We start from the raw sequence: 72,089 nt of genomic DNA on the forward strand, positions 1-72,089 counted from the left end.
GTTTTCACACCCTGAACTCACATTAAAGTCACATTAATAGAAAGCGTTGCTCACCACCGTGTTTTTGCTGACTTGCAAATGTCCGTCCACGTCCCAGAATGCCGTGCGAATCTGACCCTGGCAGATGGCAAAAACCAGAAGTGAAAGCATGCAGATGTTTCCATGTTTCACAGTCAGCAGTTTAACATTCAGACAGACAGACATGTCAACTGTCAGTTGACTTAAATCGCTCTGATCCAGCTGCCGCGTTCACCGTGGCAACATCACCGTTTAACACACCTGCCGCGATGGTTGCCATGACGCCTCCATCTTGCTGTGTGTTCCAGGAATGTGGTCACATTTTCATTTAGATACAGAGGAGCCGTTTACATATTGTTCATCATTCATCATCTTTGTTTACTTTTTAAAACACATAGTAAACAAACATCGATAACTTCCCAGCTCCAGCTGGTGACTGTTGTTTAACCAACTGGAATCATTTAGGTTGCTCACAGTCTCTTCTTCCTTCTTTTAGTTATTTTGCAGCAGCCTGTCCAGCCCTCATTATTGTTCCAGGGTTTAAACGGACCATAAATGCTTTAAATAAAAACAGGATCAACTGAAGCTGAAGAGTTCTGCAGAGAACACGACTGAATGTGTAACTGTAATGCAACAATTCAAAAGTATAGTGAATAACTAAAGTTGAACTCCAGTGATTTCCACCTCAGCGTGTGTCTCCAGCTGTTTCCGCACATGTTTTAAAGTAGTATAAAGTGTCTTTCAGTGTCTCCAGCTGTGTGAAGTCTGATAAATGTCCTCAAGTGATGTCACTCGAGTCAGTGACAGTCAGTGTTACAGGAGCGAGACGATAAATCTGTGGAGACTCTTTTAAAACACATTCAAAGGAATGAAACTCCTTCTCTGTCGTTCATATTCGACGCGCTTTAAGCTCAGACTGAGATGTATTCTTTCAAAACACGGTACGCATGTGAGCGTTCAGGACTTCACAAATATAGAAACATTTCTACAAGTGAGACAGTCGCTCCTAAATGTTGCATTATTTGCTGAAATCATGATTTCAGCTTTGAGAAAAAGAACAATATAACATATTAGCAATATTCTTACACAGTGTTACAAGCTAACTATGAGAGTCTGATATCTTTCCACACATCTGTGCATCTAATTACACATCTAAAGGTTTGACAGCACATGACAAACACTGTGGAAAACAAGCATCACCTGCAACAGTAACAGGACAAAGCTTGTCACAGACATCGGACATGATGGAGACAGCGGTGGAATGTAACTAAGTACATGTACTCAAGTACTGTACTTTTTACTTAATTTACTGCTCCTTCATACTTCCACTCCGCTACATCTCAGATGGAAATGTTGCACTTTTTACCGCACTGCATTTGTCTGACGGCTTTAGTTACTTTGCAGATACATTTTGTGTCTCCAGATGTGGTGATTGTGAATGTTAGTGACGAGCTGAAGGATGAAGAGTTTCCTTCACGTGCTGAGAAACCTCTCCTCCTCCTGAAGCTGAATAAACTCTTTAACCCCCCCTCGGATCAGCTGGGAAACGCATCGTCGCAGAGCTGAAAACAGGCTGTTTCTCTGATACGTGGTTCTCGCAGGACGGCGACGCTGCAAACACGTGATGACCTTATAGACCATGATGCATTGCTGCAGGTGAAACTGCCCAACAGTATATAAAGCAGTTAAAATGAGCTCGACCTGAAACATCTGCAGCAGTAAAATGCAACACACACATGAATGCAGCAGGAATATGAATCCAGAAACATCAGATATAATAAAACACTGACAGGAAGCGTTTTACTGCACAGGGACGACTCTCACTGAACACTTGATAAAGATAATACTTACATATGTAATATATGTACATATGCAGGATTTTTACTTGTCGTGGAGTATTTTCACAGTGTGGTGTCAGTACTTTCACTGCAGTAAAGCATCGGAATACTTCTTCCACGGCTGAATACAGAAAGTGTCTGGAGACTGGACTGTTTGTAGTCTTATTTTCAGTCACCTGACCCGACGCGGTGCAGGACTCTGAATCATACTCTGTAGAAAAGACAGGGTAATACTTTAAATACATAACTAGCGCAGCAGTTTTAGCATCAACTGACTCCACATTTTTTCTTGGAAAACGAAAAAATATTGCAGCAATAGAGAAAACCCTTCGTCTGCGTCTGTGCAGTAGAAATCAGCAGTCAGTGTGTCTGCAGTGTGTTGTTGGCTGTGTTTACAGTGAATGGCTGTAGTCTATTTAAAGCGGCTGAGTGTATTTATGTCAGATGTATACAGCGTGGAGGAGCCGGCGGGGCTCGCTCTGCCGCTGTGGTTCACTCTGGCTCATTTTGGGCTCCAGGAGTTTGTAAAAAAACAAAAAAAAAAAAAAAAAAATCAGGTTGTGCTGTTGTCATCTTCAGCGTTCGGAGCCGAGCCGACGTCTGGGTCGACTCAGGCCACAGCAGCTCGTCTGAGGTCATCCGCAGGGAAGTGACCAGGAAATATATTAAAGTGCTCATATTATGCTTTTTGGCTTTTTCACTTTTTGTGCATGTAAGAGGTTTGCGAAGTGAAAAAGCCCAAAGTCCACCCCAAAGCGAGCTACCCTTTCCCACAGAAAACTCTGCTCCTGAACTGAAAACAGCCCGACTGCAGTCCAGCCTTTACTTCAGTAACGTATCGACGTCACTGTGTCACACGCGTCATCATGCACGAATCGAGCAGTTTCCACAAGTCCACCTAAATATGAAATTAAAGTAACGTTAGATTCCCTCCAGGCAGCCAGTGGGCATAAAGCTGTTACTGTGACGCAGAGACAGAGCTCAGGTAAAACGTTACGTGTGAAAGATAAATCAGTTACAAATGAATAACTTCCCGCTCTGAAGCGTCTCGCTCCAGTCTCGGTTGTGAAGCTGGTTCAGGTTGTAGGCTGAACCGAAGCCATAGTTACCGGCTGCAGCGCTTTGTTTTGGATCACACTACCTTGCTCGTCAGGACCCGCCCTACTCTGCTTCTGATTGGCCAGTAGTCCTTACCTCGGTACTGCGCATGTGCAACTCCCAACAAAGATCGAACAGAGGTGAGACGCCTCACTCGGTAGCTAAAACGGTGCGTTCAAGACAAGAGCTGCTGCAGTAATGAGCAGTGTGAGGAAAAAATATGGTGTTTTTTGAAAATAAAACCATGTCAATCTGTTCTGGTACAACCCCGAAATAAAATTATGAACTTAATGTTTTTCATTCATTTCTGCAGTAAAAACACCAACCAGATTCTCCAATGTGGTGATTTTCTGCTTTATTCTGTTTGATCTGGGTGCAAACTGATTGTGTTTGTTGGTCAGACTGAAGACATCAGTTCAGCAGTAAAAGTAACAACACAATCAGCATCCTTATAAAATACCTGGTAGTTGCAATATTAATTATTAGTGGTGAACAGCTTAGTAATATTCAGTGGTGGAAAGTATCAGTACATTTACTCTGTAGTACTGTACTGGAGCCTTTTTAAACATCAAACTATATATCTGTGTGGTGTTGTTAAAGATTTACGTCTTCAGCAGGAACCAATGGGCTCGCAGCTGAGAGCCGCAGACAGGAAGTCAGACGGCACTGAGAGACGGACCGACGTGTTGCTGGTTTGAGTCCGAACGTGAGATTCGTTGACCAGAAGAAAAACACCAGACTGATCCTTAAAGATGTTGAAATGACTCCAAATTTTTTTATGTAACTGAATTTTTTAGTAGCCATCATTATGTTCAAGCTGTCATTGTTTTCTTTCTGTAACATTTTCAAATATTTTTTTACCACCATGAATCTTTTTTCGACTCCCTCAGCATGTTGAGATCAACAGGACATGAGATCGCAGGATCCTGAGGTGTTCCTGTAAATTCCTGTGTGTCGTCTCCACCCATCAGCTCCGTCACTGCACTAACAAGATGTAGACCAGCTGGTCAGTGTGTTACAGTAAAACTCTTCATGTTCTGAATCTAACTCAAACATCAACACAGTAACGTCCTGATAACAGAGGCCTCTCCTGCCCCTTAATGACACCTTCGCACGACTGGAGCCTTCTGCCAGCAGTCAAAACACTGAACCCAGAACTGCTCATGAGCAGCGTGTGTGGAAAACATTAATGAATGTAATAGTTGGAAGTAAACCGTTACCTGAATTCAGGGCAATAAAAAAGTCCTTGAAAGACATTAATTCTGACCACAAGAAGCTGAATAATCAGCTCTTATTTTCCTGGAGCTCTTCCCTTCATCGGCCTTTATATGATCAACGTTTCACCCTGTGACTTGCTGCTGCAGTTTGAGTAACTTTGGGCTGAAATGATCACAACAGAAGAGTGTGAGAACGTCGGACTGAGCTCTGTGGTCTTCCTGCTGTGTTCATGTTATTTTGATGCTTGTTTGTCATACATTAATGTGCACACACTGCACACTGTGGGTCTGCAGCCTGGACAGCCTGACCGCAGCCAATCACCTGCTTCCTTTCTTTACTTCCTCCTGCAGGCGCTCGGAGCTGAACGCAGCTTACATAAGAAAATAAAAGAACCATTGAGCTGTGTTTATTCCACACATCCATCATAGGCTACGCACTTTATATAACAGTCAGCTCAAAGGGCTGAGACGCAGACAGAAAGCCTGAGCAGGGTAAAGTCCAAACCGACCCAGTAAGCAGGATTTATCAGAGCAGACTTTAAACCGGCCTGTTGTTTTACGGTCGAGTTACTGATCAACCTGCAGCCTGAGGCCTGGGAACGCTACACTGCTGCAGCACACTAACACACCCAGAGTGACCTCTGACCTCTGAACTTCAGCAGGACAACAAACCACCGCCTGCCAAACACAACAGCAAACAGACCAGCACCAACTGCTAACTACTAAACTAATACTAAATATAACAGTCACTGCAAAAACACCAACTACAAGCTGCTAACTCAGAACAACTGCTAACTCCTAAAATATGCTAAGTACAAAACAACTGCTAGCTACAAAAATGCTAACTACAAAAATGCTAACTACTAAACAACAAAGTAACTTTCTAACTACAACTGCTAACTGCAAAACAATGGCTAACAACAACACAATGGCTACATGGCTAACTGTAGAGTTCAGTCAGGAGAGACAAGTGAATGTAGTAAAGCTAGAGTTTATAGGCTATAAACAGATGATGTGAGGTGTTAATCTTGACAGAGTCTTTAGCGCTTAGACTCCGCGAGGAGATTTCTGGTGGTGGAGGGCGTCTGCCCTGAGCAGCGGCAGAATAAATCCCCCAAAGAAGCGGCGCAAGCCCTTACTCCAACACAGCCTGATAATCCCCCCAAGGAATGCTTACTTACCTAGCAGGAGTGAAACAGCCACGACTGAACAAACAAGATGACATAATCTGCTAAAAGATAAAGCATAATAAGACATGACAACATTTGAGGATACCAATACCTTTTTCCATGAATGCTTTAGCCTGCAAAGGCTAGTATGAAGGTATTATTGGAGCAAAACAACTGAGCACTCGCGACAGCAGCCGCAGAAAACAGTCACACATGTGCACCAGCAAACCCGAAGCCACGGAGGAAGACACCCTAGGAGCGGCTAGGGGGGCGCGATGCGCTGCTTGCGGTGAATGCTTTAGCCTGCAAAGGCTTGATGGCTTTTTCTTTTTTTTCCAGTGGCTTGGGTGTGATGCGTTGCTTGCGATGAACAGTCAGCAGGCAAATAGCCGATGAATGCCAGAGACCTTGAATATGAATATGAGCATAGAGACAGAAAGCAACAATGAATGAAAATGGCCAGAGAGGTCAGTAGTGACAAGATAATTTGTATTAGGAGTGCAGCAAAATAAAGGTGAGACAACCTGAACCACCAACCACCAGTTACTGGGATCTTTGAGCTTCGATGATTGCAGTGGCATCAGGGCGCACATAGGAGGCATAAGCAGAGGATGTCCAGCGCCCCAGTTGTTGAAGGGAAGCTGTTGATAGACCTCGCATGGCAGCGGAGATTTGGACATGGGATTATTGTCAGGGGTTAGAAAGAGGGGGGCATAACGGTCGGAGACAGATCTGTTTTTTAAATATTTACACATGGATTTAAAAGGACAGAGAGATGAGAATCAGTGCGAGCAATGATAACAGCGCAAGCACCTCCAGCTTTAGCGTGTTTGAGGAAAAGACTAAAGAAATCTGGATGAAAACCTAAATCCGAAAAGGAAGTCTTTAGCTGGATCGAATGAAGTAAAAACCCATAATAGGTTAATAGGTTGGAACAATCTAAGAGTGAGTCAACGTAGGGAGAAAAACAACCATGTCTCAAGACTGATAGCATTTTATGCAAGATAGAGAGTGTAATGGGAGGTCTGTTATCAGTGTTAGAGGGGGAAACTTTATAAATACCTTTAAATAACTATTTAATGGCTGGATGGAAAATATGCTGGGGAAAGAAGGACCAAAACATCTCGCACTGAACTGGATACCTGCAAGCGGGCCTCTTATATACTGTGGCTTGTAGTGCCGCATATCCATGCAATGACAAATAAATGCGCAAACAGCACTGATTGTAACAGGACTTTGTGGTATATTTGGAAATAAAGACAAAATTTAGAATAAAGAAACACAGAAAAAGGCAAAGGTTTTACAAGCCAAATCATTCTCATCTTTCTCATATAAAACCTGGCAGATTCTAGATATGACTGCAGGGAAAGCTGATGAAAACTGCTGTAGGCGTAGGGCTGGCTTCTGGGCAAAGGCTCTTGAAAACCTTGAAGTTGAAACAGGATAAAGAATCAGCAATGACGTTAGCATGACCTGGCACGGGATTATGGAATTCTGCGTGGCTGATTGCCATGTGATGCATCATGAGCGGCCTTTATTGATGATGCGACTGCTTCATTATTGCGCTGCACTGAGATGCGTTTGAGTTTCCAGAGCTTCCCCCACGAGTAACATGCTACTGCGATGGGACAGATTTTGAGCTTGGTCCTGAGACTTTACAATCCAACGGGAGAAGTGAATGTGAGCACAGATTTACCCGAACTGTTGTCCCATAGTCACCAAAGTAAATACTGGACCCATTTTTTCACAAGCCACATAACTGACACTAAAATGGCATTTTAGTGTCAGTTATCCAAAATCCAAACCTACATGGCCCTGTGTGAAAAAGTGATTGCCCCCTAAACCTAATAACTGGTTGGGCCACCCTTAGCAGCAACAACTGCAATCAAGCGTTTGCGATAACTTGCAATCTGGGTCATAAGGTCATGCCACAGCATCTCAATAGGATTCAGGTCAGGACTTCGACTAGGCCACTCCAAAGTCTTCGTATTGTTCTTCTTCTTCGTCTGTCAGCCTCACTAGAGTGCTGTATCAAATTCACATCTGAATCCATATAAGGTTCGGCTATTATGCAACAGATGTTGAATAAACATTCGCAAACAGTTTGCTCAACTTATCTCCACTAGGCCACTCCAAAGTCTTCATTTTGTTCTTCAGCCATTCAGAGACCCCACAACAACATCCAAAGAACTGCAGGCCTCGCTTGCCTCAGTTAAGGTCAGTGTTCATGACTCCACCATAAGAAAGAGACTGGGCAAAAATGGCCTGCATGGCAGAGTTCCAAGACGAAAACGACTGCTGAACAAAAAGAACATTAAGGCTCGTCTCATTTTTGCCAGAATAAATAATGCTGTGATAAATGGAACCATGAATTCTGCCGTCTACTAAAAACTCCTGAAGGAGAATGTCCGGCCATCTGTTCGTGACCTCAAGCTGAAGCGAACTTGAGTTCTGCAGCAGGACAATGATCCAAAACACACCAGCTAGTCCACCTCTGAATGGCTGAAGAAGAACAAAATGAAGACTTTGGAGTGGCCTAGTCAAAGTCATGACCTGAATCCTATTGAGATGCTGTGGCATGACCTTAAAAAGGCAGTTCATGCTCGAAAACCTTCCAATGTGGATGAATTACAACAATTCTGCAAAGATGAGTGGGCCAAACTTCCTCCACAGCGCTGTAAAAGACTCATTGCAAGTTATCGCAAACGCTTGATTGCAGTTGTTGCTGCTAAGGGTGGAGCAACCAGTTATTAGGTTTAGGCGGCAATCACTTTTTCACACAGGGCCATGTAGGTTTGGATTTTGTTTTCCCTTAATAATAACAACCTTCATTTAAAAACTGCATTTTGTGTTTACTTGTGTTATCTTTGACTAATATTTAAATTTTTTGATGATCTGAAACATTTAAGTGAGACAAACATGCAAAAAAATAAGAAATTAGGAAGGGGGCAAACACTTTTGCACAACACTGTATAACAAAGTTTTATATAATTAGTTTTTGTCAAAGGGTCATGACAAAAACCTTTTGGCCTGTTTTTGTTACTAATGAGCGACATTTTTAACATACAATCAAAAGTATTCCCATATATTTTCCATATATTTGACATGAGTATACAGTAGCCTATGTTTCATTTGTGAAACCGACTGACAGCAAACTCTATATGATGACAGCAGCTAACCAGCAGGTCAAACATAAACCGATCATCACTGGACTTTAGTTAAGGTGAAACCAGACTGATGTAGTCACATGATGACAAATACAGACAGCTGCAGAGAACCATGAGGTGGATTTTCAAACTGGATCTTTTCCACTGTGTCACTCTGTCAGTAGTAGTTGTTAATGTGCAGTTTCATGGAAATATATGGACAGATATGTGTTTGACTCAGAGTAGTAGTCCTGATGGTCAGCCTTATGGAGCAGATTGTCTATTTCGTGATTTGTACAAACAGTTTGTGTAAAGTTAAAACATTCTGAGTAACAAAGCAGGAAATGGCATCAAGTTGTTGTAGTGCAGCAACATATCGTCACGGTGAATAGATAGATATAAAAGTGTCTGCCTTTCAAAGTGTTTGCCTCCCAACTCCTACCGACAGTAAATGTCACTTTCTTTGAGTCATGAAGGTGATCTTTTCTTAAAGAAAACTAAGTACATTTACTACTTAAGTGTAGTAAATGTACTTAGTTACTTTCCACCGCTGGGAAAGATAAAATGCTCATTAAGGGATCTAATGCAGTTTTTCAGTTAGAAAAGGTTCGATTCACTGTGAAGCATAGTTTGATAAAGCCTGGCAGCCATTCGTGTTTGGATAACTCACTCTGTGCTCTCACTTGCTGTTCCATCACAATACAAGTTTATATTTTAATTATTTACTTGCATTGCATTTGTTTTACCAACAAGGTTTGTCAGTAGGTAGGAGGATGACGGGTGGTGGCGTCTGACGATCTGGAGATATCCAGAAATACTAAAAAACCTACTCACATCCAGCAGCTATTCAAGTTTCCGTCCAAATGAAGCGCAAACTTTTAACTGAATTTCCAGAAAACTGTCAAAAGGAAACGTGACTCGCTGCTCGTCTCCACCCGCTGCCGCTGCTGTGTGAACACGAGCTCATTGGCTGATGGAGGTAAACAGCTGGTGGAGCTGATCCTCCAGCCGCTGCCATTAAAGCATCGCAGAAGAAGAGGACGCAGCGAGACGACGTCATTAAAAGAGCTCCAGTGGAAGCTCAGACGATGGAAAACATGATGGAAACATGACGTTTCTGTCGGCTTCATGTGTTCATGTGAGGAAGGCTCCAGCCTCCTCATCGCTCCACACACAGCTGATGCTCTCAGCTCTTCAGGCTTCATGACGTCAGCAGTTACTCACTCCGTCTGCTTCTGGTTTCATCGAAAACGTTTCCATCGTGCAAATTAAAAATGCATGAAAACAGGTGGATGGAAACACACATGTGGTCTTTGATTTTGACTGAGATTGGTTTGAAGAAATGAAAATCTTTCAGCAGCTCAATACACTTGCATTGCTATTTCTTTTTTATTTAGTTTATCTCTTTATAGTTTCTACTCAGTGATAAAAAAAGGGGCTACAACATCTACTTCCATCAGCACCACAGAGGACAAAACAAAACTGTACAGAGATGTAAGTGTTGTAATCTTAAGAGACAGCAGTCAGTTCTCTCTGTCTGTCAGTCAGATTCCTGTGTTTACTGAGGCAGTTTGTGGGGCAGAGATTGGTCAGGCATCACTTCCTGAGTAAATACATGATAACATTTATTGCATGAAAATATTCAAACTCAGTCATGCCCTGTTGAAGAGCACCATTTGCTTTTCTCTCTGGGTCGCTCCTAGAAATAGACATTTATTTATCCCCTGGTGTTGACCGAGTGCGACCACTAACTATACAGCACTTGAGGGTGAAGTTGGGAGTTTTTAGAGTTACAGTGGAGGTTGTAATGTGAGCCTGTGATGGGAGAGCAGGGGGACATGGCAGAGAAACGGAGCGTGGATGTTTCTGGAGGGCCTCCGTCAGCTCTGGACCCCCTCCACACATTCAATCATTAACATTGTTCATACAATGCATACCACTGAAATCTAACCAAGAAAAATACTTGCTGTTTGTCAGATTTGCACGTCAGAGGGGTAGAAGTTTACCACAACCGAGGAGAGATCAAAGGTCACTGAGAGCTCCAGAACACAAAAAAAAAACAGTCCAGTTAAGGGTCTCTTTGTTCTACAGTTAAAAAAGCGATGAGGGGTTTCAGAAACTGTGAGCGAGTCCAGACTTCAGATCAGATTTTACGCTCGCTCTAAGCCAATTGTAATGATCCACTTTGGGCTCTGCATGTGCACACAAACACAAAAACCAGAACTGAACAGATCCTTCAGCTGCTGGAGGAGGACGACAACATGGAGGAACAAGTCGCAAACATTCAGAACCTGAAGCCTGTTTACTGATCCTGGACAGTGTCTGTGTAGATCAGGGGAAAGGTCAAAGGTCATCTGATCCTAGAATGACAATATTTAATGTTGAGGATAAAAATGATTCCATCAACAATATGTTTCCAGATTTCACTTTTCTTAAATTAATGAAATGTGTTAAAGGTGTTAAGTGAATGGAAAATTTAAGGAGACAGTAACTCAAAATTGTGTGTAACTGTGCGAATGAGATCAGAGGGGTTCAGCAAAAGAGAGGCTTCCTCTCAGTGAAACTTCCCTGAATAAATAAAGAATAAAAAATAGAGAATAAAGAATAAAATAATTTAATTTTTGACAAATTAAGTTTAATGTGGTCAGCGATTCTAATCCAAAACACGTATTTTCGTCAGATTCAGTGAATCTCTCCTCTCGGTCCGCTAGCGGTGCGTTCAGTGTGAGCGCTGACAGAAACATCCGGTGTTCGTACTCAGCCCCGGCTCTGTGAACAGGAAACACACAGAGAGGCTCGGGCCGAGCCGCACAGCACTGTTCCAGCCACGATCTGTGTGTCAGGTGACGTTAAACGACCTGCCCGCGGACATTCAGCTGACTCTCTAGTTTAAGATCTGCTGCTGTTGTGATGTTAGCTACAGCAGCAGGAGAGTTGTGAGCGTCGCTGTCTGGAGCTGCTGTGCTGGCTCTGGGAAACCGTCTCGTCCTCTCTGGCTGTTAGCTTCGCAGCAGCAGCTGTAGCGACAGTTTGCTAACCCACAGCCTAGCTAAGCTAACACACAACCTAGCTAACGTTAGTTACATTGCCTGCTGTTTCGTTGTTTGCTCTATATCATGCTATTTGTCATGGTATTGGATTTCTCCAGAATCGCACACCCCACCTTTAAAGAGGCACTCAAGTGATTTAATATTACACTTAAATAAAGTAGTTGTTCTTGGGAGAGACAGATTAAAAACGGTCCAAATCTGAGCAGCCGACGGTGAGATATCCTGACTTTTAGTCTCTAGTGGGTCAAACCTTAGAAACACTGGATCCTACATTTCCCATAATGCATCTGGATAGTGTCTTTACAGCCTGTCTGCCTGATAAACAGCCACATCCTTCAAACTCCACACTTACGTGTCATGTATAGTCCTCCTCAGCCTGAGAAAACAGCAGTTTGATGTCCTCTGATGATGTCACAGTGATGTCATCAGGGTTATCTCAGATTGGGCTGGAGACCAAAAACCTCTAACAGTTACACACTGGAGGTGCAGAGGTTGAAAGACGGGGCTGTTCAGCAGGCAGGGAGGCTCTAATGAAAGACACCATCCAGGTGCATTGTGGGAAATGTAGGATCCAGTGTTTGTGGACTAAAAGTCAGGACAGCTCCACCTCCGCTGCTCAGTGCAACACTCAATCCAGCCTCTTTAAGACCTTTTCAAGACTAAACACTGAAGAAATCCTCAGATGGTTTTGGGAAGATGTCAGCTGATGTCTGACTGACAGCTAGTTTTTAGGGAACCATAGAGAGCGTTCTCCATCATGTACAGTGAGTGTCTCACATGTAAACATGTTTCTTTTGCATTAGGCTCAGCCACTAGAGTAACTTAAGCATTACGTTGCTTTTAAACGAGTTTTTAAACCTTCCAAATGTCTGATTTTGGTGCTCAGAAACTGACTCAATTAAAAAATGTAATCTGATTTAAACACTGAATTATAGCTTCCAAAATGTAACTGAACGGAAAACTGCAACATTTCGACCAACATCACAAAGGGCACGGTATATACAGGCATGAAACTGATGGCATCATGCTTACATGTAAATGCTTATATATATATATATATATATATATATATATATATATATGTGTGTGTATATATGTTGAGATATACACAGATGTTAAAGCTGTAGATTCAATAGACTCCTCCTGAGTGTGAGGCTTTAGAAACAGCTCCGTCTGCCTTTTCCTCCCCCAGGTTTAACTTGTCTCTGTGTTTAAAAACACCTTAATTGTTACAGCATCTTTCTCCCAGTAGCCGTGTGATGGAGGAAGTCCAGCAGAGAGGGAGATGTTATCAGCGCCTGCAGACGCAGAGCAGGAAACCACAACTCCAGCCGGGAGCAGAGACAAGGCGAGGAGGAAGAGTCGCTCTGTAACTGAAGGTCGGATGGTGTGATGGTGGTTTTCACTCTGTCTGTCTGGGTTACGTAGCTGTTATCACTCTTACATAAGGACACAATTACCTCAACACACACACACACACACACACACACACACACACACACAAAAACTGCTCATTTTCTTTGTTCCACTTACACAACCATTTTAAAATGAGTCCACTGGGATGCATAAACATGTGTAGCTATTCTACATTTTTATCTGGACCACTTACCTGTGTGATGAAGTTATCAGTGTGAAAAACTTTAACAGCGTGAGGTTCGACATGTGGTCTAGTTCAGTCTGAAAGCTGCTGCACAACAGCTTCAGTTTCTGCATGTGAATTAAAATCAGCCATTTGCACCCTCAGATGAGTCTCTCCTGTGCACGCGCGGCTGCCTTACAGGCTGTGGGTCGGTGCGATGGTGCAGCTGCTCTCGACGGCACTTTTCTTATTTTGAAAGAGCAGCAGAGGAGGAAAGCGTCTGAACCTGATTCGTGATGTTCGTATATCTTACTTTTAATTTCTTGTATCATTCAGTAACATGTGTTCATGTTAAGGACAAGTATACAACATGAAGCAGGTCCACATACCACCAAGCTAATCTGATGGGCCTTTAAAATACACAACGCTCAACGATGAAATACAAACAAAACACAAACGATGATTCAATAAAATGACTAAAACTCACGTAGATTCCTGACTGCATGACCGATCCGTCCGTTTCAACCTGAGTTTAAAATGATCTAATTCACGATCCACGTTTAGTTCTGTGAGTTCGACATGTTGACCCTGAACAGAAAAACCGTCTGTTCACTGAGGGTTGACTAAAGGGCACCTTACTGTTCCCTGTAGATGCCCCCTGAGTTATTGAGCCACAAACCCTGACAGGACATCATCAGAGGCCCGACTGTTGTAGAAGTGACCAAGAAGTTAGACAATAACTCAGATGTGAAAAGATCATAAAGTGCACGAAACTATTTGCAGCATAAAACAGTCGAAATGTAAGCTGCTCACCATTTTAACGTGTTTCTCAAGTTTTAGCTGAGAATCTAAAATGAGATATTTTACTTCCGAAACCTGCTCAATAATGTCATAACATGTGTATAATTATTATTATTATGTAGCCACATGTATGTGCAGGAGGACAAGAGGACAGAAACTGCTCTTAGTGAGCATTATACACGCATTACAGCACAGATGCCCATCCAGCTATTTCTGCTCTGTGGCAGCCTGGTGGCTCCACACTCTGACAGTGAAGGATGTGTGTGTGAAACCTGTGTGTGTGTGTGTGTGTGTGTGCATTTCCTGCATGATTTTTTCTATATTCTCGTTTCACAAAAACCAAAATGAAGGAGGCAGCGCAGCCAGAACAGACCCAGAGGAATTCCTGAGAGCCGAGTTTTTTCGCTGCTAAGGCTGAAATGGTGTGTGACAGCCCGACAGCCAGCAGCCTCATTGTTCTGTGTTCTCCCAGAAACGGTTTCAGGAGTCCAAAATGTATGAGCTGATAGAATAATGTTTGTTGTTCCAGTGGGGAAATGACAGGAAAGGCCTAAACAAACCAGCAGTTGCTTCACATGCCACAAAAGCCTCGTCTGGCCCTCGGCGAGGCCCGAGACTTCGGATTTACAAAGCCGCAGCTTTAAGGCGGTTAGCGTCGGTAGCCGGGCGGACGGCACGACGCCGCTGCCACAAAAGACTCAGATTGTTCCTGAGGCTTTAGGAAACGCCGCAGAGTGTTATCTGTGTCTGGAAGGTGTGTGTTGGCGTGTGGCCGGCCTGATAGATGAGTCATGTGGAGAGATTAGTGGTGAGTCTGGAGCAGGAGGAGCTGGTGTTAGCGACTTAGCTTGTGTCACGCTGATACTGTGTGAGGTGATGGAGGGATCAGCTGTGTGTGTTTCGATGGAAACACGCCTCCTGTCCAGCGGTCAGATCGTCTGCCAAGACAGCATCATAAAAATGTCCTGAAATGAGCAGAAAACACAAATTATTACTTGTGTTTATGATTAATGTGCAGATTAGGTTTTCCTCCAGTCAAAGTATTTTACGTGTGACAGCAGCAGGGATCGAGTTCCTCTGTGAGGTCCAGACTTACTGCCTTACAGCATCAGGCCCGTTCATCTCTCCCACTAACCGACTTCTAAAAATTATAGAATAAATGATATTTAGTCGAATGTTTGTCTCTGCGTGATGTGCAAAATGTTTACATCGTGAAAATCCCGTTTATCGGACCAACACGAGAGCAGCAGGGTGACGCCGCACTGATTCCCCGACCCCGGAACATTTGTTTGATTACCGTGAAGATCAAACTCAAAGAAACAAAGAAACGCTGAGATGATGCGAATCACAATTCTTCGAATTTCACCTTTTAGCCCTTTGTCAAATGTTGCAATGTTAACCGTTTTGGGTTTCAGCCATTGTTGGATGGTTCCCTCATTTCTTAGCATTTTTATTAACGGACAGAATTAACTCCATAACTTCCAGTCTGTATGCTAAGCTAGGCTAACGCTAACATGTCCAGGACCTGTCTCTGTACCGGACACACAGAGATGAAACTGAGGACACAGAGAACAAGATGATTTCAGATTTTCCCTCAAGCAAAGGAAGACTGTCCTCTTGAATCCACTGGATCCTGATTCAGTGGGAGTGTTTTCTGTCTCGTGATGTATCAGTTTACAGCGTCACGCCATGCCGGCACGTCGCCGAGTGTTTCTGCACAGTGTCTGTGCATCGTTGGTTCTGCTGTGGGTTCAGAGCTGGTGAGACGTGACATCGCGGCTGAAGCTGCTGTTGACTGTTGACTTTCACTGATGCTGAAAAGCCTGGGAGCGACGTGAAAGCTGAGCCGCCCTCAGCCTGCATCGCATGTACGAAACCCGGAGTGTCTCTCTGCGGTCAGATCACAGCCGTTTCCAAAAGCTGTGTTGGTATGAAGTTTTATCACACTGTAATATCATATTGTGAAAATTTCAGGCTTATTTTGGGTTGATGTGTTGAACTTGGCCGTGTTTACCTGCACGTTGCCGAATGTTAAATCTTTGCTGGAGCTCGGCCACGGGAGCTGTAGGGGAGAGCGGGGAGAGGTGAACCACCCGCTGGATTCTGGGAATAATGAGCCCTTTCCAGACGTGAATCTGAAACATTACTGGCTTTATGTATCTGTCTTCACAGCAGGTCTCCATTATGTACATGCTCTGTGATGGTTCTGGGCTGCTGTGGACGGAGCCGGGGTGCTGATGTCGCTGCAGCGTCCCCCCCTCCAGGTGACTGCCGTCGGTTGTATTTGTATTGTTGTAAGATTGTTTTTTCTCTGCCGTTACTCCCCACCTCCGTCTCCAAACACACCCCGTCACGTTCTGTCCAACAAAGACTGTTCAGAAACCAGGATCAGGTGTTTACATAGCACAGTATCCTGGTTTCTGGTGCTCATGTCACTGCACTCTGTAAGGCGTAGCGTTTGTTCGGGCAGAGCACTGAAGCCGCACTTGTGTTGGCTGATTGGCTTCAGCTGTTTCTAATATGCGTCACAGTGATGAGCTCGCTCACAGCTGTGTGGTTAGTGACGTCCGGTCGTGTTGGTGCAGGTTTACTCTGCCGATCACGATCCCGCTGCAGCTCCTCCTCCTCCTCCTGACGTGCAGCTTCATGTTGTCTTTAACTCAGATTCAGTCTTCATGTATGTTTTTTAAGGAGGGATTTTCTCTCTCAATGTCTCAGACTGAGGTTTAGAATTTGATCCGTTTGGTCCAATTTAAAGTGCCAAAGAGCCGTATCAGTAAATGACCATCATGGAAAACAGCAGTTCAGCCAGAGGAGGACTCAAATACACTAATAATGTCTAATAATAATCATAATAAGGCTCTATGGAAGCCTGACTAACTGTTTTGAGCAGCACAGTTTATTTCTCCATGGCATTATCTCTGTTTTAAATGAGCAGCCTGAGCTCTAAAGATGCTTTCCTGTCGTATTCTGTGTGTCAGGGTCTGCGCAGGATTCAGACAACTTCTCCAGCATGAAAACACTTCCTTTGTTCAACAGCAGCACTTCAGGAGTGAGCAGTTGTTACTGACGCTGCCTCTGCAGACCCTCACAGGTGCTTTCAGTGATCTGGCCGATTGGGCCTCTGCTCAGGATGAAGATGAAACTGTGTGAGGTACCAATAGAAACGGTGCATGTGAAGGAAGCTCCGCCCTAACAGGAGAGCGAGGGACATGTCAATCAAACAGTCTGCACATGCCCACATGGTCCTGAGTCTAAACGGCCACAACAAGCTGAGGAAGTTTAATGAATAAAGTTACATAATGAAGTTAACTTGTTCTTTGGTTTGAGAACATTTTTCTACAGTTCTGTTTCACAAAAACTAACAGAAAGAGAGTTTGTTTGCATATGTATAAGTTGAAGTGTAAATATAAATGTAAGTTTTATTGGCACTATAACTCAGTTTAACCACCTGTTCCCATCACGTTTCCCGGCCTGGGCCGAGGTGCACAAAATGTTCACTTTGTTCAGAAGCTGGGTTTTGTAAACTGATCCCAGTGTGGAGAAACTCTGACATCACCTTCAATCACCTTCAGCTGTGTGTGTGTGTGTGTGTGTGTGCTTGTACTTGCTACAGAGTGAGGACAGTTTTGGAGAGTGTTGAGGTGATCTGCTCCCTCACTGTCCTCCAGGATATAATGAAGTCATGGTGCGCTCTATCAGATTTAAAAACATACGCAAGGGCAGAACATCGGGGGGGTCTTGGTGAGGTATAAAGGAGATCTTTCCCGTCAGATTTGACCAGTTAAACAGGGTAAATCACACATTTGGTTAAGGTTAAAGCCTGGGCAGAACTGATAGACCCCTGTCTCTCTGTGCTGTTCATATACCCACAGCAGATTCTCCTTATTCTGAAGACGACATTTCTGAAACTCTCCACTCAGAAATCTCCAGTTTCCAGGCCCAGGAACTGAACCTGATGTCATCGACCCACAGGGCAACAACCATGTGTTCGGGCAGTCTCTGCTGTTTACCACACCAACCCTCAGCCCTCGGGACAACCTGGACTCTGAAATCAACCGAAGCGGCAGGGAGGCAGTGCAACTGTCGGGCCTTGGGCCTGTGCATAGTTATCGGTAGGTTCAGAGGGGACTCTTTATGGGGGTTTCACCTACTCCTCAGCTCCTGGGTCGACTGTAGTAGACTACGCAGTCACTGACATGGACCCTCCACCATCAGTGCTTTCACTGTCAGACAGAAACCCCCCCTTTCAGACCACAACCAAGTAAATGTGTTCTTTACACTCTCAGGTCAAAGGAGTGACACGAACAGGGAACCCAGGAAGCTGTATAAATTAAACCCTACTTACAGATGGGCCCCAGACAGTGGAGACAAATTCATCACCTGATCTGATGACTGACATATCAGCATATAACCAAAATCAATACGTCCCTACCTGAGATGGTGTAAAGGCCACTGATGATATCAACATGATATTTCATGAGGCAGCTGTTAAAGCTGACCTTATAAAACAAAAATGGAAGCCTGTTAAAAAGCAAAACGCAGACAAATGGTTTGATCAACAATATTACACCCACATGAAACACAATTAATTGAAATCAATCCTGGGATCTGTGGAACATCTTCAACACAAAGCAGCAGCAAGCTCTGCCCATCCAACATGGTGACATCTGGAGAGCACATTCTGAAAATCTGTACAAAGACATTCCAATAAATCTAATTAATCCAGATCAATGTGTTATAAAGGAAAAACTCCAAACATGAGAAGAAACAATTAAAGGCAACCAAAAGCCCCTTGATTTCCCGATTACTTGGGAACAACTGACCACACAGACAGAGTCTCTCCGGCCAGGGAAAGCTTGTGGTCCGGACAGCGTTAACAACGAAATGCTGAAACGCAGCACCCCAGAGATGCAGGGTGCTGAAGCTGTCCAGCACCGTCCTTCAGTCAGGATGGACGCCAAACAGGAAATGGTAAGATATTCGCTTGTTTTATTGACTTCTAGAAAGCTTTCGACTCTGTTTGGCATGAAGGGCTCTATCACAGACTTCTGTGTTGTGGTATAGCGGGCAGAATGTATGATCTGGTTAAATCAGCGTGTTTGGAAAATAGATGTGCTGTAAAAACTGGAGACAAACAAACAGAATTCTTCGCCCCGAGAAGAGGCGTTCGTCAGGGCTGCAACTTCCACTAAATGAGCTCTCAGCATTAAAAATACTCAGAGGAGAAAGAGACAGGGCAGATCCTGCTGCCCACACACACACACACACATTCATTTAAAAACAAGTTGCAATGTTTATGTAGTTTTCACATAAGACGGTGTCGTCCCTCATTCGTCCAGGAGTGTTCTATCGTAGAAAAGGTTTCGGTCGTAGTCGTCTGGACGCTGTTTTCAGAATCAAGACGTTTCGGCTCCCATCCGGAAGTCATTCTCAATTGTGAAAATGGTCTGAGAACTCAGAAATTTAAGCTACTCTGTGTTACATAAGCCCCGCCCTCAGGAAGGAGTCTACCTGAGTGTCTGTTGATTAGCTAGTTTCACCTGAAACTGACCTTCTTTTGTTTCCATGATGGCCCAGTAATCAGTAATCAGGCCTATTGTTTTCTGGCTGCACCTCCCTCATCACTGTTAAGTACCTGATTAGCATGTGATCGGCGTGACCAAGGTGCTAATACACTGTGGTAAACTGAGATTCAATCTGCCCAAAATTTACCACAGTGTATTAACACCGTGGTCAAGCCGATCACATGCTAATCAGGTACTTAACAGTGATGAGGGAGGTGCAGCCAGAAAACAATAGGCCTGATTACTGATTACTGGGCCATCATGGAAACTATTAGGTCAGTTTCAGGTGAAACTAGCTAATCAACAGATACTCAGGTAGACTCCTCCCTGAGGGCGGGGCTTATGTAACACAGAGTAGCTTAAATTTCTAGTTCCCGTCCCATTTTTTCACAATTGAGACGCTGACAGACAGCTACTGACGCTGACAGACAGCTACTGACGCTGCAGCTGCAACCCTGCAGTCCTGCTGCCGTCTCTCATTCGAACTATTCTTACCACTCCAGCCTTCAAGCTTTTCGTGGCAACAGCAGTCCAACAAAATAATTGAAAATACTATTTAGAAGTTAGTGAACTAGTAGTTTCTTTTCAACCAGGTAAAAAAGAACGTGGAGAAGAAAATGATGCGTGGAAACACGTCGCTCTGTAACTTCGCTGTGTCGCCAGATTGAGCGGGAAATCTTCGGTCTCTGTATTTCCAGTTTCAGCTCTCTGAGCAGCAGCTCCGTGTTGAGTCAGTGTCACGGACAACAGCACACTGATGACCCGGCTCAGTGACAGACCAACCACAGACTGCGGACTGTTACGCTGACAACATCTGTCCAGATGTGTTCAGCAACACGCTGGTTATTAATAACCGTGTGCATCAGTGATGCTGTGATTTAGATCTAGTTTTATCTGAGTGATCAACATGTGAGTCACAGATCTGCGCGTGGTGTGTTCACTGACGCTGGGCGACATCAGCACCAGCACGAAGCGGGAGGAGTTCGGTGAATGCTGAATATTGAGGGGAACTAATTAGCTTTCTTTCATCTTTTCATCTTGTGAAATGACTTGGCACAAATACTGGGGGACAGGGGGAGGCGTGGATCTTTTTAAGTCTGTCTTAATATAACACTCACATGTCCACATGTGATAAGAGTTATCCTTCCTGCTCATACTGACTGTGAAGCAATCTCTTCACAATATCCACAACACGAAGCGTCGACAACCTGAGTTCCAGTCTGCTTAGCGTCAAACGTCCCCCTTTGTGTTACTGTCCCCCACTGCAGCTCTGCAAGCAAACACAGCAGACTGTTATTTTAGGAACATAGTGTGTATTATTTTGATCCGTTACGATATGAAGGTGTGTTACAGTTAACGTGTGAGAATGTGTTATAGTTGTATTTCCACCCACACCGCCAGCTGTGATCTTCTGGCTCCAGCTCTCCATTTTATTTTCTCTCTTTATATTAAAATATGAAACTGGAGGCGTTGGAGCTCCTGCTGCTGCGGATCGTCCTCGCAGACGCGCCGAGGACGGAGCAGAGACACGAAACTGATTAAAGCGTCTTCAGTATCGCTTTCCGCTCCCGGTGGTTTCACACGCGGATGCATTTCTCCTCGCTGCAGGGACGCTCCCTCGCGTCTCTCCGGCCGCCGGGGGAAACCCGCAGAGTCTCCGTCAACGCAGGACCGGACCAACGCTTCCACTGAGGTGCGGAAGCAGCTGGAGAGTGAAAGGAAAGGTTAAATATCCTGGAGATGATGCGTTTATTTGTTTTTCTTCTTCTTGGTGAGAGCGAACTGCATGGAGGTGTTTTCAGGTGTGCAGCACGGTCACATGCAGGTTTAAAGCCGAGTGTTAGAATAAATGTTATTTCTTCCCATCAGCGGGGCCCACCGCTGTCTGTCTGTGCACCTGTCTGTCTGTGCACCTGTCTGTCTGTGCACCTGTCTGTCTGTGCACCTGTCTGTCTGTGCACCTGTCTGTCTGTGCACCTGTCTGTCTGTCTGTGCACCTGTCTGTCTGTCTGTGCACCTGTCTGTCTGTGCACCTGTCTGTCTGTTCACCTCTGTGTCTGTCTGTCTGTCTGTTCACCTGTCTGTCTGTGCACCTGTCTGTCTCTCTGTCTGTCTGTCTGTTCACCTGTCTGTCTGTGCACCTGTCTGTCTGTGCACCTGTCTGTCTGTCTGTCTCTCTGTCTGTCTGTCTGTGCACCTGTCTGTCTGTGCACCTGTCTGTCTGTTCACCTGTCTGTCTGTGCACCTGTCTGTCTGTTCACCTGTCTGTCTGTGCACCTGTCTGTCTGTCTGTCTCTCTGTCTGTCTGTCTGTGCACCTGTCTGTCTGTTCACCTCTGTGTCTGTCTGTCTGTCTGTTCACCTGTCTGTCTGTTCACCTGTCTGTCTGTGCACCTGTCTGTCTCTCTGTCTGTCTGTCTGTTCACCTGTCTGTCTGTTCACCTGTCTGTCTGTGCACCTGTCTGTCTCTCTGTCTGTCTGTCTGTTCACCTGTCTGTCTGTGCACCTGTCTGTCTGTTCACCTGTCTGTCTGTTCACCTGTCTGTCTGTGCACCTGTCTGTCTGTTCACCTCTGTGTCTGTCTGTCTGTCTGTTCACCTGTCTGTCTGTTCACCTGTCTGTCTGTTCACCTCTGTGTCTGTCTGTCTGTCTGTTCACCTGTCTGTCTGTTCACCTGTCTGTCTGTGCACCTGTCTGTCTCTCTGTCTGTCTGTCTGTTCACCTGTCTGTCTGTTCACCTGTCTGTCTGTGCACCTGTCTGTCTGTCTGTCTCTCTGTCTGTCTGTCTGTGCACCTGTCTGTCTGTGCACCTGTCTGTCTCTCTGTCTGTCTGTCTGTTCACCTGTCTGTCTGTGCACCTGTCTGTCTGTCTGTCTCTCTGTCTGTCTGTCTGTGCACCTGTCTGTCTGTGCACCTGTCTGTCTGTCTGTCTCTCTGTCTGTCTGTCTGTGCACCTGTCTGTCTGTTCACCTGTCTGTCTGTTCACCTGTCTGTCTGTTCACCTCTGTGTCTGTCTGTCTGTCTGTGCACCTGTCTGTCTGTTCACCTCTGTGTCTGTCTGTCTCTCTGTCTGTCTGTCTGTGCACCTGTCTGTCTGTTCACCTGTCTGTCTCTCTGTCTGTCTGTCTGTGCACCTGTCTGTCTGTTCACCTGTCTGTCTGTTCACCTCTGTGTCTGTCTGTCTGTCTGTGCACCTGTCTGTCTGTTCACCTCTGTGTCTGTCTGTCTCTCTGTCTGTCTGTCTGTGCACCTGTCTGTCTGTTCACCTGTCTGTCTCTCTGTCTGTCTGTCTGTGCACCTGTCTGTCTGTTCACCTCTGTGTCTGTCTGTCTCTCTGTCTGTCTGTCTGTGCACCTGTCTGTCTGTTCACCTGTCTGTCTCTCTGTCTGTCTGTCTGTGCACCTGTCTGTCTGTTCACCTGTCTGTCTGTTCACCTCTGTGTCTGTCTGTCTGTCTGTGCACCTGTCTGTCTGTTCACCTCTGTGTCTGTCTGTCTCTCTGTCTGTCTGTCTGTGCACCTGTCTGTCTGTTCACCTGTCTGTCTGTTCACCTCTGTGTCTGTCTGTCTCTCTGTCTGTCTGTGCACCTGTCTGTCTGTTCATCTGTCTGTCTGTTCACCTCTGTGTCTGTCTGTCTCTCTGTCTGTCTGTGCACCTGTCTGTCTGTTCACCTGTCTGTCTGTTCACCTCTGTGTCTGTCTGTCTCTCTGTCTGTCTGTGCACCTGTCTGTCTGTTCACCTGTCTGTCTGTTCACCTCTGTGTCTGTCTGTCTCTCTGTCTGTCTGTGCACCTGTCTGTCTGTCTGTCTGTCTGTCTATCTGTCTGTGCACCTGTGTGTCTGTCTGTCTGTCTGTCTGTCTGTCTGTGCACCTGTCTGTCTGTCTGTTCACCTGTCTGTCTGTGCACCTGTCTGTCTGTCTGTGGGCACAACAATGCACTAAAATGAAGGCTGATGTCGTAGTAGTTAGCATGTTAGCATGTTAGCACTTCCCTCAGCGGGTGTTTGGTGGGAAACACAAGCTTAAGATGTTTTCATGTTTTTTTCTATGACATAAAATACGTCAGTAAACATGGCGCTCTCTAATTTTGAGGAGGAGGAGGAGGAGGAGGAGGAGGAGGAGGAGGAGGAGGAGGGTTTATTGGATGAAAGAGTGATCGTCTCCGTCCAAAGAAAAGAAACTTTAGCCTCACTCTCTCTGCTCTCTTTCAGCAGGAGGAGGAGGAGGAAGAAGAAGATCTGGAGGAGCAGGAGGAGACAGAGGAGGAGGAGGAGGAGGAGGAGGAGAAAGAGGTGGAGGAAGAAGAAGAGCTGGAGGAGGAGCCTGTTGTCATCTCATCTTCTCTCCTTTCTCTTTCTCTTCTCCTCTTTTTCCCATACTCATTTCCTCTCCCTTCTCCTCCTTCTTCATTCCTCCTTTCTTTGTCACCCAATTGTCCTGCATCCTTTTCCTCTCCCCCTTCCTTTGTTCTTTCTCCTCTTTTCCAACTCCTCTTCTCCTTCTCTCCTCCATCTTCCCCTCTCTTGCCCCTTATCTTTCCCTCTCTCTTTTTAATCCTCTCCTCCTCTCTTCTCTCCTCCTCCTCTCCTCTCTCCTCTCCTCTCTCCTCCTCTCCTCTCTCCTCTCTTTTCTCCTCTCTCCTCCTCTCTTCTCCTCTCTCTCTCTCTCTCTCTCTCTCTCTCTCTCTCTCTCTCTCTCTCTCTCTCTCTCTCTCTCTCTCTCTCTCTCTCCTCTCTCTCTCTCTCTCCTCTCTCTCTCTCTCTCTCTCTCTCTCCTCTCTCTCTCTCTCCTCTCTCTCTCTCTCTCCTCTCTCCTCTCTCTCCTCCTCTCTCCTCCTCTCCTCCTCTCTCCTCCTCCTCTCTCCTCTCTCCTCTCTTCTCTCTCTTCTTCTCTCCTCCTTTCCTCCTCTCTCTCCTCCTCTCTCCTCCTCTCTCTCCTCTCTCTCTCTCCTCTCTCTCTCTCTCTCTCTCCTCCTCTCTTCTCCTCTCCTCTCCTCTCTCTCTCCTCTCTCTCTCTCTCTCCTCTCTCCTCTCTCTCTCTCCTCTCTCTCTCTCTCTCTCTCTCTCTCTCCTCTCCTCTCTCTCTCCTCCTCCTCTCTCCTCCTCCTCTCTCTCCTCTCTCTCCTCTCCTCCTCTCCTCTCTCTCTCTCTCTCCTCCTCCCCCTCTCCTCCTCTCCTCTTCTTCTCTTCTCTTCTTCTCTCCTCCTTTCTCCTCTCCTCTCTCCTCCCTCCTTTCCTTGTCCTTCTTTTCATCTCTCCTCTGCTCATTTTGCATCTTTTCCTTTTTCTTCTCCTCCTTCTTTCCTTTCCCCGAGTCTTCTTCTTCTCTTCACACTATCCAGAACTCTCGTCTTCTTCTTCTTCTTCCCCTCCTCCTCCTCCTCTGTTTCATGTTTCGTTTCTCCTCCTCCTGCCAACTCGTGTGTCCTGCAGCTCTGACGTCCCGACAGCAGGAGTCGTGTGATCGGAGCTGAGAGTCTGTGAGTTCTGAGCTGGATCCTGGTCTCTGGATCCTGGTCTCTGGGTCCTGGTCTCTGGATCCTGAGGCCTTTAACCATCTTTAAAGACATTTTCAGCGACATGCGGCTGAAAGACAAACCACCAAGTCTGGTTTAAGTCTCCCATCTTTTCTCCTCCTCTCTTTATTTTTGTCATTTTGTCATCAGAAATCTAAATATCTTTATATTATATTTATTCCCAGGGATTACTTAATGAAAGCTTTCATTGGTCGTGTTGCTTTCAGACTCCTCGTGTCAGCGGCTCTGAAGCAGACGAGTGCCAACCTTCTCCCGCAGAGCAGCGATGATACTGATCTGAAATCAGCAGAGTCACTCATGAATCATGCTGACGGGGTCTGGGCGGACACCTCATGACTCAGGAGCACGACATGAACCGCCGGGTGCATCGATCGCAGAAAACAACACAAACACAGAAGCTGTTATCAGATCGGAGTTACTGAGAAAAACTGAAGATTAAATATTAAAAAACAGTCCGGTTTAGAGACCAGGAAGTGTTCAGTCTAACAGCTTTCACCTCTGAGATGGTGACGGTGATCTTTGACCTGGTGATCTGGAAAACAGAAAAACAAATGCTGATGGAAAAACTGAATATTGTAATATAACAAAAACATGTAAACCGTTTCAGTAAGAGGATTTACAGCTGTTTCTGTCATGGTTTGGGGGGTTTGTTATTTCCTGTTTTATTTTGTAAGTTTTGCTTCCTGTCGTTGACTGCTTCACCTGCGTCCCGTTGTCTCCCTCACCTCAGTGTGTTTAAGTCTGTGTCCTTTAGTCCTTTCTCAGTTCGTCCCAGTTGCTATGTTGGTTTTGGCTTCTCTGATGTTTGGACTTACATCTGCATGTTACCTGTTTGGTACCTGCCTACCTGCACCTGCCAGTAAGCGCTATTACATCAGCGTGCTGCCTCCTCTGTCTGCATTTGGGTCCTTTCCTGTTCCCTGTTTGCCAACATCGTAACAGTTTCTCGGTTCAACAACTGAATCTTTATTTTCTAATGAAAATATAAATGTTGACACTAAACTTTTGACTACAAAAAGCAACATTTGGCAGTTAAAATACTTGAGTCACCCAGACCGCCTCTAAAGATAAGCACATGTGAAATGTGAATATATCACATAATAAATGTGTTTATGATCAATCCACGTGCTTTTTTGGTAACAGCATCTCTGCATTTCCTGGTGCAGCAAAACAAATAAAAACATCCCAACTTATTGTTGTGTTGATTCTGCTGAAGCTTCCTCCTCACGCTGAAGGTGTGAGCAGGTTCCAGGTGTGTGAGCAGGTTCCAGGTGTGTGAGCAGCAGCCAGGTGTGTGAGCAGGTTCCAGGTGTGTGAGCAGGTTCCAGGAGTGTGAGCAGGTTCCAGGTGTGTGAGCAGGTTCCAGGAGTGTGAGCAGGTTCCATGTGTGTGAGCAGGTTCCAGGTGTGTGAGCAGGTTCCAGGTGTGTGAGCAGGTTCCAGGTGTGTGAGCAGGTTCCAGGTGTGTGAGCAGCAGCCAGGTGTGTGAGCTGCTGCAGCCATGTGTGTGAGCAGCAGCAGCTGCAGCCATGTGTGTGAGCAGGTTCCAGGTGTGTGAGCAGGTTCCAGGTGTTTGAGCAGGTTCCAGGTGTGTGAGCAGGTTCCAGGTGTGTGAGCAGGTTCCAGGTGTGTGAGCAGCAGCTAGGTGTGTGTGAGCAGGTTCCAGGTGTGTGAGCTGCAGCCATGTGTGTGTGAGCAGGTTCCAGGTGTTTGAGCAGGTTCCAGGTGTGTGAGCAGGTTCCAGGTGTGTGAGCAGCAGCCAGGTGTGTGAGCAGGTTCCAGGTGTGTGAGCAGGTTCCAGGTGTGTGAGCAGGTTCCAGGTGTGTGAGCAGCAGCCAGGTGTGTGAGCAGGTTCCAGGTGTGTGAGCAGGTTCCAGGTGTGTGAGCAGCAGCCAGGTGTGTGAGCTGCAGCCATGTGTGTGAGCAGGTTCCAGGTGTGTGAGCTGCAGCCATGTGTGTGAGCAGGTTCCAGGAGTGTGAGCAGGTTCCAGGTGTTTGAGCAGGTTCCAGGTGTTTGAGCAGGTTCCAGGTGTGTGAGCAGGTTCCATGTGTGTGAGCTGCAGCCATGTGTGTGAGCAGGTTCCAGGTGTGTGAGCTGCAGCCAGGTGTGTGAGCAGGTTCCAGGTGTTTGAGCAGGTTCCAGGTGTGTGAGCAGGTTCCAGGTGTGTGAGCAGGTTCCAGGAGTGTGAGCAGGTTCCAGGTGTTTGAGCAGGTTCCAGGTGTGTGAGCAGGTTCCAGGTGTGTGAGCAGGTTCCAGGTGTGTGAGCAGGTTCCAGGTGTGTGAGCAGGTTCCAGGTGTGTGAGCAGCAGCCATGTGTGTGAGCTGCAGCCAGGTGTGTGAGCAGCAGCTAGGTGTGTGAGCAGGTTCCAGGTGTGTGAGCAGGTTCCATGTGTGTGAGCAGGTTCCAGGTGTGTGAGCAGGTTCCAGGTGTGTGAGCAGGTTCCTGGTGAGACTGGACGAAGTATTTGAACGTTTTTATCAGAAACATTTACTGCTGGAGCTGTAAAATACAAGCATTCAGAACAGATGTTATTGTGTATGCGTATGGTAATTAATACCAATAAAAATATATTTTTTTAAATTGTATATCGTTCATTAGTTCATCAGACTGTCAAACAAAGGCTGCGTTAAAAAAGATATGGAGACCTCGTCTTTCCGTGATCAGGTAAGTTCTTCCCTCCAACCAGCACAGATCCTCCAAATGAAGACAAACACCAGTTAAACTACTGAGTGTTTGTGCCGAGCGTGTTTTTAAAATGGACTCTACTCATTTTTTGATTATTCAGTATAAACAGCAAATCATTGATGGAGTTTCTCTGAACAATAAAAAACAACGAGTCATATAACAACAGGTACACACACACACACACACACACACAGGTGTGTCAGTGATGAATCATGCGGCTCAGGCAGAGTTTAACCTCAGTAAATACAATAAAGAAAAACTCTAATCTCTCCACTCAGAGCATAAATCCTCGCTGAGCTCTTCATCCTGAGGAGGAGGAGGAGGAGGAGGAGAGACCTGCCCCGCCCATCTGCAGAGAGGAGGAGGAAGAAATAAGGAAGAGGAGGTGAAATGAGAGGAAGAAGACCATTGAGAGAAGAAGGAGGACAAGACAGACATGGAGGAGAAAGATGAAGATGAGGAGGAGGAGGAGTGACAGACTTGATAAAACCTATCAGAGTTGTTGATTAGGCTGATCGGATCTGATCAGCTGAGTCAGTCACTTCCTGCAGCAGGAAACAGCTGTCGCTCTGTGATAAGAACAACATGGCCGCCGCTGACTGACACACACACACACACACACACACACACACACACACACTTTTTGTGCATGAAACGTGTTATATACTGTAAATAAAGTTTAGCATTATTGTTATTTACACAAAGTTGAAACTTTGCTGTTATTTCTGCTTGTGTGTAAATAACAATTTCTCTGCTGGAAATAAAGAATTGAGCCGGACGTCTGCGGCGCTTCGAGGAACAAAAGTTAGAGACGCACAGTCGAACACGACAGTCGCACCGCGTGAAGCGAAAGGCACCTGCACGCCGTCAGAGCTTTCATTACTGTTCTGAAGAAAAATCAGAGAAGAAGATTAAAGATGTTTTCAGCAACATCGACTCACTTTTAGACAAACGCACCTTAGAAAAGCTTCAAATACCTTAATTATCCCAAAATCTACGCACACACCCTTAATTTAAACTCTTAAATCTCTGAGTTTAATCTCTCAGATTTCATTTCATTTACAGGATTAAAGGACGGGGTTCTTAAATAAACCTGAAATGGAGTTATTAACCCTTTAAGTCTCAGGGGGAAAATGTACTTCTTTTGCCTCGTTGGCTTCAAACTGCAGATCTATCACAGACGAGCAGGATTATTGGCATATGAAAGGAATATCTGCTGTGAAAAGTAGATTTTTATTGGAATATGTTTGGTAAAACTTGAAAATGAACATGTAGAACAATAATCCGACTAATCAAATCAGAGGTTTTTAGTGAAACTGACAAACTGTGGATTTAAAGCAGCACAAACTGACTCTAAGTGCCTGACTTCAACAGAACAGGGAGATCCAGAGGGGAGGGAAAAGCCTTTCATGTTAAAAACCAACATGCGGATTAAACGTGTGTTTAAGGAGGAAGAGCGTCTTTTTTTCTTTGTTGTTTATGAAGCAAAGACTCCGGTCAAACCACCGCTCAGCTTTTTGACTTCATAGAGGTCAAAGGTCGACGCCTTGAACGTGGATTACTTACAGCAGTGTACTTTAGGGAACGTCTTCCAGTCGCTTCACTTCGGGACAGTCTGCTGACAGGCTGCTGGGACTGACGGGGTTAAAACCCTCCGTGAGTTCAAAACCAGTGTCAGTCCTGAGAATGTCAGAGCAGACTGACATGTTTAAGGCTTCACACACACACACCTACGCACAGAGTGTGAGTGTGTGTGTGTGTGTGTGTGTGTTGATACGTATTGATCAGCAGGATCCTGTCTCCGTCTCCTCGGAGGATTTTTATCGTCGAGCTCTTTGAAATCTGAGCTCAGAGCTGAACTCGTTAAAGGAAACGTTCTTATTTCACTGAATGTTGAACACTAGGAGGAAGATCTCTGTCTCACCTCACCTGTCTCACCTGTCTCACCTCACCTGCCTCACCTGTCTCACCTGCCTCACCTCACCTGCCTCACCTGTCTCACCTGCCTCACCTCACCTGTCTCACCTCACCTGCCTCACCTGTCTCACCTGTCTCACCTGCCTCACCTGTCTCACCTGTCTCACCTGCCTCACCTCACCTGTCTCACCTGCCTCACCTCACCTGTCTCACCTCACCTGCCTCACCTGTCTCACCTCACCTGTCTCACCTGTCTCACCTCACCTGTCCAACAGCGACCACGTGTTCTGAGAGCTTATTATTATTATTATTATTATTATTATTATTATTAGTACTATCGTATCTTACTTATCTGTATATTTTCTAACAGCACACTGTTTCTGCTTATGTTTTTATTTCGCACTTGCTTTGGCGACGTTAACATCTGTTTCCCATGATGCCAGTGAAGCCTTGCTCGCCTTGTCTCTGTGCACTGTGTGCAGAGACAACAAGGGGTTAACGGGGCTCAGCAGCTCTGGGTGAAATTCGGCGATGAAGATTTGGTGCATCAAGTAAATGAAAGCGTGTTTTTCTTGCAGCATTTCAGATTCTTTCAGTCCCAGAGGTGGGAGAAGCACTCAGATCTTCTGCTTCAGTAAAAGTAGTAACACCACGGCGCAGAAATGCGTAGCGTAGCATCACATCCTGTGTTTTGGCTAATTCAGCACCATAAACCTCTAAAATCAGAAGCCCTCCAGCAATGTTTTTATTAATTCCACTCAGCTGTGTCTGCATCAGCCAGCGATGGTGACAGACATTTTGCAGGATTGATAACAGCTAGGAATGCTGAAATGTAATTGCATAACTGAATCATAAACAATAACTGTGTTGTAGTAGTAAGACATTACAGACATTCATGGCGCCCAGACAATGGAGTCTAATTGCTGATCCCCTGACTTTCATTGTTTTAAGCAGTGACGGAGGAAGTATAAGTACTAACACCACACTGTGAAAATACTTCAGTACGAGTAAAAGTCCTGCATTCAGAATCTTACTGAAGTAAAAGTACGAAAGTATCAGCATCAAAATGAACTTAAAGTACCAACAGTAAAAGTACTCGTTATGTAGAATAATATATATGATATTATTGGATTATAATTATTGATGCATTAATGTGTTCATCACTTTACTGCTGCAGCTGCTGAAGGTGGAGCTCGTTTTAACTTGATATACTGCCGGGAGATTAAGCTTTACTAATACTGTTTATCATGTTTCTACTGTCTGTAACACTGTGTGTACTGTGTGTATACTGTGTGTATACTGTACTGTGTGTATGTTGTACTGTGTGTATGCTGTACTGTGTGTATACTGTACTGTGTGTATGCTGTACTGTGTGTATACTGTGTGTATACTGTGTGTATACTGTGTGTATGCTGTACTGTGTGTATGCTGTACTGTGTGTATGCTGTACTGTGTGTTGTACTGTGTGTATACTGTGTGTATGCTGTACTGTGTGTATGTACTGTGTGTATACTGTGTGTATGTGTGTACTGTGTGTGTGTGTACTGTGTGTATGTGTGTACTGTGTGTATACTGTGTGTATGCTGTACTGTGTGTACTGTGTGTATACTGTGTATGCTGTACTGTGTGTATACTGTGTATACTGTACTGTGTGTATGTGTGTATGTGTGTGTGTATACTGTGTGTATGCTGTACTGTGTGTATGTTGTACTGTGTATGTATACTGTGTGTATGTTGTACTGTGTGTATGTGTGTGTGTGTGTGTGTGTGTACTGTGTGTATGCTGTACTGTGTGTATGTTGTACTGTGTGTATGTGTGTGTATGTTGTACTGTGTGTATACTGTGTACTGTGTATGTGTGTGTGTGTGTGTATACTGTGTGTGTGTGTGTATACTGTGTGTGTACTGTGTGTATGCTGTGTGTGTATGTGTGTACTGTGTGTATACTGTGTGTGTGTGTACTGTGTGTACTGTGTATGTACTGTGTGTATGTTGTGTGTGTGTACTGTACTGTGTGTGTGTGTGTACTGTGTGTATACTGTGTGTATGCTGTACTGTGTGTATGTGTACTGTATGTGTACTGTGTGTATGTGTACTGTGTGTATGTTGTACTGTGTGTATGTGTGTACTGTGTGTGTGTGTGTATGTGTGTGTGTATGTACTGTGTGTGTGTACTGTGTGTATGCTGTACTGTGTGTATGTACTGTGTGTATGTATGTGTACTGTGTGTATACTGTGTGTGTATGTACTGTGTGTATGTTGTACTGTGTGTATACTGTGTGTATGTGTGTATGTGTGTGTGTGTGTACTGTGTGTGTATGTGTGTACTGTGTGTATGTTGTACTGTGTGTGTACTGTACTGTGTGTATGTGTGTGTGTGTGTGTATGTGTGTACTGTGTGTATGTATGTGCTGTGTGTATGCTGTGTGTATATACTGTGTGTATGTGTGTGTACTGTGTGTGTGTGTGTGTACTGTGTGTATGTGTGTACTGTGTGTATGTGTGTGTACTGTGTGTATGTGTATACTGTGTGTATACTGTGTATGTATGTTGTGTGTGTGTGTACTGTGTGTGTACTGTGTGTATGTTGTACTGTGTGTATACTGTACTGTGTGTATGTTGTACTGTGTGTATGTGTGTGTGTACTGTGTGTATGTGTGTACTGTGTGTGTGTGTGTACTGTGTGTATACTGTGTGTATGTACTGTGTGTATGTTGTACTGTGTGTGTGTGTATACTGTGTGTGTGTGTGTACTGTGTGTATGTTGTACTGTGTGTATGCTGTACTGTGTGTATGTGTGTACTGTGTGTATGCTGTACTGTGTGTATGTGTGTGTATGTGTGTGTATGCTGTGTGTATGTTGTACTGTGTGTACTGTGTGTATGTTGTACTGTGTGTATACTGTACTGTGTGTATACTGTGTGTGTGTGTACTGTGTGTGTGTGTATACTGTACTGTGTGTGTGTGTATGTATGTGTGTATGTACTGTGTGTATGCTGTACTGTGTGTATGTTGTACTGTGTGTATACTGTGTGTATGTGTGTGTGTGTGTACTGTGTGTGTACTGTGTGTATGCTGTACTGTGTGTGTATGTTGTGTGTGTATACTGTGTGTATGTGTGTGTGTGTGTGTACTGTGTGTGTACTGTGTGTATACTGTACTGTGTGTATGTGTGTACTGTGTGTATGTGTGTGTGTGTGTGTATGTGTACTGTGTGTATGTGTACTGTGTGTATGTTGTACTGTGTATGCTGTGTGTATACTGTGTATACTGTGTGTATGTATGTGTACTGTGTGTACTGTGTGTATGCTGTACTGTGTGTATACTGTGTACTGTGTGTATGTGTACTGTGTGTATGTGTGTACTGTGTGTGTGTGTGTATGTACTGTGTGTATGCTGTACTGTGTGTATGTTGTGTGTGTGTGTGTGTGTATGTGTGTACTGTGTGTATGTTGTACTGTGTGTATACTGTGTATGTGTGTATGTATACTGTGTGTATGTGTGTATGCTGTGTGTACTGTGTGTGTGTGTACTGTGTGTATGCTGTACTGTATGTGTATGTGTGTACTGTGTGTGTATATGTGTGTACTGTGTGTGTACTGTGTGTGTACTGTGTGTATACTGTGTGTGTATGTTTGTGTGTGTATGCTGTACTGTGTGTACTGTGTGTATGTGTGTATGTTGTACTGTGTGTATACTGTGTGTGTATGCTGTACTGTGTGTACTGTGTGTGTGTGTATGTTGTACTGTGTGTATACTGTGTGTATACTGTGTGTATGCTGTACTGTGTGTATGTTGTACTGTGTGTATGTGTACTGTGTGTGTACTGTGTGTATGCTGTGTACTGTGTGTATGTGTGTACTGTGTATGTGTGTGTATGTGTGTATGTGTGTATGTGTGTACTGTGTGTATGTTGTACTGTGTGTATGCTGTGTGTGTGTGTGTGTACTGTGTGTGTACTGTGTGTACTGTGTGTATGTGTGTATACTGTGTGTATGTGTACTGTGTATGCTGTACTGTGTGTATGTGTACTGTGTGTATGTTGTACTGTGTGTATGTTGTGTGTGTGTATACTGTGTATGTGTGTGTATGTTGTACTGTGTGTACTGTGTGTATGTATACTGTGTGTATACTGTGTGTATGCTGTACTGTGTGTATATGTGTACTGTGTGTGTGTATGTACTGTGTGTATGTGTGTGTACTGTGTGTATGTGTACTGTGTGTATGTATACTGTGTGTATGTGTGTATGTGTGTATGTGTGTGTGTGTGTGTGTGTGTACTGTGTGTGTGTGTGTATGCTGTACTGTGTGTATGCTGTACTGTGTGTGTACTGTGTGTACTGTGTGTATGTTGTACTGTGTGTATACTGTGTGTGTGTGTGTGTATGTGTGTACTGTGTGTATGTTGTACTGTGTGTGTACTGTGTGTATGCTGTACTGTGTGTGTACTGTGTGTATGCTGTGTGTATGTTGTACTGTGTGTATGCTGTACTGTGTGTATACTGTGTGTATGCTGTACTGTGTGTATGTTGTACTGTGTGTGTACTGTACTGTGTGTGTACTGTGTGTATGCGTATGTACTGTGTGTATGTTGTACTGTGTGTATACTGTACTGTGTGTATGTTGTACTGTGTGTATGTTGTACTGTGTTTATACTGTGTGTATACTGTGTGTATGCTGTACTGTGTGTATGTTGTACTGTGTGTGTACTGTGTGTATGTTGTACTGTGTGTGTATGTTGTACTGTGTGTATGTGTGTGTACTGTGTGTATGTTGTACTGTGTGTATGCTGTACTGTGTGTGTACTGTGTGTATGCTGTACTGTGTGTATGTTGTACTGTGTGTGTACTGTGTGTATGCTGTACTGTGTGTATACTGTGTGTATGTTGTACTGTGTGTGTATGTGTGTACTGTGTGTATACTGTGTGTGTGTGTACTGTACTGTGTGTATACTGTGTGTGTGTGTATGTGTGTACTGTGTGTGTATGCTGTGTGTGTGTGTGTACTGTGTGTATGTATGTGTGTGTATGTTGTACTGTGTGTGTACTGTGTGTACTGTGTGTATGTTGTACTGTGTGTATGTGCTGTACTGTGTGTATACTGTGTGTATGTTGTACTGTGTGTATGCTGTACTGTGTGTATGTTGTGTGTGTGTGTATACTGTGTGTATGCTGTACTGTGTGTATACTGTGTGTGTGTGTGTATGTGTGTATGTGTGTGTGTGTATGCTGTACTGTGTGTGTGTACTGTGTGTGTACTGTGTGTATGTGTACTGTGTGTACTGTGTGTGTATGCTGTACTGTGTGTGTGTTGTACTGTGTGTATGCTGTACTGTGTGTATGCTGTACTGTGTGTATGCTGTGTGTGTGTGTACTGTGTGTATACTGTGTGTACTGTGTGTATGTGTATGTGTGTATGTGTGTATGTGTGTATGTGTGTACTGTACTGTGTACTGTGTGTATGTGTGTGTATGTACTGTACTGTGTGTATACTGTGTGTATGCTGTGTGTATGTGTACTGTGTGTATGCTGTACTGTGTGTGTGTGTGTGTGTGTGTGTGTGTGTACTGTGTGTATGTGTACTGTGTGTACTGTGTGTATGTTGTACTGTGTGTGTGTACTGTGTGTGTGTGTGTGTGTGTGTACTGTGTGTATGTTGTACTGTGTGTATGTACTGTGTGTATGTGTGTACTGTGTGTGTACTGTGTGTGTATGTTGTACTGTGTGTATGTTGTACTGTGTGTATGTTGTACTGTGTGTATACTGTGTGTGTACTGTGTGTGTATGTGTACTGTGTGTGTACTGTGTGTATGTATACTGTGTGTATGTTGTACTGTGTGTATGTTGTACTGTGTGTATACTGTGTGTGTGTATGTTGTGTGTGTGTATACTGTACTGTGTGTATACTGTGTGTATACTGTGTGTATGTTGTACTGTGTGTATACTGTGTACTGTGTGTATACTGTACTGTATGTATGTGTGTGTGTACTGTGTGTATATGTACTGTGTGTATGTTGTACTGTGTGTATGTGTGTGTGTGTACTACTGTGTGTATGTGTGTACTGTGTGTATACTGTACTGTGTGTATGTTGTACTGTGTGTATGTTGTACTGTGTGTATGCTGTACTGTGTGTATACTGTGTGTATGCTGTACTGTGTGTATGTTGTACTGTGTGTGTACTGTGTGTATGTTGTACTGTGTACTGTACTGTGTACTGTGTGTGTACTGTGTGTGTGTGTGTGTACTGTGTGTATACTGTGTGTATGCTGTGTGTGTGTATGTTGTACTGTGTGTATGCTGTACTGTGTGTATACTGTGTGTATGCTGTACTGTGTGTATGCTGTACTGTGTGTATACTGTGTGTATGTTGTACTGTGTGTATGCTGTACTGTGTGTATACTGTGTGTATGCTGTACTGTGTGTATATGTGTACTGTGTGTATACTGTGTGTGTATGCTGTACTGTGTGTATGCTGTACTGTGTGTATGTGTACTGTGTGTATGCTGTACTGTGTGTATGTTGTACTGTGTGTATACTGTGTGTATGCTGTACTGTGTGTATGCTGTACTGTGTGTATACTGTGTGTATGCTGTACTGTGTGTATGCTGTACTGTGTGTATACTGTGTGTATGCTGTACTGTGTGTATGTTGTACTGTGTGTATGCTGTACTGTGTGTATGTTGTACTGTGTGTATGTTGTACTGTGTGTATACTGTACTGTGTGTATACTGTGTGTATGTTGTACTGTGTGTATGCTGTACTGTGTGTATGCTGTACTGTGTGTATGCTGTACTGTGTGTATGTGTACTGTGTGTATGTGTGTGTGTGCTGTACTGTGTGTATGTGTACTGTGTGTATGTGTACTGTGTGTATACTGTGTGTATGTGTACTGTGTGTATGTTGTACTGTGTGTATGTTGTACTGTGTGTATGCTGTACTGTGTGTATGCTGTACTGTGTGTATGTTGTACTGTGTGTATGTTGTACTGTGTGTATGTTGTACTGTGTGTATGCTGTACTGTGTGTATGTTGTACTGTGTGTGTACTGTGTGTATACTGTACTGTGTGTATGTTGTACTGTGTGTATGTTGTACTGTGTGTGTACTGTGTGTATACTGTACTGTGTGTATGTTGTACTGTGTGTACTGTGTGTATGCTGTACTGTGTGTATGTTGTACTGTGTGTATGTTGTACTGTGTGTGTACTGTGTGTATGTTGTACTGTGTGTATACTGTGTGTATGCTGTACTGTGTGTATACTGTACTGTGTGTGTATACTGTACTGTGTGTATGCTGTACTGTGTGTATACTGTACTGTGTGTATGTTGTACTGTGTGTATACTGTACTGTGTGTATGTTGTACTGTGTATACTGTACTGTGTGTATGTTGTACTGTGTGTATGCTGTACTGTGTGTATGCTGTACTGTGTGTATACTGTACTGTGTGTATGCTGTGTGTGTATGTGTACTGTGTGTATGTTGTACTGTGTGTATGTTGTACTGTGTGTATACTGTGTGTATGCTGTACTGTGTGTATACTGTGTGTATGCTGTGTGTATGTTGTACTGTGTGTATGTTGTACTGTGTGTATACTGTGTGTATACTGTGTGTATGCTGTACTGTGTGTGTATACTGTGTGTGTATGTTGTACTGTGTGTATGCTGTACTGTGTGTATGTATACTGTGTGTATGTACTGTGTGTGTTGTACTGTGTGTATGTGTGTACTGTGTGTATGTGTACTGTGTGTATGCTGTACTGTGTGTGTACTGTGTGTATGTGTACTGTGTGTATGTGTATGCTACTGTGTGTATGCTGTACTGTGTGTATGTTGTACTGTGTGTGTACTGTGTGTGTGTATGTGTACTGTGTGTATGTTGTACTGTGTGTGTATACTGTGTGTATACTGTGTGTGTGTGTATGTGTGTACTGTGTGTATGTGTGTACTGTGTGTATGTGTACTGTGTGTATGTTGTACTGTGTGCTGTACTGTGTGTACTGTGTGTACTGTGTGTATGCTGTACTGTGTGTGTACTGTGTGTGTGTATGCTGTGTGTGTGTGTGTACTGTGTGTATACTGTATGTTGTACTGTGTGTATACTGTACTGTGTGTATGTTGTACTGTGTGTATGTGTACTGTGTGTGTACTGTGTGTGTGTGTTGTGTGTGTGTATGTGTGTATGCTGTACTGTGTGTGTGTGTGTGTATGCTGTGTGTGTGTATGTGTGTACTGTGTGTGTTGTACTGTACTGTGTATGTTGTACTGTGTGTGTACTACTGTGTATGCTGTGTGTGTGTGTACTGTGTGTGTGTGTGTATGTATGCTGTGTGTATGTTGTACTGTGTGTATGTTGTACTGTGTGTATGTTGTACTGTGTGTATACTGTGTGTATGCTGTACTGTGTGTATACTGTGTGTATGTTGTGTATGTGTGTGTGTTGTACTGTGTGTATGTTGTGTGTACTGTGTGTGTGTTGTACTGTGTGTATGTACTGTGTGTATGTTGTACTGTGTGTGTGTGTGTACTGTGTGTGTACTGTGTGTACTGTGTGTACTGTGTGTATACTGTGTGTATGCTGTACTGTGTGTGTACTGTGTGTGTGTATGCTGTACTGTGTGTATGTGTGTGTGTGTGTGTGTGTGTATGTGTGTATGCTGTGTGTGTGTATACTGTGTACTGTGTGTGTACTGTGTGTATGCTGTACTGTGTGTATACTGTGTGTATGTGTGTGTATACTGTGTGTGTGTTGTGTGTGTGTGTGTACTGTGTGTGTGTGTGTGTGTGTGTGTTGTACTGTGTGTATACTGTGTGTATACTGTGTGTGTGTGTACTGTGTGTATGTTGTACTGTGTGTATACTGTACTGTGTGTATGTGTACTGTGTGTGTATGTGTGTATGTGTGTGTACTGTGTGTATGTATGTACTGTGTGTATGTGTACTGTGTATACTGTGTGTATGCTGTACTGTGTGTATGCTGTACTGTGTGTATGTATGTGTGTGTGTATACTGTGTGTGTGTATGTACTGTGTGTGTGTACTGTGTGTATGTGTGTATGTGTGTATGCTGTACTGTGTGTATACTGTGTGTATGTGTGTGTATGTTGTACTGTGTGTATGTGTGTGTGTGTGTGTATGCTGTGTGTATGTTGTACTGTGTGTATGTTGTACTGTGTGTATGTTGTACTGTGTGTATGCTGTGTGTATGTTGTACTGTGTGTATGTTGTACTGTGTGTATGTTGTACTGTGTGTATGCTGTGTGTATGTTGTACTGTGTGTATGTTGTACTGTGTGTATACTGTGTGTATGTTGTACTGTGTGTATGTTGTACTGTGTGTATGTTGTACTGTGTGTATGCTGTGTGTATGCTGTACTGTGTGTATACTGTGTGTGTGTGTGTGTGTATGTTGTGTACTGTGTGTGTATGTTGTACTGTGTGTATGTTGTACTGTGTGTATGTTGTACTGTGTGTATGTTGTACTGTGTGTGTATGTGTGTGTATGTTGTACTGTGTGTATGTTGTACTGTGTGTATACTGTGTGTATGTTGTACTGTGTGTATGTTGTACTGTGTGTATACTGTGTGTATACTGTGTGTATGCTGTGTGTATGCTGTACTGTGTGTGTACTGTGTGTATACTGTACTGTGTGTATACTGTGTGTATGCTGTACTGTGTGTATGCTGTGTGACATCACCTCGTGTTTCCTTGAGGCCACGCCTCCCTCCAGTCTCACCCTGGCAGGGAGCTATCGGAGGGGCGGGGCTGTTGCTGACAGGTGAGTCTCTGCAGAACCTCACAGGTCTGTTTCACCTCTGACATGTGTCAACAAACTAAAGAGAGAAGCTTGTCAGTCTGTTGGCCAACACTCACCGTCTTCTTCTTCTTCTTCTTCTTCTTCTTCTTCTTCTTCTTCCAGAGGAAGATGCTGCAAGCGGTAAAACACTTTCCCAACGAGTAACGGCCAACCGCCGCTGCACACACACACACACCAGACGAGTATTTATAACCTGCAGCCGGACAGAGAATCAGATGAAATAAAGACAGCAGCGGTGTGTAAACTGTGTTGTTGTTGTTCGGAGCAGCAGGCAGATGGGCCCAGAGATTAGATCTGACCTCAGATCAGAGCCGCCGCTGTTATTTAAGCTGCGGTGGGCCCCGGCTGCACGCTAGCGTAACAGCCAGACCTGCTGGAAGGACCGGGGGTGGGGGGGGGCTGCAGGAGCTGATAGGAGCCGAGGATGATGGGAACCACAGACGCCCCCGCACTCCCCCCTCCTCCCCCGCGGCGTGGACGACCACAGGAAGCATGTGGGCCCTGCAGGAGCTGAACAACAGCAAAACACACTTCCTCTTTTCCGTGGTCACACACACACACACCGTCTTACATAAGCAACGCTGCATAATACACTCTTTTCACTTTTAACCTCTTCAGTACTGATAATAATATGAAAAGGGTAGATTAGAATGTTAAACTGTATTTATGGTCATAGATTTTTGTATCAACTACGGGAAAATAATATTTTGTAACTAAATGACTAATGACTAAATATATTCATAGAAAAACATAAAATATTGCTCATTTCTAACATTTAACAGCTGGACGCAAGACGTCTCCTGCTTCACTGACGAGTCCATTTTCAGCGTGTTTGACCTGAGGTTTCATACTGGACCCTGATTGGCTCCAAACTAGTTGTGATGTCGTAAATCCTGCAGGTACATCCAGGGGCGCATTCGTTCTGAAAGCTGTGCACCGTTTTGCTACGGCTCCCGGGTTGAACGCGTGCGACGGGCTTTGAGGAACGTTTTCTCTTGATGGGTGTGTCAGAGGTGTCAGCCAATCAGCGGCGACGAGTATATAAACACCGCCGTATTCAAAAGGCAGTGCAGTGCGCACGATTTCAGTTTAAATAAACGCTTTGATGCGTTTTTCGGGGCTGAACGCAGCCCGGCACAGAGGAACTTCCCCCTTCAGCAGATGAATGTGAAAACAAACTCCTGTACCACCTTCAATCGATCCATTAAAAGATTCTGCGTGTGAATGCAAAATGTTCTGGTTTCCATTTGTAGTCCGAGCTGTATCGACCAATCACGTTTCAGTGGACTTTGGTTGCATGCAGGTAAACAGTCCGTGTGGAGAGCAGAAGAGGCGGAGCGGATCGGCTGTGGTCTGATGTGGATTTAGTATTTGATCCATCTCTGAGCTTTTTATAGCCGATTCCAAGATCGGCATTAAAGTAACTGCTTCACAAAAGTGTGCTGAGCTGGCGTGTAACATTGTTTGGGTGCAGAGTCGGCAAAGCAGCTGTCACAGACATGCTGTGATTGGTCCTGAGAGCATTAGTGAAATTGTATATTACACCGTGATTTAAAAATATCACTTAAAGCGTCCATAATGGACATTTTTATAACATCAATGTATGAACTGGCTGCGTTGTGTGTTTCAGTCTCAGCCAGACGCAGTCAGAGAGCAGCTGCTGAACATAGCGGAGCATCTAGCTGCTAAAGAGCCAGATGTTTCCCTCAGCAGCTGCTGAACATAGCAGAGCATCTAGCTGCTAAAGAGCCAGATGTTTCCCTCAGCAGCTGCTGAACGTAGCGGAGCATCTAGCTGCTAAAGAGCCAGATGTTTCCCTCAGCAGCTGCTGAACATAGCGGAGCATCTAGCTGCTAAAGAGCCAGATGTTTCCCTCAGCAGCTGCTGAACGTAGCGGAGCATCTAGCTGCTAAAGAGCCAGATGTTTCCCTCAGCAGCTGCTGAACATAGCGGAGCATCTAGCTGCTAAAGAGCCAGATGTTTCCCTCAGCAGCTGCTGAACATAGCGGAGCATCTAGCTGCTGAAGAGCCAGATGTTTCCCTCAGCAGCTGCTGGAGACCAAACACAGAGCTGACAGAGAGAAGACCGGACTGACGTCAATCAGGAGACACAGACACGCCTCCTGACGAAGGGTCTGTAACTTAAAACAGTTTTAAAAAATCAGTTATTGCAGGTTTAAATTATTAGTTTTACTAAACCAGTGTTTAATTCACATTTCTGCAGAACTGGGGAATCTGGTTTAACTAGACTAGAAAAAACTGAAGCCTGAAGCCTGAGCAGGTCACTGAGCCGTGACCTCTGACCTTTAGACTGCTCTCTGTTTGCTGTTCGTTGGTGGTCTGTTTCTGCTGAACTCATCATTTCTCTGATGAGTGTTGCGTCTTTAAAACGGACTGAATTCACAGTCATCGTTTTTCTCAGTGACTCATCGCTAATAACATGAAGAATATCTGCAAAAAGTGCCTGAAACTGATCTTTAAAACGTCATTAAACATCGATGACTAAATAACAGCTCTCAAAGTTGATCAGAAAACCGCAACGGCAGAATAGTTCGTTTGCCAAAACCACACATATGACCGTTGGAGAGTACCAGCGACAGGCGTGCCGGACCTTCGTCGTCACGGTAACATCACGTGACTTACGAATCGGTCGCAGTTCGGTTTGGTTTAGGCACCAGAACTACTTGGTTAGGTTCAGGAAAAGATCGTGTTTGGGTTAAAATAAGTACGTTACGTACGTAAGTTAAGTTACATTACTGACTTAACTCAAGTACAATTTTTCCCTCTGACATGTAGTGGAGTGGAAGTAGAAAGACTCAAGTAAAGTACAAGTACTTAAGTACAGTACTTGAGTAAATGTACTTAGTTACATCACTGGAAGTATGTGACATCACCAGTGAAAAAGGCACATACGGAGTAAACACAACTGTTCACGACTCCATGAGAAAATCACTTTTCAGTCTCTGCACCAAGACCAAACGTCGCTGATTTCTTTAATTTTTTAATGAAAATTGGATTTGTGTGTAAAATCTTCTGTCACAAACGCATAAAAACATCCATTCTGCACATTTACCTGCTCCTCGTGACACTGGGAAAGAGGTGAAGGGCACCAGTACACAGATAACCAGCCGCACCTGTGGGCAGTTTACAGCCTCTAATTAAGCTCAGTGCATGAGTTGGGACTGTGGGAGGAAGCCCACACAGACAACAGGAGAGCATGTGAACACACATACTTGCATAATGTTGAGAATATGTTTCCATTCTTGTTTGAAAGAAAACCTATTATTTTCAGTCCATTCAGCAGAATGTCTGCAGAGTTTCAACCAACAGCGTGAAACTGAATTAGAGCTGTTTTTTTAAAGTGGTCAATAAATGTCAAGCCGAATCACTCAACACAAACCTCATTTAAAACAGCTTCGGCATACCTTAATCATACCATCATGTATCCGTTTCCAGTCCTCATGCTAAGCTAAGCTAACCGTGTACTGAACACACAGACATGAGATTAATATCCGACTGATCATCTCATTCAGAAAGAAAGAGCATTTCCCAAAATGTTGAACCTTTCCTTTAATACAGACTGAGACTTTCTTAAATGCAACAGTTCCAGTAACTAAATGTGAGGTTTATTTAAAGGCATAAGCAGCATTTAGGTCTTCACTGTTGTCTGGTTGAGGGCAGATGAAGTTGTTTTACCCCTTAATTCAGTGTATATTTTCCCTTCATCTCTAAATGAGAAGTTTAACAGGCTTTGAAAATAAAAACGTTCTGTTCTGTGCTGGATGTAAAGTCTGACTGACTCTGGATGTGAGAGACGCTCAAACAGAGACAAACAAAAAAGGTTTTTAATTTCAGTTTTGAGGAGAGAGTTTCCAGACGGCGATGAGAGCTGCATCATCAGTCTCACGGCTTCGTCCGTCTCCGTCTTCAAGTCTTTGTTTAACGAAGAGACGGCGTCCGTCTGTGTTTGTCCGTCCAGTAAACACAGGCCTTTTGTTTTCCTGCTGCGGACACTTAAGAGGAGGTTTGTCCTGCAGTTGGACTTCGGGGAAGTTATTTTCTGGTTTGTTTTGGAGGGCTTGTAAATAGTTTGTGATTTGTGGCGAGCCGAGCCGTCAGCTCCTCGTTGGGAGCAGAGAGGAGGTTTTTCCCAGCTGTCTCCATCTGTCCCCCCTCCGTCACTCTCTCCTCTTTCACATCAAAACACATCACTCCTCTGCTGCATGTAAACTCAGCTGCAGCGTGGCGCTGAGCCTCGGGCCGCAGGTTTGATCCCTGCTTCGGACTGAAGGCTCCTGGAGAGTCCTGGACCTGCTGGAGGAAGCTTTAAGCTCTGTGGGATGGCTGTAAGAGACGAGAGAAATGAGAATGGACAGTTACTGTTACTGTAAACCAAAGTTATTATAGTTAAAGGTCGTGTTTGTTTCTCTCATGCAAAGATGTCATTTTCACTTTAAGATGTGAGATCTGCTGACCACAGCAGGGCTGCGCACTGTCTGAAACATACAGTCATACCAACACCTGGGAAATGGGACATATTCACAAGTTTTAACACCTTTTTATTTGTTTTTACGAAAAAATTAACTGTTCAATGCATCAGTGTCTTTTTACTCTGTTCTCACTCTCTTTACTTACAGGCTTATAGATCTGCAGAGTCGGAGGAGTTATTGGTTCCTGCAGTCAAAGTCTCAACTGAGCTGAAGATAAAGATTACGCTGTTAATAAAATGTTAATCCTTTGCAGTTTTGAAAGTCACCTGCATATCGTTCTGTAACAACTCACTTGTGACAGTCTGAAGTTTCAAACTCTCTTAAAGCTCCAGTGTGGAACATTCAGGAGGATCTATTGGCAGAAATGTGTGTTTTCATCAGTGTTTGATCCCCTGAAAATAAGACTCGCTGTGTTTTCGTTAGCTTAGAATGAGCCGTTTTTATCTACAGAGGGAGCGGGTCCCCTTCCACGGAGGCCGCCATGTTGCACCGCCATGTTTCTACAGGAGCCCAGAACGGACAAACCAGACACCGGCTCTAGAGAGGACCTTTCGCGTTTTTCACAAGTTTCACGGCCGCCGTAGTTTCTCCTCCACAGAAGGGGAGGGCGAGGCGAGCGGTGTTCAAAACGTTTGCAAACTGTCGTAAATCTCTCGTTTCAGCCTGATCAGAATCAGAATCAGAAATACTTTATTGATCCCCGAGGGGAAACTCTTTGAATATAAAGAGCAACAGGCAGCATGCACGTTGGCGCTTGCGCACGATGAACGTCTCCTGTTAATTTAAGGTGCTCTTCAACAATAATGTCAATTTAAGGTATTCTCGTCCACCATTAATAAGTAACTTAACTCATTTTAAGGACGTATTCAGTTAGTCAGTTAACGAGATGGACACCAGTGGAGCGTGAATGTGATGACGAGAGGATTTTAATATTTCTTGTATAAAGTGGAATTTCTGTTTCAGTGGATATTTCATCCTGATGGTGGCGCTGGAGGAAAGGAGGATTCATCCTCTGGGGAGCAGGAATAACCAGAGAAAACCTGATCTTTAGTTGTTGTGATGTTGTCTGGACGACAAGCTGCTAGTGGAACGGGAATATGTGGAGTCGCTTCTTCTACAACTGTTTCCTCTCCGTCCGCTGCCGCTGCTGTGGATAAATGACAGTCATTAGCGTCATGTCAGCGCGGAGTCCAGAGGAGGCCGTTCACACGAAGCTCCCCCACATCGCATTCCTCACAGCGGGGCTGTCGTCCTGACTGATGGTGCCCTGATGATCTGCTGATACCACCACCCGTTTCTTCTCCTCCGTCAGCCTCTGAATCTGCCTCGCTGGACGGAGACTGTGGGAGAAAATCTGACCAGAAAAGACTTATTGTTTTTTAATATTTACAGTTTGAAGGGAGTCTTTTACTGTTCGTTTCTTGCTGTGGTGAAGTCTGTGATTCCTAGTAGGTCTCGATTGATCAACGGTCAAAGGATTAAAACATCCGCTGTTGCTTTATTCCACTGTTACGCTGCTGGATAAAAAAATCAAAGACCAAAGTCTAGACGAGAATTTTGTTGTGATTCCACTTTTATTTTCCAGTAATTAATAAATGGGTCATCTGTTGACGGGGTCAGACCCACTGTGGTGATGTAAGACTTTTCTGTTGTTGGTCTGAGTGGCTTTGCTGAGCTGTGGAGGGAAGTTGACACTGTACTGCAGTGTGTGTGTGTGTGTGTGTGTGTGTGTGTGTGTGTGTGTGTGTAGATAAATTGTGATTGTCAGCTGTACTTGAGAAATATTCGATGATTGTTCTGTTTGTTAGTGTGTGTTCTCTGAATGTTTTGTACCTGTCCAGCTCACCCTGTGCACACCTGAGTAGATGTTAGTCTGAGGAGGTTAAATGCCAGTCACTGGTCCGTGGTCAGTCCTGATCCAGTACCGTATTGGAAGATATATAAATGCAATAATAAAAATATAATTTAAATATCACCCTTTTTTTAATTTCACTAGTTTTTGCAATTCCTCTTCTGGCCACCAGTGGCAGCACTGACATACTCACCGTAAGACACATGTAGCAACGCAGCTTTGCTTTATGGCCGTCATAAAAACCAAAACTATCTGCAGCGACAGATACAACTAGAGAGAAGTGACTGCAAACACACTGAAACCGACCCTTTAAATACAGGTAATACTCTGACACAACACCCATGGTAAAGAATCTGCTCTGTAAAGCAGCAGGATGCTCCTTTAACACTGGACGGTCAGTGTGTCTGCAGTGTCTCTGTGGTCTGTGTGGACATTGTTGTGAAAGTGGACCAAAGTTGACTGAATCTCTGCTGAGAGAAACTACAATGAATATATTCAGGAAATGCCAGCTCTCCTCAGGGGGCCAGCGCCGAGCGTCCGCTGCCCAGATGCTGACACCGGACTCTGAGAAACACGGGAGACAGAAATATTCACAACACCGCAATTATCTCCGAGCCAAACACCATCACTGCTGCTGCTGCTGCTGCACGGAGGAGACGACCGCTTCGCTGCACTCAAGCTTATTTATTTACCTGCCTTCGAACACACAGAGAAATAGTGCTTACAGTGTGGTTTGTTTTAACCCCCTAAAGGTGCCAGATGGGTGGAGCTTAACCCACAGGTCAATAAAAGCGAGCTAGTCGATGTTTTCCATGACTGCGTTTGAGTGAACTGACTAAACTGAATCGCCATCGTCACTGAATGAATCAGTGGAGCTCCTCGCTGAATCACAGTTTCCTCCTCCTTAAAAGCTTTTTAAGACGGCGAAACAATCATGATGTGAAAACTCTGTTGTAACGAACAGGCTGCTGAACGGTGCTTGTTGAGGCTAGTTTTGTACTGAACTGAACGTGACAGCTTGAAAACACACTGAACGTACTACTGAAGTCTGAAGTCGGAAGTGATGCATTCGCTTACTGCTGTACGAACTGACGTGAGCGGTGATGCCATCGTTTAGTTTACAAATTACAGAATCACTTACTATAAATCTTTGAACTGAACGAAGTGATTCGGATCAACAGAGAGATTTGTGATTTCCACCTTTAAGATCTTCGTAAGTTCAGATAAGTTTCAAACTAGTACTTTTCTAAATTCAGTTGTTCGCTCCATTTGAACTCCACCCACAGAATAAATCAACAGACCAAATCAAATTAACAAAAGATTCAAAAGAGGAAATCTGGGAAGTGAAGTGCAGAAACAATACAGAGCTGCGATAAAGAAACACAATTTAAAAATATATAATTACAGACGATGACAAATGACGGGAGAAGCAGCATGAAGCGTGTCGGCGTGGAGTCTGAGGAGCTCTGCTGGAGGACGAACGCCTCCTCCACCAGATGTTCCCTCAGTTATACACACAGCCTTTATTTTAGCCTTCCACAGGTGCGACGCTGGGCCGAGGTCAGGTGACTGATCCTCACCGAAACCTTCCACAGGTGCGACGCTGGGCCGAGGTCAGGTGACTGATCCTCACCAAATGGCTCAGGGAGCGCTGCTGCACCGAGGCAGCTGATGTGTTTCTCCACTTTTATTCAGGGGTTTTTCATTTGGCCCCGTCTGTATAAAAAGACTAAAATGGCTCCCTGAGAGGCTGCAGTGCTCAGATTTATGGAGCCACCAACTGACATCAGAACCTTTTTAGAGGTTTTGTTACTGAAAACAATAAAATGTTTAGACAGAAGTGTGGAGGGAGTGAAGAAGAGAGGTGGAGGAAGGAGGAAGAAGACTCTTGAGATGAAGAGGCTGGAATCTCAAGAGCTTTCTGCAAGTTGATCCTGTTATACAAGATACACTGAGAGAGGAGGGAGAGGAGGGAGAGGAGGGAGGAAAGAGGGGGAGGAATGATCATGGAGACAGATGATGAGGCTGGAAAGAGGAAGAGAGAGTTTAGAAAGGTCCGACTGACGGAGGGATGGAGGATGTTGAGGAGGAGAAGCAGGCGGGAAAGTGTGAGATGAATTCAATCCACGTTTCGAGGTTGTTGCTGGACGTCTTCCTGCGGGGCGATTCCTTCCCACAGCATCTTCAGCGCTGATCGACACAAAATAGATAGAAAAAGAATCAGACTTTACATCTATTTCCATGATTTTGATGACTGTTCTGACCCGGACTGAGCTGCAGCAGCTCTTCATGAATCTTCACTGAGTCTGAGCGTAAAGTCCTTCCCCAGTTTTAGGTAACAACTAACTAGTTTCAAACTAGAGATTTACTAAATCAGGTTGCACCATTAAAACTTAAAGCTGGAGGGACTTTTACATAGAAATGAACGTCCGTTACATTCGAGCCGAACGAGTTCACCCAGTGCTGGTTAACCCTGTCACCGCCAGGTGAAGCTCTCTGTATTCGCAGTATACAGAGCTTCTAAATCTGCTGTCTGTGGTGACAGTTTGTGTTAATATGCTTTGGCAACGCTGTATTGTCTGCAGTCGCGCCAGTAAAGCCACTTGAATTGAAACTGAGCGGAGTTGATGCAACTCTCTCTCTACACGGCTCTGGAGCGACCGCAGCGACGCAGTGGCCTGCAGCAGCTGGGAGGAAAACCTAAGAAGCTCCAAGACAAGTGTCTGATGCTCCAGATAAAACAGAAACTCAGAGGAAGGATTGCTGTCAAAAAAAGAAAGCGATGGACGGCGAGGACAAACACAGATAACCATTGGTGTAGCTTTAGCTTTTCCTCGTTGGAGAGCTGAGAGACGGACTGAGGACACAGATGTCACGTTACTGCTCTCGGACAGGTTAATAAAATATCTGCAGTCGGCTGTGCAGCTGTTACATTCACTCTACCTAATAATTATTGTCTTGGAAACTTCTCTGTATTTCTGTAACTGTTTCTGATCACAAGCCTGGAGCTCACTGTAGGCAAACACGCTCTAAACGGCTCAGATGTTAGCGTGCTAACGTCAGCTTTATCAGCTGGTTCAGTTAGCTACACAACAGATTAGCATCAGTTAGCTAACAACAGCTCCACCTGCAGTTAGTGGCTGTAGATATTTAGCAACAACTAATCTGTACGTGAGAACTCGTCTGTGAGCTGCAGCCTGTTTTAATGTGGTGATGATGAAACTCTGACGTCAGAACGAGGCTGAGTGTGAACAGCTGCTGACACCGACTCCAGAGGATGAACCCTTTACATTTAATGACTCTATGATCTTTCCTCTAGCGCCACCATCAGGACAAACTTTACATTATTAGCTCCACTACTGGTGAGACATAATAAATCACCCGGATGTTGCTCATTACTGCTAAAATCTTCACATTCTGGGATGTTTAAAAGTTTTAAGTGTCTGAAACAGAAACTATATGGAAGTGAAGAACAGGAACAGATTGTTGACGTTGGTTAAATGTTTCATCAGCAGGCAGATCTCACGTCTTGTTTCAGCTCCATTTATTAATGTGTAAATATGAAAATGAGAACCAGGTTGATGGAAGAAATGATCCATTGTTGTTGGTTAAAGTCCAACATGTGGAGCTGACATGGAGTTTAAACCAGAGAGGAGGATTTATGTTGCACACACACACACACACACACACTCGCGCACACACACACACACACACACACTGCTGAGAAAACATGTGTGTGTGCTCTGTCAGTCCTAACAGTTGAATTGGAGTAATTACTGTAAATCACTAAATCCCACCTGGGAGGAGAAAGTCTGAGAAGGAGGAGGGGGAGGAAGAGGAGGAAGAGGAGGAGGAGAGGGAGAGGAGGAGGAGGAGGAAGAGGAAGAGAGGGAGAGGAGGAGGAGGAGGAGGAGGAGGAAGAGGAGGGGGAGTCATGAGAGAGAGGAACCACAGCAGGAGAGGAGGTTGAGGAGGAGTAAAATAGAAAGAAAAGGGAGGAAGACAGGAGGGGGAGGAGGTATGTATTCAGAACCAAAACCATTTCGTACTTTATGAAGAAGAAACAGCATATTTGATAATTATATCTGAGAACTGTAGAGATGTTTGTTAATCTGAGTTACGAACATTAAATGAACTGCAGATCTGACCCGTAGTCAGTAAAGTACCAAAGTCCAGACTACTGATAATGACTGATGACAAAAGTATTCTTTGAGTGTGTAGACTTTGTTTCAGATAAAAAACTAGTAGTAAGACTGCAGGGCCTTGTGAGCTAGCAGCTGGTGGAGGGGTCAGTCCTGCCTGAGGAGCCAGCAGAGGAACCCTGTATATCCCCTTGTACCACGCCGTTTCCTCTCATTAAATATTCAGCATAACAAATGAGCAACAATAATATAACTGCGACTCAGCGTTGACTTTTTCAGTATTTAAGCATGAGCAGCGTCTTTCCTGAACATTCACATTAAAGGAGCTGTAGGCGACGTTCACTGCCGCTAAATGTCACTACAGCACCAGCATTCATTTTACCTTGGAGATCGTCGTCAAACACACTTCATTCAAGCTGGACAGAAACAAATAAAACTCACTAAAACCGTCTCTGTTAGTAACACGCACTAACACGCGCTAACACGAACTAACACGAACTAACACGCACTAACACGCACTAACACGAACTAACACGCACTAACACGAACTAACACGCACTAACACGAACTAACACACACTAACACGCACTAACACGCACTAACACAAACTAACACGAACTAACACGAACTAACACGAACTAACACGCACTAACACGCACTAACACGCACTAACACGCACTAACACAAACTAACACGCGCTAACACGAACTAACACGAACTAACACGCACTAACACGCACTAACACGAACTAACACGCGCTAACACGAACTAACACGAACTAACACAAACTAACACGCACTAACACGCACTAACACGCACTAACACAAACTAACACGAACTAACACGCACTAACACGCACTAACACGAACTAACACGAACTAACACGAACTAACACGCACTAACACGCACTAACACGCACTAACACAAACTAACACGCACTAACACGCACTAACACGAACTAACACGCACTAACACGCACTAACACGAACTAACACGCACTAACACGAACTAACACGAACTAACACAAACTAACACGCACTAACACGCACTAACACAAACTAACACGCGCTAACACGAACTAACACGAACTAACACGCACTAACACGCACTAACACGAACTAACACGCGCTAACACGAACTAACACGAACTAACACGAACTAACACGCACTAACACGCACTAACACGCACTAACACAAACTAACACGCGCTAACACGAACTAACACGAACTAACACGCACTAACACGCACTAACACGAACTAACACGCACTAACACGAACTAACACAAACTAACACGCACTAACACGCGCTAACACGCGCTAACACGAACTAACACGCACTAACACGAACTAACACGCACTAACACGCGCTAACACGAACTAACACGCACTAACACGAAGTAACACGCACTAACACGCGCTAACACGCACTAACACGCGCTAACACGAACTAACACGCACTAACACGAAGTAACACGCACGAACACGCGCTAACACGAAGTAACACGCGCTAACACGCACTAACATGCGCTAACACGCACTAACAGGCGCTAACAAAAACTAACACGCGCTAACACGAACTAACACGCACTAACACAAACTAACGTACTAACACAAACTAACACGTACTAACACGAACTAACACGTATGAACATGTACTAACATACACTAACACGTATGAATGTGCACTAATGTGCACTAACACGTACTAACACGAACTAACATGCATGCGCGGCATTTTCTGGATTCCTTTAACATGGCTGCAGCAGTGACGCAGGTTCACACCTTGTTTGAACAGTAAAGAAAGAGACAAAGTCATGATGTGAGTCAGCGGCGTCCAGGGGCTTCTGACGCAGGAGGATTTATCCACCTGTCAGCTGCGATGAATCGTGTCTTTGGTCACGATGGCAGAGAAAATGGACTGAAATTCGACGAGCAGAGGTAGAAGAGAAAATAAAATCAGAATCTGAAGGCTGGTGTTTGAGCGTGAGGATTTTCCTCGCTGCGGCGGGAAACGTGTGGCGTTGCGACAGATGTTGCGGTCGCTCTTTCGAGGGACATTTTGTATTTTCTCAAGGGGACGGGTGCTGCCAGTCCGCCGCGTGCAGTTTGATGTTATGCAACCGGTCGGACTTTTTAGTAACGCTGACAGAAGTGGATACTGAGCTGTGACCCTTTGACAGTGACGGGCGTTTCCCAGCATGCCATGAGAACACACAGAGCTGAGCAGGTTGACTCACGCTGGTTTACATCATCGCACACACACTTCCTGATTTAGATCCTGTGTATCACGATTGGACTGAATGATATGTGTCATCTGATATTTAGGAATATGTTTAATTCTGTCTTGTTGGTTTGTTTTTTCATTTTTCATACTTGTTTTTATAATTGATTCTTGTTGGCATATGATTTAAATTCAGGTGATTTTGTGTGTAAAAGCTGCTTTTTCTGCTCTGTTTTGAGCTCGTCGCTTGTTTGGATTTGAGAGTTCGGTTCAGCTGAACTCTCTCTCGGCTTCAAACGTGGATGCACTGCACAGTTTCTTCTTCAGAAGAAATGACTGTTTGAAAATGAAGATTTATAATACATTATACACACACACACACAGCGTTACAAACTGCATTTTATTCTAACTATGAGGGCGTGAAATGTGAGAGCTGATTACAGAACCAATCAGCGACGTCTGGGAGGTTTCTGCTGAAACTACGAGCTCAGAACAGCCTCGTAACTGACAAAGAAGTAAAGATTTACTCAAAGTGACTTTTATGCAAATCAAACCACCTTTCTGACGTCACAGAAGGTGAATTATTTACAGAAGCATCATAACTAATAAACAACAGCAGCTCAGTGAACTCTTTACAGCCGCTCACACCTGTACGTAGAACGGGACACTAACACGCGGCGATGCATGTAGCTTTGACCACTGCAACCACACGTACGGAGGAGCTCGAGCATCGCGGGGCGCCGACAGGGTTAAAGGATTATATTCATCCACGACCCCCGACTCGCTACCTGCCTGGATTAAATCTAGCTTTGTGTTTTAATTACAGAACCCACATTACATGAACTCAGAGGGAATGTGTTACAGACAGACCTTCGCATCATGTCAGGGTTACAGGAGGAGACGGACACCGTGACGCCATACGCTCAATCAGTTACCGTAAGAAGCAAATACAGAAGAGAGTCGGTCCAGAGTCACAGCAGAGTCTGGACTGAGATCTGAACAGCCGCTCGCTCTTCGTAAAGGTGACAGTTCAAACAGTAACGTCGAGTGAACTTTCCTTTATGTTCGAAAACACTGTCGAAGCGTAAAATCTACATGACTGTAATATATTTAAACTGAGGTCATTTCCAGGAACGTGGGCTTCCTGGGGCAGATGGGTAACGTTTAGATGTGGAACGGCGGGGGCGGGGGGGGGGTTAGAAAAGGGGAAACTTACGGGAAGGAAGGAGGAAGGAGAGGAGGAAGTGTGAGTGACGGGAAACAGAGACAACTGGTACCGAAAGATGACGAAGGATGAAAGAATAGGACGAACCACAGCACGACAGTTACCTCACACACACACACACACACACACCCATACACACACCTATACACACACACACACACACACACACACACACACACCTATACACACACACACACACACACACCCATACACACACCTATACACACACACACACACACACACACACACACCTATACACACACACACACACACACACCCATACACACACCTATACACACACACACACACACCCATACACACACCTATACACACACACACACACACCCATACACACACCTATACACACACACACGCTTCACTGGACTTCAGTCAGTTTTCTTTCATTTGAATCCTCTGAACTTTATTTAAAATTATAGTTGGAGATCCCGAAGTTTCCAAGGATCCTAAATCTGTCACGATGAGTTTGTGGGAAATGTGTAAAATGATGCAGCAGACTATACAGAATATTTCCCTCTGATCAAACTAATGCAGCTATGAACAGCGTTCAGTCCGCGGTTTGAATATTTCACTCAGTGGACACAGTAAATATAGTGAGGGCAGAAAATGACTGCAGGAACATTTAAGTTAAAGAGGTTTTAACACACTACGTTACATGTTGGCACTTTGTAAATGTCTTCTATATTTTTCTTCTCATGTTCAGACTCAAACCAGCAACGTGTCGGTCCGTCTCTCAGTACCGTCTGACTTCCTGTCTGCGGCTCTCAGCTGCGAGCCCATTGGTTCCTGCTGAAGACGTAAATCTTTAAAAACACAGATCTGTAGTTTCCTGTTTAAAAAGGCTCAGTAGTTTCCTCAAACAGCTGCTCGCTGTAGTTTCTATCAGACCAACAGGAGGAAACAGAGCATCTGTCGGGGACTATTTCCAGCGGCGGATGAATCCACATGTGGTGCTGTAGTGAGTGTTTGGGGCAGCAGGACGGTGTGTGTGGGGCGGAGGCAGAATAAACTACAGTGTGTGTGTTCGTGGTGATGAAGGAACATGTCGCCCAGTGCAGCAGAGCGGCTCGCTGATGTGTTTTAATAGTTTCTGGACGACGATGGAGGAAGAAGATCCATCAGCTGTGATTCACACACACACACACACACACACACACACACACACACACACACACACCTGTTAGCAGAAACGTTCATGACGGTTTGAGTCTGAACGTGTTGACAAGAAGGAAGATATAGAAAATATAGAGTTACAGTTTAACTTACTTTAACTACAGAGGCGCATAACTCCTCCGGGTCCCAGCAGCTCCAAAACACATCATCATTCCTCACATGTCAACTTTTAATTAAAGAGGTTTCTGGATCCCACAAACGTCCCCTCAGGATCTGGAATCAGCTCCCAGTTTCTGTTGGTTCTGGCTGGAAATGATAATTGGCAAATGGCAAAAGTCCCAGATCGACTCTGCACTGCCTGAAATCCACGAAAACCTGTTAAAGACAATAACAAAGACCCCTTTAAACGAGTCAGAAAGCGTATTCATATAGACATTTCAACAGAGATCGTAACAGTTGTTTGTGTAATGCATGTTCACAGTAACATGATGACTGATAATGCTTTCTATACGGAGTAATGTTTTTATTTTTTAATATTTTCTATCAATCGCTTTTAATATTTTTAATTTCAAATGATTTTACAGCTTATAGGAATGAAACGTGTCTCTTGTGCTAGGTGTCTTTCTGTCTGTCTGCTGTTTAATATAACTAATGTAATAAATTCATTTACATTTTAATACCTTTTAAATGTGTAATTCAGACTTCACCAAATCGCATGAATTTACTAAAGTGAAAAGCTGAGATGGTGGTTACAGAAATATGCTAAGCTAGTTAGCTTTAGCAGGAGTTTAGCTGCATTGGATTTATATTCGGTAAATGTGGAAAAACAAACAGAATTACCAGTTCTGTTTAAATAGATAGCTTCTATCTGTCTAGTTCTCTGTTTCTCTTTAACTGATAGATATTCAGAAATTAGACATTTCTATGGCTTAATATTTTTAATGTAGGAAAAACGATTTCAACAAGTCAAATTCAGGTCTTAACAAAATTTTGACCAGACATGTAGTTACTGCAGTTTGCCTTTATAGGACAGATGTAGCCTATAAGAATAACATGACATCATATATTTTTAAAATAGTATGGTATATTATAGTACAGCAGGATAGTGTAGTGGATCTGTAGTCTCACCATCTCACCTGCATCAAATATCAAATCATTATCTTCCTGATACTCGTCATCTGCAGAGCACCACACGGTCAACCAGCTGATATTTTTGTTTGTTTGTACATTTGTTGTAGTTGTCCAGTATAAGATCATGTGTTGTCCTGACGCATACTGGCTAACCTGAGAAACAACGACTCCGCTAAAACTGCGTTTTTTTCCACAGACTCTGGTGTGGCAGCAGTGCTCTGCGGCTAAAACTGCGTTTTTTTCCACAGACTCTGGTGTGGCAGCAGTGCTCTGCGGCTAAAACTGCGTTTTTTTCCACAGACACTGGTGTGGCAGCAGTGCTCTGCGGCTAAAACGGTATTTTTTCCACAGACTCTGGTGTGGCAGCAGTGCTCTGCGGCTAAAACTGCGTTTTTTTCCCACAGACTCTGGTGTGGCAGCAGTGCTCTGCGGCTAAAACTGCGTTTTTTTCCACAGACTCTGGTGTGGCAGCAGTGCTCTGCGGCTAAAACTGCGTTTTTTTCCACAGACTCTGGTGTGGCAGCAGTGCTCTGCGGCTAAAACTGTGTTTTTTCCCACAGACTCTGGTGTGGCAGCAGTGCTCTGCGGCTAAAACTGCGTTTTTTTCCACAGACTCTGGTGTGGCAGCAGTGCTCTGCGGCTAAAACTGCGTTTTTTTCCACAGACACTGGTGTGGCAGCAGTGCTCTGCGGCTAAAACTGCGTTTTTTTCCACAGACTCTGGTGTGGCAGCAGTGCTCTGCGGCTAAAACTGCGTTTTTTTCCCACAGACTCTGGTGTGGCAGCAGTGCTCTGCGGCTAAAACTGCGTTTTTTTCCACAGACTCTGGTGTGGCAGCAGTGCTCTGCGGCTAAAACTGCGTTTTTTCCACAGACTCTGGTGTGGCAGCAGTGCTCTTTGCGTTTTTTTCCCACAGACTCTGGTGTGGCAGCAGTGCTCTGCGGCTAAAACTGCGTTTTTTCCACAGACTCTGGTGTGGCAGCAGTGCTCTGCGGCTAAAACTGCGTTTTTTCCCACAGACTCTGGTGTGGCAGCACTCTGGGCTAAAACTGCGTTTTTTTCCACAGACTCTGGTGTGGCAGCAGTGCTCTGCGGCTAAAACTGTGTTTTTTCCACAGACTCTGGTGTAGCAGCAGTGCTCTGCGGTTGGATGAGTGTTCTTAGTGTTATTTAACGTAAAGGATGTTCAGATGTCAGGAGGCGGAGGCAGTCAGGAGGCTTTCACAAGTGTGTAAATGTGAGATTGAAGCAATGGAGACACCGCTGTGAGTCCGAGGACACAGAGTCCGAGCTGCAGAGGATGTTGGTTCATCATCAGAGAGAAGAAGAAGAAGAACACTGTGTGATGGAGGAGAGAGTGAGTGAAGATTCAGGGAAGGAAACCCCAGTTTGTCCCTCTGATGTAATCTTTGGTATTACATTTAGACGTTTGCACAATGATCACATCCTGTTCACAGAAATATCCCCCTTAAAGAGTACTGTACACCAAATTCAGTTGTTTAACTCAGTAAATGCGGCCACGTGTCTCACCGTTCATTGTAGCAGCAGGTTTTTGTTCTCTTACAGACAAAATCCAGGAATTACGTCCTCTAGACCAAAAAAATAAAAATCTGTAAACATCTGACGTGTTGTACTGCGTTACATAACGTCACATGACTGCAGAACCAAAAGTCATATTAGTTCTATCATTAGAATGATTTCAGGGTGTGCGTCCAAATGTAACACAAATTTTAACTGACTTTCCAGAAAATGCTCAAGTGAAAATGTGAATTAATGCTGGTAAGATTAGTGGACTCTCGTCGTCATGGTAACAATAAGAACCAGGCGGTCATGGTTTAAGAAACCAACGTTAACTGTTGGCAGGAAACAGGAAGTGAACAGCTGGTGTTACAGGCTGATGTTGACCCATCCATCCAGCCCGACCTCTTTAACAACGTCACCTGACCTCCTCCTTTACTCCCGACACACGAGAGCCATAACTCCTGCGGCCACTGGAGGGCGCTGTCGGTTGAACGTAAACAGAAGCTGCTTTGGGGCGCATAAAAAGCTTCCGAGCATATTAAAATAAACTGCAGCGATGCAGCGTTTGGTCGAAAAGACGTAGCTCAATGCTGGAAATGTTCTGAAAATACCTGCACTACCCCAACTCTGTTTCCATGGCAGGTAAAAGACACTTGACACTCCACCTGTCCACACACGTGCAGTGAACCCCATGACAGACTGCGGGGTGAGGTAATGCCGTAGCCTCCCTTTCATTCGACAGACATTTGCTTAATAACACTAGAGCACGAGATGCAAACGAAACGCTGCTCCGTAGCGCCACGGGTGGTCAAAAACGCCACACGATGTCTTTAAGAAACAGTTTTCCTTAAAAATAAATGAAAGTTAAAGCCTGATTTCTGAACTCTCAATCTGCTTCTGTTCCTTCAGTTGTTCCAAACCGGAGACCGTGGCTAACTTCCTGCTCTGAATATGCAGCATATCTTCAAAGTCCTCGCACAGCAGCGGCCTACCTGCACAGGTGTCGTGTTTGGCCGATTAGGCTAACACCTGTGTGTGCTTTAACTCTGCTGTGCTGGACAAACATGGACAACTTAGACTTTTTATCAGTGCATGGACTTCAGTGACCTCAGGTAACTTCAGCCGGAGCAGAGGTCTGAGCACCTGTGGGGGCCGCAGGGCCTCAAATAAAATGCTCAATGAAACATAAATCAGGGGAGAGTTCAATTTTAAGAGTCTGACAACAGTTTCACATCATCGGCCTGCAGGAGGTCAGAGAGAGCGCTGATGTCATCACGAGGAGGTGTGACGTCACCCTGATAAATCTCTGCGTTCAACACACCTGCAGGCTGTCAGCTGTAAAGATGCACCAGTAAATACACAGAGCCGGCGGGTAGTTCAGGGGGGCCAGGGAGAATGAATAATTGACAACACATATATACACCACCTGTGGCTACTTCGCTGGGCAGGTATCAAATACGCAGCGCTGGGAACGCTGGGAGAGTTGTGCATTCCCAGCAAGTAGACAGAGCCGGTGGGTAGTTCAGGCGTCCTGGGATTGTTTGGTGGCAGCAGTAGCTCAGCTGGTAGTTCCCTGTCTCCGGTTCGGACCGCGGTACGGCGCGTGGACTCCTGAGCAAGGCACCAAACCCCTAACAGGTCGGGACGCCGTGTGTGTATTTCGGGTGTGTGTGTGTATTTCGGGTGTATGTGTGTGTGTAAAAAATAATAAAGAAAGTAATTCTTCTTCTTCTTCTTCTTCTTCTTCTTGTGGAGTATTCCCAGCGCGTACACAGAGCCGGTGGGTAGTTCAGGAGGCCTGTACAGTGATTCGTAACTGATTGCATCAGTCATTTGTTGGGTTTAATGCAGCGTGACTGCTGTTCGGGTCGTTTCTTCGTGATTGTAGCTTTGCTTTGTCTGCTGTGTGTTGGAGCCACATAATATAACATATGCATCACATGACAGCCAACAAGGAAGCAAAGGCCGAGCACACAGAGACTACATACCTAAACATCAACACTTAGACAACGCGTCCAGTTTGTCTCCAGAATATAAAACCGCAGACTGAGGAGGAGGGAGGAGCAAGGAGGAGCAGGGAGGAGGGCGATGGGTGAGTCACAGTGTAACGGCTGCTCCTCACCCCTCTCCCCCACTGAGGAGGCCTCCTGGAGAAAGGAGAAGCGAAAAGGGCTGACAGACAAAAGCAGGCTTCTCCTCTTCTTCCTGTTTGTGTCATTTTAGGACAAACTCCAAAAAGTCACCAGTGGGCCTTCACACACGCACACGCACGCACACGCACGCACACACACACGCTCAGAGTGACGAGGTCAAAGGTCACAGCACTCCGTCGGCCTGAGGCCCGCGCTGCCGTCACTCCTGTGGAAATGGAGCGACTTGCGAGTCGAAGACAGGGTCCCCGGTTCTGATGGGGGGGTTGGACTTACTCTCTGCAAACAAAGACCGCGCTGCTGCAGCTCGCAGCCATGAGCTTTACTCCCTTCGTCTTACCTCTCAGGCGTCGCACAGGCCGCGCCTCTGATTGGTGGAGTTGGAACCTGCAGCCTGAGAGGAAACTGTATATTATCATATTATATTGTCATACTTTGGTGTCATACTTCCTCCTGTGTGCGCTGACGTAAAGGCGAGCTGCTGTAACAGAGAGTTTCCCTTCGGGGATCAATAAAGGATTTCTGATTCTGATGACTCCTGTGTGCCCACGGACTGATCACACCACTGAGTACTGCAGTGTTAGCTGGAGTACAACACGGCTGTGTGTATTTGTACTGCTTGCCCTGAAACACCACAGAATCATCATTGTGATTTATTTAGTCAACTGAACTTTGAGAATTTAGTCTTCAGATACTCGTTCACCTCCAGCACTGAAAAGCTTTGTGCAACGTTGTGGAAATGATCATTCATATATATTTTATATATTGCACATTGCAGGTTTAATGATTGACATGTATGTTTGGTTCTATGAGTGAATCTAGCGTTTGGTGTATTATTATTATTCACTGCAGTAGCTGTCTTAGTGTCCGTCCTGCGCAGAGACTGCAGATGGAAATGAGCAGCTGAATCAGTTCAGTACGAGGTTAACGTCTCTGCACACAGTCCCTCACAGATACATGGAACAAATGAAACAGTTGTTGCTATATATATATATATATATATATATATATATATATATATATATATACATATATATAATGTATGTAACCAACCAAATCTATGCTGAATTATTAATAGTATCGTGGAATTAATAAAAAGGTCTGGCAGCCAGACGTGTTGAATTAGTAGTTATTAGGACTGAAACAGTTTCTACAGTACACGTAGAAAAACTGCAAAATTCTCCATTACAAGATTCATTCCTGCATTATGAAATATATTTCAATAAGCAGTAAAATATCCTCAGGAATCCACAGTCGCCTCAGACAGTCAGAAGGAAAGCCGAGGAAAGAGGGAGGCGCAGAGAAAAGGAGTGGAGCGAAGTCTCAGATCTGCAGAGACTCGGGTGGAAAGCAGCCTCCTCTCTGTGCTGCGCTCCAGCAGACCTCAGCTACTTCACTTCAGTATTTCCACTTTCTGCTTCTTTCTACTTCTGCTTACATTTATCTCATAACTTTAGTTACTTTGCACATTCAAATTATAAATAACAAATATAATCAACTAATCAATGAGGACGTGTTATATGTCATAAAGAGTTCGGTCTCGACCCGCTCTGTAGGAAAAGTGCAATGAGATAACTTCAGTTATGAACTGGTTCTGTATCATTATTATTATCATTATTATTATTATTATTATCGGTTAAGATAAAACTTTATTGATCGAGGGGAACTGAACTGGAGAAATGTGTCATAAGAAGAAGAAGAAGGCAGTTTATCAGGATTGACCGGTCGGACATGAGGACAGAATCAAACACACAGAGTGAGCTGATGTTTCTGCTGGCTCCACCTGCTGTGTGCGAGGGCTTCAGGTCACCTCGGCCAGTTAAACTGAATTACTTCATCACCTAAAGGACACTCACAAGTCCTGGGCGTCCAGTACAGAGACATGTCCAGGGCGTGTTTAGCCTAGCTTAGCACAAAGACTGAAAGCAGAGGAAACCTTTAGCCTATATTTATATTAAACTAGCCAATAACACATTAGAATGAAAGTGGTCTTCGTGCCTTCTATAAGGGTAACAAAAGAAGAAAAACGTTTCAAATTATTAAAGCACTAACCCTGGAAATTATATTTAGCTTAATCATCGAGCTGTTGTATTTACATCTTTACCCACAAATCACTAAATGAAATATAATAAAATCAAATAAATGTAGCATGCAAAAACTAAATGTATTGAAAAATAGTTATGGGAACCTTTGCTGCCTCAGCTTTCATCAGTGTTCAGTGTGTTTATATTATCATATAATAAAAGTTCCCGTGGTAACCTGTAAATCTGCAACTCTCCAGTGGGTGAATCTGTCGCGACGCTTACAATCGAACTTTTAACCTACCTGTTTCAGCTGAAGTGAAGTCAGCAGAGCGGCCAGTGGGCCGAGGGTCAGAGGTCGCAGCGAGGACGACCTTCACATATTTCAGAGCCGCTAACAGGAAGATGAGTGAGTGTTAACAGGTCAGATGATGTTTCTCCTGACGGCTGCAGCCCGAGGCGCTCAGACTCAGACACTCGGCTTCATCGACCATCAGAGCTGATGACCGTGTCTGAACAGCAGATTTCTCACCCTGTTGAATGTGACGACAGCAATTTAAAGGTGCAATCTGTAAAACATGACCCTTTAAAAACATCCAGCGGCAGCTGTAAGAAGCTACAACATCGGCTTCTCCTGCTCACAAACATCGATATAAAGATAAATATAGATTTACAAAAAAGTTAAATAGAAAATCTGGAAAAACTATAAAGGTTTCTAAAGGACAAATCTGGATAAAATCAGACCATTTGTAGCAAAAACACTCAGCAGTTTAACTGTTTGTTATATATATTTTAAGTCAGGTTCTCGTCAGCTGATTAAAGCATAAAGTAATGAAGTGTGAGTCAACACACGCTAATAAAACACAGTGTTGGACCAGCTGTTTGAGGCGCTTCTACTTCTACTATATGTTGTACTTCACTGCATTTATCTGACAGGTTTAGTCACTAGTTACTGTACAAATTAAGAGTTTTGCACAGAAAACATGAACATCTGATAAAAAAAGATGTTTTTCGTGATCAGATTTGTCTTTTATTGGCTTTTGTTTTATAAGATGTAACAACAGGATAAAGAAAAACGTTATTCCTGAAACGAGTAACGACACTGTACACAGAAAAACAGAAATAGCCATCCCACTTGAGTTTCCTGGGCGTCACATATCCTCGACGTGGAAAGTGATAGTGTGTTTGCTGGGGATCAGTATTTCTGGAGGTTAGCAGTATGTTGGACCAGACTTTGTTCTAATCAAAAGCTGGGTCCAGGTCTGGGACATTGGCCCTCCATACAGTATCTGCTGCCAGGGGTCTCTAAGAATGCAGTGAGATAAACCAGCAGAGTCTGGAAACCAGGCCTCCTGTGCCTCTAGTGCTGTACGAAAGCTGTTGAAGCGGGTGTGGTGCGAGAGGACTTTGGCACGGAGCTCGGCCGGCCTTCGGAGCCGATCTCAACTGCAAATAAAAGACAAAAGAGAAACGCGGTAAATCAAATTGAGTACATAGATCCTGGAAGGAGAGCAGGCCCCCGTCTCCTTAAATAAATCCCCGTGTGTGAACCCCTTTGTCTCTCCAACCAGAGAACTGGCTAGGCTCGCCACCAACCAACAGCCCGGTGTTATTAAGTACTGGGGAGCACGAGTTGCATGCGACGCTGAGTAATGGGCCCACTACGATACAAAAGACCTCGGCAGGAGAAAGGACACGCTCTCCCAGAGCGGGCCCACGCCTCAGGCTCAAGCCAGATTAATCAGACTCTAAGAGTAAAGACTTTAAAGGCCTCGTGCCCGTCTCTCGCGCTTGATGATAAAACAAGTTGTCTCGGCCGTCTGTAGCTTACTCCAGCTCCGGGTTGGTGGGGGAGGAGGTGGCGTTGAGCTGAAGAAAGTAACTCTGGGCAGGACGTTTATCTTGATTATTGACAACCCCGCCTCAACCCTCTTGCGATTGCAAAAGGGGGGCTAGCAGTTCTTGCCTGTGAGCGCCACAGCTGTTGGATTATTATTTAATGCCCTGATCATATCTATAATCATATCAGGCGCTGACCATGAAAGGGCCATTCTAGGCGGTCGAAGGCCGGAGAAATCAGGTTTGGGCGCCATCTGTGACACGCGAAAGCCTCCTTACGTCATCGGAGGCCAGCCTTTGTTTTATCTGATCGCTGTGCACTCGTCTCATCGTGGGAACCTGAAGGCGCTGACCAACTCTTTGTTACACATCTTTACTCACTGAACTCCAGCGTGCGCCTACAGACCGCCGTCACGCCGCCACTTGTTTAAACGATGCAATCGCATTGTATGAAAAAGTTAACAAGGCAGTGACGACCAGCTACAATAACAGCTCTAACGCGACAAACCAACCCCGGTTTGTGCGATCCCAGACTGGCCGCCGTTGCCACGGTAACAAGCTTTGGTCATCAGCGTTTTCACGAGGAAGCTTTTGTTTAGCGCTCGGTTCAGGATGGTGTTTGTGTGTATTTCTGCTGTTTACATTCCTGCTGGAGTTTGATTTATGCAAACATGTAACCAGCCAAACATGTTCCTCCCTCTGTTTGCCTCTGTCACACACACACACACACACACACACACACACACACACACACACGCTCGTGTTTCCATCGCTTCAGAGGACATTACACTGACTTACGTTCCTCTCCTGGAACCGAACCCCGACCTTAAAACAAGTCTTCACCCGAAACTTAAATGATTTACGTTTTGTCCCCAAAAGGAAGGCGAGTCCCCACAATGTGACTGTGTAAACAGATTTACGTCCCCACAACATGAGTAATACAAGGGCGCACGCACACACACACACACACACACACACACACACACACACACACACACTTTGTGTATCACACTATTCCTAACATCACACAGTGACTGTTATCACATGCTGACTGTTACACTGCAGAAATGGCTGCAAGGCAACTGATTTCCAACAACAGTGACTGACTCAACTACAAATGTCCGGTTTTGGTTTGCAGAGAACAGACCGGTGTGCGTGTGCGTGTTATTGTTTGGAATAAACAGATGTAGTGTCACCGTTTCTGTAGTTATATCTGAAACTTATTTGTCCCGTAATATGATGACAGTACAGTAACGAGCGTTATGTAACCGCGGGTATCTGAACCTTCTGCTGACTCATCAGAACTGCAAAACTGAAAAGAAAAATAAATATTAGACATACATGAACATGTACAGGCTGATTACCGCTTTAGATGTTGTTATTAGCGTAGCATCGTGTTTCAGACGCTGTAGATGTCGTTATTAGCGTAGCATCGTGTTTCGGACGCTGTAGATGTCATTATTAGCGTAGCATCGTGTTTCAGACGCTGTAGATGTCGTTATTAGCGTAGCATCGTGTTTCAGACGCTGTAGATGTCGTTATTAACGTCGCGTCGTGTCTCAGACGCTGTAGATGTTGTTATTAGCGTAGCATCGTGTTTCAGATGCTGTAGATGTCGCGTATTAGTGTAGCATCGTGTTTCGGACGCTGTAGATGTCATTATTAGCGTAGCATCCTGTAGATGTCGCATTAGCGTAGCATCCTGTAGATGTCGTTATTAGCGTAGCATCGTGTTTCAGATGCTGTAGATGTCGCATTAGCGTAGCATCGTGTTTCGACGCTGTAGATGTCATTATTAGCGTAGCATCGTGTTTCAGACGCTGTAGATGTCGTTATTAGCGTAGCATCGTGTTTCAGATGCTGTAGATGTCGCGTTAACGCGTTGCATCGTGTTTCGACGCTGTAGATGTCGTTATTAGCGTAGCATCCTGTAGATGTCGTTATTAGCGTAGCATCGTGTTTCAGACGCTGTAGATGTCGTTATTAGCGTAGCATCGTGTTTCAGATGCTGTAGATGTCGTTATTAACGCCGCGCGTCGTGTTTCGACGCTGTAGATGTCGTTATTAGCGTAGCATCGTGTTTCGGACGCTGTAGATGTCGTTATTAGCGTAGCGCCGTGTTTCGACGCTGTAGATGTCATTATTAGCGTAGCATCGTGTTTCAGACGCTGTAGATGTCGTTATTAGCGTAGCATCGTGTTTCAGACGCTGTAGATGTTGTTATTAGCGTAGCATCGTGTTTCAGACGCTGTAGATGTTGTTATTAGCGTAGCATCGTGTTTCAGACGCTGTAGATGTCGTTATTAACGTCGCGTCGTGTCTCAGACGCTGTAGATGTTGTTATTAGCGTAGCATCGTGTTTCAGACGCTTTAGATGTTGTTATTAGCGTAGCATCGTGTTTCAGACGCTGTAGATGTCGTTATTAACGTCGCGTCGTGTTTCGGACGCTGTAGATGTCGTTATTAGCGTAGCATCGTGTTTCAGATGCTGTAGATGTCGTTATTAGCGTAGCATCGTGTTTCAGACGCTGTAGATGTCGTTATTAACGTCGCGTCGTGTTTCGGACGCTGTAGATGTCGTTATTAGCGTAGCATCGTGTTTCAGATGCTGTAGATGTCGTTATTAGTGTAGCATCGTGTTTCGGACGCTGTAGATGTCATTATTAGCGTAGCATCCTGTAGATGTCGTTATTAGCGTAGCATCCTGTAGATGTCGTTATTAGCGTAGCATCGTGTTTCAGATGCTGTAGATGTCGTTATTAGCGTAGCATCGTGTTTCGGACGCTGTAGATGTCATTATTAGCGTAGCATCGTGTTTCAGACGCTGTAGATGTCGTTATTAGCGTAGCATCGTGTTTCAGATGCTGTAGATGTCGTTATTAACGTTGCATCGTGTTTCGGACGCTGTAGATGTCGTTATTAGCGTAGCATCCTGTAGATGTCGTTATTAGCGTAGCATCGTGTTTCAGACGCTGTAGATGTCGTTATTAGCGTAGCATCGTGTTTCAGATGCTGTAGATGTCGTTATTAACGTCGCGTCGTGTTTCGGACGCTGTAGATGTCGTTATTAGCGTAGCATCGTGTTTCGGACGCTGTAGATGTCGTTATTAGCGTAGCGTCGTGTTTCGGACGCTGTAGATGTCATTATTAGCGTAGCATCGTGTTTCAGACGCTGTAGATGTAGTTATTAGCGTAGCATCGTGTTTCAGACGCTGTAGATGTCGTTATTAACGTCGCATCGTGTTTCGGACGCTGTAGATGTCGTTATTAGCGTAGCATCGTGTTTCAGACGCTGTAGATGTCGTTATTAACGTCGCATCGTGTTTCGGACGCTGTAGATGTCGTTATTAGCGTAGCATCCTGTAGATGTCGTTATTAGCGTAGCATCGTGTTTCAGACGCTGTAGATGTCGTTATTAACGTTGCGTCGTGTTTCGGACGCTGTAGATGTCGTTATTAGCGTAGCATCGTGTTTCAGACGCTGTAGATGTCGTTATTAACGTTGCGTCGTGTTTCGGACGCTGTAGATGTCGTTATTAGCGTAGCATCGTGTTTCGGACGCTGTAGATGTCATTATTAGCGTAGCATCGTGTTTCAGACGCTGTAGATGTCGTTATTAGCGTAGCATCGTGTTTCAGACGCTGTAGATGTTGTTATTACCGTAGCATCCTGTAGATGTCGTTATTAGCGTAGCATCGTGTTTCAGACGCTGTAGATGTCGTTATTAGCGTAGCATCGTGTTTCAGACGCTGTAGATGTTGTTATTAGCGTAGCATCGTGTTTCAGACGCTGTAGATGTCGTTATTAGCGTAGCATCGTGTTTCAGACACTGTAGATGTCGTTATTACCGTAGCATCCTGTAGATGTCGTTATTAGCGTAGCATCGTGTTTCAGACGCTGTAGATGTCGTTATTAGCGTAGCATCGTGTTTCAGACACTGTAGATGTCGTTATTACCGTAGCATCCTGTAGATGTCGTTATTAGCGTAGCATCGTGTTTCAGACGCTGTAGATGTCGTTATTAGCGTAGCATCGTGTTTCAGACGCTGTAGATGTTGTTATTAGCGTAGCATCGTGTTTCAGACGCTGTAGATGTCGTTATTAGCGTAGCATCGTGTTTCAGACGCTGTAGATGTCGTTATTACCGTAGCATCCTGTAGATGTCGTTATTAGCGTAGCATCGTGTTTCAGACGCTGTAGATGTCGTTATTAACGTCGCGTCGTGTTTCGGACGCTGTAGATGTCGTTATTAGCGTAGCATCGTGTTTCGGACGCTGTAGATGTCGTTATTAGCGTAGCGTCGTGTTTCGGATGCTGTAGATGTCATTATTAGCGTAGCATCGTGTTTCAGACGCTGTAGATGTCGTTATTAACGTCGCGTCGTGTTTCGGATGCTGTAGATGTCGTTATTAGCGTAGCATCGTGTTTCAGATGCTGTAGATGTCGTTATTAGTGTAGCATCGTGTTTCGGACGCTGTAGATGTCATTATTAGCATAGCATCCTGTAGATGTCGTTATTAGCGTAGCATCCTGTAGATATTGTTATTAGCGTAGCATTGTGTTTCAGACGCTGTAGATGTCGTTATTAGCGTAGCATACTGTAGATATTGTTATTAGCGTAGCATCGTGTTTCAGACGCTGTAGATATCGTTATTAGCGTAGCATCGTGTCTCAGACGCTGTAGATGTTGTTATTAGCGTAGCATCGTGTTTCAGACGCTGTAGATGTTGTTATTAGCGTAGCATCGTGTTTCAGACGCTGTAGATATCGTTGTTAGCGTAGCATCCTGTAGATGTCCGTATAATATGTCTAAAAGTGAAAAAGTTAAACCAGAGTAGAGTCTGTATTAATGCAGCGGTGACGTTCAGATAACCTGTGGACTCTCTCTCTCTGCGTCTCATTTTTCCCATTCAGCCTGTTTTTTAGTCGGTTTTGGACAATTTCAAATAAACAAACATGATATTTTATGTTATTTTCTGCTCCATTAATTTGCTCTGCTCATTCATGTTGAGCAGCTCCTCTAAACTTTTAGCTGAGGTGACGTATAACATACTTGAACGCCACAGAATAATTCATCCACAAGCACCTGAACAGAAACCGATAAAACATTTTCATCAGAGATTATTTAAAGAGGAAAAATGATGTGTTTCACTCTTCCAGCTATAATGTCTGTTCGTTCTGTTATTTTACGGGTCTGAAAAAGGAGAATTTTACTTTGAAACTACCTCCCTCTGATCTCTAACTTCAGCTCTGACTTCCACCTCGTCGTCCTGCCATCAGCAGAACAGCATGATGGGAAAACAAGCGCTGACATCCAACTGGTGGTTTTTGGTCATCAGAGAGAAGCCGCAGAATCCCACAGATAGTTAGTCAGCGAGGAGCCTGGACTCCATTCCCAAACACCAGCGTGACCTCCGCGGTGCAGATTCCCAGCCTCCCTCCTGTTTCCACTGGTGCTCATCAGGTTTAATAAGATGCAATCTGATTGGTTGGGAAGCAGCAATTATTAAAAACACCAGTGTGCGGAGGGAGGTTCGACTCAGCGATCGTGGCAGCCATATTTGTGGTTTGTGGAGGAGAGAGAAGTGATGAGAAATGAAGATAATTAATAAAAGAGCTGCTTGTCATTCTGTTTGTTTCGTTTATTCTCTTTGTTCTCAGTTTCAATTTCGTCTCACCACTCGTCCAAAGGTTTTTTTATAATCGTTAATATAAAGTCTGAGGACTTCACAGCGACATGTTATGAAACAATAAATGAAAACCACAAAGAATGAGAGCGACACAAATCAGATGTGCATATAAAGGCTTTAATGAAACTCTGAGTGTTTTAAAGTCGGAGTCATTCGTCAAAAACGACATGAAAACATGTCAAATACAATTACATGATGCAGATTATTAGAGTGTGAAAACAGGTTTTTAAGAGTGAACTCATACAGAAATACAGAAATAATTCATGTTGCATTTAGGTGCTCGTAAAAAAAATCTGACGTCTGGCTTGTTGACAGGTTGATTTTCTGCCTTTTTTCTCAAAAACATAAAGCAGCTCAGCAGCATAACACTAAGTCAGTGTGTTTGATATGGTACAGAAAGCTCTCATATCACGTTCATTTTCATAATTTCAACTTCACCGCACTGCTGTTGTCATGTTTCTTGCCTGACATAACAATCTGTGAATAAATGCAACCAAATTCCACTATTGGATTTATCATCACGTTTGTATATTTATTTGCACAGGAGGCAAATAACATTATATTACTCAACTTGAACTTGGAAATATATTTGTAGAATACAACTTTTTTTAATGCGTAAACAGGAAAATGTATTTATCAGCACCATAGATTGTTTTATTAGATTTTGAAGGACACTCAGACAGAGGGACAAATGTGAGCTGGATCAGCTCGGTTTTATGGGTGTGGACTTCGGCTCCTGTTAGCAACTTCGGGCGAGCGTCGGCAGCCAAAATCAGACCGGTGTACTGCTGCTGATCCGTTTCATCTGCGAGGGTTGGACTGAGCGACCCACATACAAAAGTCCACCTACATTTTTGTGACTTTTTAAAGCTCCAATCTGCAGTCGATGCAAAGCGACCTTTGTCTCTATTTCTGCCTCAGTTTCGGTACAAAGAACAAACACGACCGCTCTCAGCATCAGAGACTCAGGTCAGTCTGCGGTTCCCTCTGTCACTTCCTGTCACACTGACCTCGCTGCCCAGTCATGAGGCTCATATACATTGTGTGTGTGTGTGTGTCTGTGTGCGTGAGTGTGTTTCTATTGATATCATCCAGTTGTAAAGGTCAGACAGTCTGTCAGACTGTTTCCATTACTTCTTCTATCTCACCAAATACACAGTTTGTTCACACTATCTGTTAAAACTGAAGAACTGTCTGTGGATAAAGGTAAACGTGAATGTTTATAGTCTTAACAGTGATGTGAGTTCTTCAGTCCTGTTTCCAATCTGACTGGCTGCTTATTAACTGTGCTGACCTTTGACTGGCTCAGACAACCTGCTGAGGTCAAAGGTCAGCTATTTGAATGGTTAAACCCTCCTTTGGATGTCGATTAGCTTCAGTCCTCTGGTAGAAGTTTAAACCTCAGTCTGCTGCTCCAACAGGTTTACGTAAAGACTCATTTTATTCTGAATTCACCAGTTATGAAGCTGCTGTTCAGCGTTTCTAAAAACCTTTTTATCCACCAATCCAGCCCTTATGTGCTGTTCATTTTAAGTCATGTAGAGAACCTGCACAACATTCCCTTTTATCCTGAATCCTAAAATCAAGCCTTCAAAATTTAACATAGAGCTTATTCAACAGCGTGTAGATTTATGAAAATGATTCAGACTATATGAGAAATGTGCAGCATGACTGTGATGAGGCTGGCACATGTTATGGCTTTGCCCTGACGTGAAGAGGTTCTGGATGGATTTAATTGATTACATGTCATCAATGTTAAATGTGAAGATTCCTTACTGTCCACCCATATGTTTACTCAGAAAATAACTTGAGAATGTAAAGCAAAAGCAAACACAGCGCCTTATTTCATCTGGATTTCTGGCAGTAAAACAGACTTAATGAACTTAATGAACTGGAAAATACTGAAAAGGGATTGTTATAGTTTGGATAATTGGCTCAAAGAATACGTGGCCTTGGAGCATGCAGTTTACAGCCTCCAACAAGATCGTACAAAGTAAATGATTTGCACGGAGAAAGACATAATCGGCAAGGAAAAAGAGCTGTGGTAATGGACATATAAAGAATACATGATGTGATTCAGGAAGAAAGATGTGGACATTATTTATACAAATTGTTGAATGTTATGTCATACCATGGTTTGTCACTTCTTGTTTGTGAAAATCAGAAAATATAATTAAAATTAGTCTTAATCCTAAAATAATATGGTAATAGACTTGTGGGGTCTTGTGGTCCCCACAATGAAGGTGTCCTACCAGGTTGGGTCCCCACAATGTGATCTAAACAAGCAGCATTTACTCATGTACTCTGTTTAAGTACAGTTTGAGGTACTTGTGCTTTAGTTGAGTATTTCGATTCTCACTCATACTCTGGAATCAATTTTTGGTCTCAACTTTAACAATAAAAATCAAAGCAGGTTGTTTACAGCTTGCGTTTACATGGGATTTCTTCCTCACCTATGTATCTATTCTTATTTGTTTTTATATGTCTCATTTTCTTTCTTGTGTTTTTATTTTTTTAGTTCAAATCAATTCAATAAAAGCAAATATGCGTAGCAGAACACACATGTATTGCACCTATTTTTATTGTGCTATACTGTATGCAAGAGCATAACTTCCACTCAGGATGGGGGAGACGTGTCCAACTTACTTTTCAAAATCCTATTTTTGTCCTGCTCACTTTTATTGTTTCTGGTTGATTTTCTTACTGAAGTCTTTCTAAATATTGTTTTTACTGTCCAGTCAGTAAGTCAGTACTATAAGTCAGATGAGAGAAGATCTTGATTAACTCACCTGAGTTACTTTCAGTTATAAGCAACGAGCCCAACAAGCAGCAGCAAGTGCTTCCAGACTTGTTTTAGCCCTGAGTTTCACCTCTGAGGCGATAGACAGGCTATCCTACCTTATTGGTGAAAGTTGCCACCAAATGTATGTGCTTGGATACACATGTGCACATGCTCATGTAACTCGATATACAGCACCTTCATACCGCTCAGTGATCCGTGGGTGACCTGGGCTGTAACCAAGTTTGAGCTCACGATATTCATCAGCTCCTGGCATTCTGGCTGCATCATCCACAGCTGCTCCTCCTCCCAGTTCTTCACTGGAAATCAGCTTCCTCTGAAACTCATCCAGCCTGCAGCTTCTCTCCAGGTTCACTCTGAAACCTAAAACCAGTTTAAAAACCACAGTGTACAAACCAAACTGTCACAGTCCAACTGCGTTGAGTAAAGCAGACAGAAAGCAGTTTGGA

At 44.3% G+C, this 72,089-nt stretch overlaps 5 long non-coding RNA genes across 7 annotated transcripts; 4 read left to right on the forward strand and 1 right to left on the reverse strand.

The window, feature by feature from the left end:
* The first annotated feature begins 15,732 nt into the window (after nt 1–15,732).
* On the forward strand, nt 15,733–17,010 carry LOC122880463. Its single transcript, XR_006378945.1, has 3 exons — nt 15,733–15,844; nt 16,089–16,180; nt 16,898–17,010. It is a non-coding gene; the product is annotated as an uncharacterized LOC122880463 (long non-coding RNA).
* Nucleotides 17,011–17,631: 621 nt separating this feature from the next.
* LOC122880457 lies at nt 17,632–23,750 on the forward strand. Of its 2 annotated transcripts, none has more exons than XR_006378941.1 (3): nt 17,632–18,890; nt 20,951–21,176; nt 23,693–23,750. It is a non-coding gene; the product is annotated as an uncharacterized LOC122880457 (long non-coding RNA). The 2 variants fall into 2 exon arrangements; XR_006378943.1 differs by having other exon boundaries at nt 20,951–21,285; nt 23,693–23,743.
* Nucleotides 23,751–24,769: 1,019 nt separating this feature from the next.
* LOC122875209 lies at nt 24,770–26,210 on the forward strand. The gene is made up of 2 exons (XR_006377771.1): nt 24,770–24,960; nt 25,224–26,210. It is a non-coding gene; the product is annotated as an uncharacterized LOC122875209 (long non-coding RNA).
* Nucleotides 26,211–42,823: 16,613 nt separating this feature from the next.
* On the reverse strand, nt 42,824–45,806 carry LOC122875955. The gene is made up of 3 exons (XR_006377972.1): nt 44,212–45,806; nt 44,065–44,126; nt 42,824–43,773 (listed from the first exon to the last, which is right to left on the reverse strand). It is a non-coding gene; the product is annotated as an uncharacterized LOC122875955 (long non-coding RNA).
* Nucleotides 45,807–56,670: 10,864 nt separating this feature from the next.
* Nucleotides 56,671–58,867, forward strand: LOC122880229. Of its 2 annotated transcripts, none has more exons than XR_006378877.1 (2): nt 56,671–57,853; nt 58,052–58,867. It is a non-coding gene; the product is annotated as an uncharacterized LOC122880229 (long non-coding RNA). The 2 variants fall into 2 exon arrangements; XR_006378876.1 differs by having other exon boundaries at nt 56,671–56,978.
* Nucleotides 58,868–72,089: the final 13,222 nt, after the last annotated feature.

Source organism: Siniperca chuatsi, linkage group LG1 (assembly GCF_020085105.1).
Source record: "Siniperca chuatsi isolate FFG_IHB_CAS linkage group LG1, ASM2008510v1, whole genome shotgun sequence".
NCBI classification, from domain to species: domain Eukaryota; kingdom Metazoa; phylum Chordata; class Actinopteri; order Centrarchiformes; family Sinipercidae; genus Siniperca; species Siniperca chuatsi.